This window comes from Lolium rigidum, chromosome 7 (assembly GCF_022539505.1).
Source record: "Lolium rigidum isolate FL_2022 chromosome 7, APGP_CSIRO_Lrig_0.1, whole genome shotgun sequence".
Taxonomy (NCBI): domain Eukaryota; kingdom Viridiplantae; phylum Streptophyta; class Magnoliopsida; order Poales; family Poaceae; genus Lolium; species Lolium rigidum.
This window is the reverse complement of record NC_061514.1, coordinates 340,809,820-340,881,908: the sequence shown is the minus strand read 5'-3', so window position 1 is coordinate 340,881,908 and position 72,089 is coordinate 340,809,820. Positions and strand designations below refer to the sequence as shown.

The 72,089-nt window shown below is 44.7% G+C and overlaps 2 protein-coding genes across 2 annotated transcripts; one reads left to right on the top strand and one right to left on the bottom strand.

Moving 5' to 3' along the window:
* The first annotated feature begins 14,601 nt into the window (after nucleotides 1–14,601).
* On the top strand, nucleotides 14,602–15,543 carry LOC124676076 (hydrophobic protein LTI6A). The gene is made up of 3 exons (XM_047212154.1): nucleotides 14,602–14,737; nucleotides 14,827–14,942; nucleotides 15,249–15,543. The coding sequence occupies exons 1-2, from the start codon at nucleotides 14,648–14,650 to the stop codon at nucleotides 14,908–14,910; spliced, it is 174 nt and encodes a 57-aa protein (XP_047068110.1). The 5' UTR covers nucleotides 14,602–14,647; the 3' UTR covers nucleotides 14,911–14,942; nucleotides 15,249–15,543.
* A 33,220-nt stretch (nucleotides 15,544–48,763) lies between these two features.
* On the bottom strand, nucleotides 48,764–67,331 carry LOC124676308 (achilleol B synthase-like). The gene is made up of 18 exons (XM_047212386.1): nucleotides 67,134–67,331; nucleotides 66,836–67,021; nucleotides 66,248–66,337; nucleotides 65,573–65,767; nucleotides 65,132–65,216; nucleotides 64,176–64,342; nucleotides 63,755–63,943; nucleotides 63,555–63,668; nucleotides 62,961–63,083; nucleotides 62,766–62,885; nucleotides 62,526–62,624; nucleotides 60,503–60,559; nucleotides 53,582–53,628; nucleotides 53,349–53,492; nucleotides 53,091–53,268; nucleotides 49,383–49,457; nucleotides 49,213–49,296; nucleotides 48,764–48,880 (listed from the first exon to the last, which is right to left on the bottom strand). Exons 1-18 carry the CDS (start codon nucleotides 67,329–67,331, stop codon nucleotides 48,764–48,766), a joined length of 2,268 nt encoding a protein of 755 aa, XP_047068342.1.
* Nucleotides 67,332–72,089: the final 4,758 nt, after the last annotated feature.

The window sequence follows — 72,089 nt, the reverse complement described above, 5'->3', positions numbered from 1 at the left end:
GCGCCGCACTACATCCCGCCGCCATCAACCTTCAACGTGCTTCTTGGCTCCTCCCGGTTCGATAAACCTTGGTTTCTTTCTCGAGGGAAAACTTGCTGCCGTGCGCATCATACCTTCCTCTGGGGTCATGTTTACTCGCTGCCATATTTTATTCAGATTGCTATTACCACTCATACTCATCCATATTACTTGCATCTCACTATCTCTTCGCCGAACTAGTGCACCTATTAGGTGTGTTGGGGACACAAGAGACTTCTTGCTTTGTGGTTGCAGGGGTTGCATGAGAGGGATATCTTTGACCTCTTCCTCCCTGAGTTCGATAAACCTTGGGTGATCCACTTAAGGGAAACTTGCTGCTGTTCTACAAACCTCTGCTCTTGGAGGCCCAACACTGTCTACAAGAATAGAAGCACCCGTAGACATTAGCGACATCTCGTCCTTTTAGGGAACATTCCTAGTAATCGGGTTGTCAAAGCAATTAATCGGGTTAAAGGATTAACAAGCGATTAGAGGTAATCGACTTGGTCAGACCCTAGTAGTGATTAATTGGCCTATTAATTGCTGATGTGGCCTAGTTTTTGAACAGTGATTCGACCCATTTGACAGACATGATGAGGAGGATGGGTTTTGATGAGAGGTGGATTATTTAGATGATGGCTTGTGTCAAGTCAGTCAGATATCAGGTTCTATTCAATTCTGAATAGACCGAGATGTTTGTCCCTTCTAGAGGTGTCCGTCAGGGAGATCCTCTTTCTCCTTATTTGTTTCTGTTATGTGCTTAAGGTCTTTCTAGTCTGTTGTTGTACACAGAGGAAGTTGGTGGCATTGATGGGATACGGTTGTGCAGGAATGCACGGTTAGTTTCACACCTTTTATTTGCTGATGATTCCCTGATTCTCATGAGAGAGGATGTGACTAATGCAACTTCTCTACAGCAAGTTCTAGATACCTATTGTGCTAATTCAGGACAATTGGTGAGTTTGGCAAAATCTAGCATTTTCTTTTCTCTTAATACCCATGCCATCTTAAGATCAGAGATTTGTGAGGTGTTACACATTGATACAAAAGCTTTATCTGGCAAGTATTTGGGACTCCCTGTCTTGGTGGGAGCTGAGAGAAGCGACTGTTTCAAATATTATATAGAAAGATCTATTCATCGGATTAATGGATGGTAGGAAAAAAATTGTCAATTAAAGGAAAGGAAATTTTCTTAAAGGCTATAGCTCAAGCAATCCCGGTTTATGCAATGTATGTGTTCCTTATTCCCAAGGGTGTCTGTAAGAGTATGATGGATACAATTGCAAAGTTCTGGTGGGGGGATGATGCAAATAGCAACAAAATGCACTGGTTTGCTTGGTGAAAATTATGCTTCCCAAAAAATGAAGGCGGAATGGGGTTCAGAGACTTCCCGTCCTTCAACCTTGCTATGTTGGCTAAACGGGTGTGGAGGCTAATTAATGAACCCAACTCTATATGTGCTCAAGTCCTTCGGGTTAAATATTACCCTCAAGGGGTTATTCTTAAGGCGGGACTGAAAGTTGGATCCTCGTTCACTTGGCAAAGTATTGTGGCTAGTTTAGCAACTTTTAAAAGAGGATATATTTGGCGAGTGGGGGACGGTGAGAGTATCAACATTTGGACTGATCCCTGGATCCAATCTAGTCCAAATAGAATGGTGACCTCAACAAGGGGAGCTTACCTTACTGACTAAAGTTTCTCAGCTGATTAACCCGCTTTCTGAAAAGTGGGATGACGCTCTCTTATGTTCAATTTTTAATCCAGTGGATGTTGGACGCATACTGCAAATTCCCTTAAGTCCACAAGGCTTCTCAGATTTCATTGGTTGGGCACTACGAAACAAGAGTTCTATACTGTCAGATCGGTGTATCATTCCCAATGAAAATCTTAGTTTCGTGGAGTAGCTTCTGGATTGTCTTTGCCAGGAACGTCGGCCATGAACCCTGTCTGGCGAATTTTATGGAAATTACAGATTCCCGGGAAGGTTTAAAAAATTATATGGAGAGCTTTGCATGGTATTCTTCCTCTTAAGAGCATTTCGGCAAACAGACATGTTGGTACTAGTGGCGAATGTCTCGTATGTCATTCTGAGCCAGAGGATGTCCTACATCTTGTTTTCAAATGTCAAGCTGCGAGGGAGATTTGGCAAAGCCTAGGGCTGGACCGAATAATTGATGAGGCAATATCCGTGGACAGACTAGGCTCCGCCATCCTAGAGCATCTCATTCGAGCATCCAATAACATTGTTCCAGGAGTAACTATGGTTAAGCTCAAGGAGACAATCATGGTGACAGCTTGGTACTTGTGGTAGATCCTAAGGAGACGTACGCACAATGAGGCGGTTCCACCTATGTATATGTGTAAGCTGTCAATTCTTTCAATTACTAGCCATGCGGGTAACCGGCAATCAAGTCCAGGCCACGGTGGTGATGCCATTTGGTCGAAACCCCAAGATCTTACGATGAAGCTTAATATTGATGCATCATTTCATGTGGAAGAAGGAGCAGGAGCGATATGTGCGGTCATTCGTGACTATGAAGGAAGATTTGTAGCAGCAAAAACTATATTGTTATCACATGTGGCGTCAACTTCAATGGGGGAGGCGGTGGCCATGCGTGAGGGCTTATGTCTTGCAGAATCTTTAGGATGTTCCCGACTAATTGCAGAATCGGACTCTTTGGAGACAATCCAAGCCTGCTCGGGAGAACAACGCTGGTGGAATGAATGTTCAGCTATCTTCGCAGATTGTGTTGACAAAGTGATCTTCATCGGTGAAGTTTCTTTCAAGTTTTGCCCACGAGAAGCAAATAAAGTGGCTCATGAGCTAGCTCGTCATAGTTTTAATAGTAAAACCTCTTGTTCTTGGGACGATGATCCCCCTAGGTTCCTCTTAGACAGCTGAAATGATGTAACCAAACTATAATTTTGTGGCGGCAAGTTTCAGACGCGCTCCTTTCCTTATCAGGATATCTAACAGGACTAAAAAAAAATTAATGAGGCGGCTTACTAGCTTAATATATGATGATTTTTTTTAAAAAAAGCTCCTTTCGCCAAAGTTGATCTTCAGCTAGTGGTAGCCTCGGTGTATAGATTTGGCCATTTTTCATTTCTGGTGGAGCGTGCTGGCACGCCCTGGCCCGTTTATACATGGGCTGCAATGCTGTGCCTGGCCCGTTTAGGCGCGAACCGGGCCGTTCCGTGAAATGAAACGAAACGTTCCGTGCTTCACGCTGTCAGAAAAAAATAAACTTTTCCCTCTGAACTGAGAACACGCGCGGTGACGAAAGCTTCTGCTTCGATGCTCTGCTCCGCCGTGAGGCACGGGCTCAAACCGAGGCCACGGTTCCCACCTCCTCCATCGCCTCCACCGCCGGCTCCCGCTCCGGCTTCCCCTTCCACCACCACTCACCGCACCTCCCACACACACGCCTCCCCCATCTCCCACTCATCTCTCCTCCTCCAGCTACGCTCGGCCCCCGCCCTCGCCGAGGCCCGGCGGCTGCACGCCGCTCTTCTCACCGGCGGCCACCGCCACGGCACCATCCTCCTCGCGCAGCTGGTCCACGTCTACTCTAGTCTCGGGGAAACCGATCACGCGCTGCGGGTGCTCGGCGGAATGCCCACGCGGAACTCCTTCGCGTGGAACGCCGCGATCAGGGGCCTCGTCGACGCCGGCCGGCACTCCGACGCGCTCGACACCTACTGGGCGATGGTCCGCGACGGCTCGGTCGCCGCGGACGGGTTCACCTACCCGCCCGTCATCAAGGCATGCGCTGCGCTCGGGGCGGTTGAGCAGGGCAGGTTGATACGAGAGCATGTGGAAGCAGCCATCGCCCGTGGCCACGCGGAGCCCAACGTGTTTGTGCAGTGCGCGCTCGTGGACATGTTCGCCAAGTGCGGGTGCTTGGGTGAGGCCAGGGGCGTGTTCGACACCATGCCGATCAAGGATCTGCCCGCGTGGACTGCGATGATCGGAGGGGCCGTGCACTCCGGGGAGTGGCTTGACGCCATGAATCTGTTCAATCGGATGAGATCAGAAGGTTTCTGTGCTGATTCGGTGATCGTCACCACCGTCATCCCAGCATGTGGTAGGGCGAAAGAGCTACTTACTGGAACCGCGTTGCATGGATGCGCAGTGAGATGTGGAGTTGCTGACGTTACATGTGTTTGCAATGCGCTGGTTGATATGTACTGCAAGTGCGGTTGCCTGGAGACGGCTGACTATCTGTTCCGTTCTATCCGTTTCAAGGACGTCGTCTCCTGGAGCACCTTAATCGCGGGGTACTCGCAGAATGGAATGTACCATCTCAGTGTCAGCTTGTTCGCTGAAATGGTGAGTGCTGCAGGGTTAAAACCAAATTCCAACACCATGGCGAGTATACTTCCTAGCCTTTCCGAGCTGAAGCTACTCGGCCATGGAAAAGAGGTTCATGGCTTCTCCTTAAGACATGGACTTGACCAGAGCAAGTTTCTTGGGAGCGCGTTTATAGACTTCTACAGCAGGCAAGGGTTCGTAAGGAAGGCAGAGACTGTATTTGATCTCATGCCAAAGACAGATGTGGTCATATGGAACTCTATGGTTGCTGGATATGCCGTGAATGGGGAGACTGATTCTGCACTGTGTGCATTTAGGGCGCTGCAGAAAGCGGGACTTAAACCTGATCATGTCACTGTTATTTCAGTTCTTCCGTTGTGCAATCACCATTCCAGGCTAATCCAAGGGAAGGAACTACACGGGTATGTTGTAAGGCATTGCATGAGTTCAGTTTGCTCTGTTGGTAACGCGCTTATAGATATGTACTGCAAATGTTGTTGCCTACAAAATGGCAAGGAGATTTTTCAACTGATGATGGACCGAGATACTGCTACATACAACACACTGATTTCTTCGCTCGGAAAGCATGGCCATGAAGATGAAGCAATAGTGTTATTTGATGTAATGAGGAGAGATGGAATTGTGCCCGATAAAGTGACTTTTGTGGCTCTCTTGTCTTCTTGTAGCCATGCAGGCCTTATTGACAAGGGCTTGTACTTCTATGATTCCATGTTACAAGACTACAATATTTCCCCAGATAAGGAGCATTACTCATGCGTTGTTGATCTTTACAGCAGAGCTGGGAAACTTGACGATGCCTGGAAATTCATTTCTAGTTTGCAAGAAGGGGCAGAAGTAGATGTTCTTGGATGCCTCTTGGGGGCTTGCAGAGTGCATAACAGAACGGATATTGCTGAGCTAGTTTCAAAAAGAATATTTGAAAAGAACCCCAGTGATCCTGGTTATCATATTCTGCTGTCCAATATATATGCTGACGCCGGAATGTGGTCTGATGTGGCGAGGATCAGAACTATGATAGAAGAGAGGAGCTTGAAGAATAAATCAGGAAATACTTTGATTTAAGTTGATCAGAACATAAGTTATGGATCTTATATATTGATCAGTGTTTTGCTAAAACAAGAGAACTGTTGAACAAAAACCATTCGTGTTTCATGGAGAAAAACAACTGAAATGGCCCTTAAAAAAATGTCAGGGTGTCATTTATACTTCCAAGATTCAGAATTTGAGGAAACACCTTATGGTTACTTTGTAGCATATGATGGATATAGAAGGGAAGTTTAAAACTGCAGAAGTGCGCAAAAAATGTCTGTCCTGGAGGAGGGTTGTCAGAGAATATCTACTGTCTTAAGCACGCTGTTGGAAGATTTTTTTTCCCCGTAGGAAACAATTCCATATCTGTAGATATAGGTGAGTAAAAGGTGAACTGGATTTTATTTACTCTATTTATTTTGGAGTTATGTGTTGAGTGGTTCACAATTTTGCTTGTTTTTCTACCTGCAGCCTTATGCTCCCTTTGCACCAGCTATCTAGCAATAAATAATGTAGAGAGGCTGTGCTGATTTCTCAAAGGTCAGAACTTCACATTCATTCACTGTGACTACCATCAGTTCTATATAGTTCTTAATGTTGAATGTTTTCATTTTGTAGGCCATTTTATATGTGAACTATTTTTCTGGATTGCTTGGTACCCCTCATTTTTATATGGGAATTATTTTTCTGGATTGCTTGGTACCCCTCATTGCTCCATTTGCAACTTAATATGTTCTAGTGCAGATTTTCTTTGCTTAACAGGATTGTTTTTATGAAACACCAAGCAGTATATTACAGTGGTGTACAGCTGATGGCATGATAAATCACCCAGCGCAGTCAGACTTCCTGCTTTTCTACTTGGGTTGCAGGTAATCTCAGTTTGCAGTCTACTAGTCTGGAGTTCTTTTATACAACACCCAAAGTAATAGTATTATTATTTCTTAATAGTGTCTGAAGAAACAGCATTAAGACTTGTGCCTATTGTCGGGATCAAGGAATATCCTCTGTTTTGTGCTTAGCCTTGTTTTGCTTGGACTGGTAGCTTTGTGTTCTTTAGCTGTCCACTTACGTGCTTGTATCTCTAGCTGGTATCCCCAGTCTTCTTTTTTTCTTTCATTGAGTTTCTGGTTCGTCTTGTAATCCTGGCCGGTTGTTGGCTTCGTTAATTCAAAGCCGGGCTCATTTCGAGCCTTCCATCTAAAAAGAAACAGCATTAACCTAGTGCAAGTTCAACCTCTAGATGTTGATGTTTGCAAATGAAATATGGAGTTATACATTTTGGACTCCGAATCAAAAGCAAAAGCCTTTCCAATAACTCTTTGAATTCACAATTATCCTTTGAAATATCGATTGCCATGATTCTGAATCTTTTTCACCACACAAGCAACATGTAGACCACACTGCTACTTCAATCTCCACAATGGGTTCAGCATATTACAGTGCATGCTCCTACTTAAATCTCTTCACCTGTTGCTATCATATACTAAAACGACGATGTTTCCATCAAATAGTGCTAAAGCAGAAAGATTCTTAAAGTAGATTATATAAAGCATCCGAAACTCACAGCTGGATAATTGATCGGCAAAGTTGTTATGCCTATACAGAGTGAGCTCACTGCATGTCTATGTCAGACAGTGGATGCCCTACCTATCCTGCTGATTGTTGCTGATGTCTGAAGTTTGTGCAAACAGCAAGAACATGGTCTACATTATTACAGCTTTTGTTGTGTCCATGCAGTTTCCTAGAACCGGTGGGACAAGAGGCTGCTAACTTGCCGACTTTGCGTATGAGGCGGTGATGCACACAGATGCTTCAAGTATGTCAGGTTTGACATATTTCTTGCTGTTACTTTCTTTTGAAAGCATAAACATGGCTATTTGACTACTTATATTACCATATCACTTCTTTCTGGAGAGTTGTATCACGCCACTGTTCAAGAAGAGTGCTTCGGTGACTTTTCATCTCTTGAAACAACTAGACAACTACTGATGTCTCTTAAGGACTAAAGCGACTGAAACACCGCTTTTCCACGATTGTTGTTTTGCCGCCCATGGTGTCCTAATTTAGTTCCTTACTATTGTGTAAGATAGACAGATTGACTTGCAAGATCCAAGAAAGGAAACGGGAATGGTTATCCTATCCAGGTCACATCTACTGACCAACTCTGGAAGTTGTAGTGGCCGGTATGATTCGGGCCACCTGCCTTCTTGCAATGGTAACCATCTTTCCTCCACAGAAATCTGAAATTCAGAGTCTATGTACGCGATCCAAATTAACTATGAGGAACTACTATTTTTATCCACTCAGATCGCAATTACATGTTACTACGCTTAGCCAGCTAACTCACAGCACCGCTATCTGCAGATATACTGGGCTGAGCAATGAAAGCCAACACACTACATGTTCTAGAGTCTTGCTCTGCACATTACCCTACCCTAAGCTTCACAAAAACAAACAGCTGGTTACTAGACTGATTATCATTGCTTAAGCTCAAGCCCTTGCCCGTAAACAGAAAACTGGGAGATTCTTGAACGGCACGCCGATCCATGTGTACAACTGATGGCATTGATAAAACACCCAAGGCAGACTTCTTGCTTTTCTACTTGGGTTGCAGGTAATCTCAGTTTGCAGTCTATACTAGTCTGAAGTTCTTTTATATAACACCCAAAGTAATATTATTTCTTAATAGTGTCTGAAGAAACAGCATTAACCCAGTGCAAGTTCAACCTCCAGATACTGATGTTTGCACAGGAAATGCGGAGTTATACATTTTGGATTCTACGGTTGAAACCTGAAGACTTTCAATAACTGTTTGAATTCCCAATTATCCTTTGAAATATCAATTAATATGATTCTGAATCTTTTTCATCACACACGCAACATCTAGACCACACTGCTACTTAAATCTCCACAAAGGGTTCAGCTTACTACAGTGCATGCTCCTACTCAAATCTCTTCACCTATTGCTATCATATACTACAACTACAACGACGATGTTTCCATCAGATAGTGCCAAAAGCAAAAAGATTTTTTAAGTGGATTATGTAAAGCATCCGGAATTCGCTGCTGGATAATTGCCCAGTGGAGTTGTTATGCCTGAGGGCATCTCCAACGCTATGACCCAAACCGGACGCGTTGGCAATTTTGGTCAATTTTTAGACAAAAGTCAATGACAACAAAAAAAAGAAAACAAAAACAAACAAAAAAACAAATTAAATTTAAACTAAAGTTCATTTAAACTTAGCCCTATTTTGGGCAATTTTTAGACAAAAGAAAGCCCTATATGGGCTTTAAACTAAAAAGGGGGGGGACCCTAGTCTAGGGTTTGGGACGCGGTGGCCGCCAGCGCGCCACCCTACTCCCAGTAGTACTCGCCGTCGTCGCCGTCGATGAGGATGACACCCCCCAGCGGCGACGCTCTGTTCTGGCTGGACACACCGGGGACTCCGGCCAGGGCGACCACTGCGCTCTTTCCCAAGCGGAGTGCGGGTCCGGAGGACTCGCCGGCCTGCGCAGGTGTGCCAGCCGCGCCGCCTCGTTCTGTCGCTGCTCCGCCGCAGCGGCCTGCAGCTCCGCCTCGTGCCGGAGCGCGGCTAGGCGCTCCTCCCCCTCCTGGAGCGCGTCCTGGCGCGTGGCCTCCTCCTGCCGGCGCGCCATGGCGAGAAACGCCCACGCGTCGGCGTCCTCCTTGACCTTTTTGGCCGCCTCCTCCAGTGCGGAGGCACGTAGCACCTCGGCGAGGTGCGGCCATTCGGCCAGCTCCTCGAGGTCGTCGACCTCGCGAGACGCCGCCAGCTCGGCTTGCAGCTTGGGGTTGTCGTCCTCCTCGGGCTGGGCCTATGGCGCTGGCGCGGCCCGCGGCGGAGTAGCCGCAGGCTCGTCGATCTAGAGGCCGCCGGGGCGGCGGCCAGCCCTCCTACCCGGCATGCGCGGCTGCGCGCGAGGCCTCGCCGTTGCCAAGGTGAAGCAGGTGCGCCGGCGTGCATCGTGCTCCACCTCGAACCACAAGTCCCAGTAGGGACTCGTGTCGCTCTAGGCGGGGTCCTCCAGGAGGTCCGCCGGCAGCTACGCGCGCCGCCTATGGATCTCCGCTAGGCATGCGCGGTCGATGGCCAGGATCGGCGGCACCGGAACCCGATCTGGGCTCAGGTGCCATCCGTGGGGGGACGTGGGAGGTGCACGTCGCCCCACGACATTGGGGCGCCGGCCTCCCAGAAGATCTGCGCCACCACGATGGTGACGTAGATCCGGTCGCGCATCGGCGCCGGTGGCCCCATGTTGAAAGCCGCCGGCGCGGCTCGCCAGCTGCTGCCGGCCTCGTGGTCGTTCACCGATGGCTCGAACTCGCGCTTCGGGGCCATGGCAGCACGGAAGCTCCAGCGAGCGTGCGGGCGGAGTGGAGTGGGGAGTGGGGAATGGATAGACAGTCCCCCTCCCAGTCCACATTTAATAGGCCTGTCCGCTGACAGGTGGGCCAGCGAGGTGAGCAGGCGGACGCGCGAGGACGCCGCGTGCCATCTGCGGCCACGCAAACCTGGCCCAGATTTGGGCCGTGTTTGGTCGTCCCGTGAGCCGGGTTTGGGTCGTCCCGGACACCACGGCCATCCGCATTTGGAATGTGTCGCTGCGTTGAGCCGCGTTTTTGTCCGCCGCGACCCATCGGTACTCGCGCGGGCGCCGGGATGGGTAGCCGCGTGGGAGATGGCATGAATGAGCTCACTGCATGTCTATGTCAGACAGTGGATGCCTACCTATCCTGCTGATTGTTGCTGCTGTCTTAAGTATGTGCAAAGGGCAATAACATGGTCTACATTATTACAGCTTTTGTCGTGTCCACGCAGTTTCGTACAACCGGGTGGGACAAGAGGCAACTAACTTGCTGACCTGAATCAACTAGTAATGTCTCTAAGGAGTAAGCAGACTGAAGCACTTTGCTTTTCCAAGATTGTTGTTTTGCCGCCCACGGTGTCCTAATTTAGTTTCTTATGGTGTAAGGTCGACAGATTGACTTGCAAGATCCAAGAGAGCAAATTGCCATCGTTTTCCTATCCAGGTCACATCTACACACCAACTCTGGAAGTTGTAGTGGCCGGTATGATTCGGGACACCTGCCTTCCGGCAATGGTAACTATCTTCCTCCACAGAAATCTGAAATTCATAGTTTCTACATACGCAATCCAAATTAACTAGAGGGACTACTATTTTTATCCACTCAGATCGCAATCACATGTGGCTATGCTTAGCCAGCTAACCCACAGCACCGCCATCTGCAGATATACCGGGGCGGGCAAGGAAAGCCAACACGACACATGTTCTGGAGTCTTGGTCTGCACATTTCGCTGCCCAAAGCTTCACAAAAAATAAACAGCTAGTTACTAGGCTGATTAGCGTTGTTAAAGCTCAAGCCCTCACCATTGGCTGCCAGAAACAGAAAACTGGCAGATTCTTGAATGGCGCATCCATCCATGTGGGCGGATAAGGACGTGCTCCTGAGAATGAGGTACACCGACCCACGCCCCTCTCTTCACGCCGCAGCCCATGCTCATGAATTGCTTTGATGTCCTGTTTCACCGGCCATGGGGGGAGGTGCTGCTGCAGGAGACAGGCTTGGACGTATGCTTGATCTGATGATTCATTGGCTCATGATGTGTGTAGGCTCGCTGCTGCTTCTGCTGCACAGTGGCGTTGTGGAGCTCAGTTTCCTCAGTAGGGGTCTGCTCCCCATTCAATTCATGGGCAATGGCTTGGCTTGGTGTGCAGCAGGATAACCATATGCCCCGAGACCACTATGATGTTCAATTATCATGCAAGATTTTGCATTATGAATGCTAGTACTAGCTCCATTATATGTCGTGTTTGATTTGATCCAACACTGCCTAACAACTGATAAGACGGGCTAGTGGTTTAGTAATGGTCTATGTTGTAGTGTTTTTTTTTAGGGTTCTGTGTAGCTTATTTTCCATTGTGCATATGCCTCTTCTGTTTAAATATTGCTATCTTTTACCTAAATGTAAGTCTTTTTAGAAAGCTAAACTAGCTAACACTTCTGTTTAAATGTTGCTATCTATTTTGGAAGGCAGGTAGTAGCTTGTTTATGTTCTGGTCCAGACAATCTGGCTGGGTCGTGACTGAAAATGCACTGCCCAAGCTAAACTAGCTAAGACCTAGCTGTAAACATCAAGTTAAAAATGTCAACCACACCCAAAAATTATTGGATGATTCTGCTAAAAGCAACACCCTCTCAATGCTGCAGGGTGAGACCACTATGATGTTTAGTTATCATGCAAGATTGCATTATGGATGCTATACTAGCTACTCCCTCGGTGCAAAAATAAATGTCTCGACTTTTTCTAAATATGGATGTATCTACAGTAAAGTGTGTCTACATACATCTATATCTAGATAAAACTAAGACAATTATTTTTGGACGGAGATGGTAGCTCACTAGCCAAGACGGGCTTGTAGTTTAGTATTGAATGTCAATTTGCCAACTGCCAACGACCAATGCGTAGCTTATTTTCCTTTTTTTGCATATATCTCTCCTGTTTAAATGTTGCTGTCTAATACATTGTGGTGATATGTTCCGCTGTGGGGGCAACTGATCTAGGTCGTGCTTGAAAATGTACTGCCCAACCTAAACTAGCTAAGACATACCTCTAAATTAAACATCAGGTTAAAATGTCAACTATGCCCAAACTTAAAATTATAGGATGATGATACTGCTAAAAGCAACACAATTTCAGTCCTGCGGGCATCTTATACTTTTGGAGTTCGAGAACATGCAAGGGCATCAATAAATCTCGATCTTCCAGGTATGCATCTTACTACTTTAGTTCTTTCCAGGGTAGCCGTCCAGCATTTCCCTGGATCCACATGAAGATGCTAGGGAATAAACAGCTCTCGGTCATAATGCGAGGTTAGCTCAGCCTACTTGTCATGCATGATTCCCTACCAGAAAGGCGGCAAAGAGGATTATCAGGAAAGACGTCTGAGTCTTAGTCGCTCTCTTTAATCAAGCACACTCTTGCTTGATTGATCAGGGTGATCGAAGAGCATTCTGGAGGAGCATGCCATGGACCCTACTGCAGTACGTGCATGATCAAACTAAACACTACCTAATGTGATGTCACTGGAAAAGATAAGAGATCTCGCGGCATAACCACCCCGGATGCCTGCGCTGTAGCGTGACAGGGAGTTTGGTGTGGCCGGTAGATGTTGCTGTCGTGCCAACTCGCTCTGTTTCCAAAGACGAACGGGTTGAAGGGATGTATACGATTGTTGCCCGTTCTTTTTCTCTGCCTTATGTTTTGGAAAAGTTCCGGCTGCCTAGACTAAGGATTTTCAAAAGAACTTTGTAGGATTTTTCATTCATAAGACGACGTCGGTCAGTATGCCGAGTTACCATTTGGCTGTATTTAAGGCCACTGAGTATTTTAATTTATTATCAGTGACTTACAAATGCCGAATGGAACTGATAGATGAATAGCTACAATTAAGATTAAGTAGTTGAAAAGGTAAACTATCATCCTTGGAAGGAAGATTGGTTCTCATTAAATCTCCGTACTAAGTAACATGATACTTTATTTCCAGCTCCCTAAAGGAGTCTTAGAGCATCTTCATCGGCGCTCCTAATAACGCTCTCAATAGCTCTATTGGGATCCTAGTGAGAGAAAGCGCCCACACCGACGCTCCCTAAAAAGCGTCGACATGTTCTGGAGCCTCATAAAAGCGCCGGCGCGCCCGAAAGGATCCCTATGTGAAGGGCTTCGTTCGGGATCGCCGGCGCCTCTTCAACAACAACTCCACGTCGAATTTCTGAAGTTTGGGGCTTTTTATGGGGCTCGGTGGGGGTACCGGTGTGGGAACAACATCCCAAATAGAGAATGTTGTGTCGGCGCCCTCCATACGGCAGTGTTGGCGCCTATTTGGGGGACACAGGTGGAGATGCTCTTAAAACGTTTGGATTATCTTCGACCAAAGATTCATGTGGCAAGGTCATAGTAAGAAGAAGAAATATCAATTGGCTAAATGGAGTGTGGTTTGCCACCCTAAAGATCAAGTAGGACTTGGGATTCACGATCTTGAGGTTAAGAATAGAGCTCTCCTGGGTAAATAAAATTTCAATCTTCTTACCGAAGATGGGATGTTGCAAACTCTCCTAAAGAGAACATATGTTGGCTCACGGGCGTTGTCTTAGGTTTTGTGGAAATCAGATGACTCACACTTTTGGGCTAGGTCTTATGGCACAAAAAAAGATTTTCTTCTCATATTGTTCATTCTCAACGAGTGATGAGTTGGAATAAGGTTGTGGCTCCATGAATAATATTCTACTTTGTATAATATTGCTCGTCACAAAGGTGATACGATAGTTAGGGTGTTGGAAACCTCACAACAAAATATGGTGTTCGGACCAGAAGTCATTGGACCAAAGCTAGCATATTTGGAATGCTTTGCTTCATCGTCTAGATTCTATCCGATGTTTTTTTTATGAAATCTACATCAGAGTAAAATAAAATCTCCCTAGTCTCTGTCCAAAGCTTTTGACTTGCTGCTGAAATCTGATTGTTGCAAGAATTGGATTTCCACAAGCAACGGCTAGGCACCCGTGGATGTGGATGTGATGCCACTTGGCTAGCTCTCGATCAAGCCTGAAATAATGAAGCGGATGCCAGCGGGGCAACGGCACTTGAATAAAGAGTGGTGAGGCACCACGGGCTCGTCGACACGACGATGCTGACGATGGAACACACACAGGAGACCGTTTGTGCTATCCACGAATTAGCAGTCAAAATGTACTCGTAGCCGGGATAATAGTTAGGCAATAACACTACACTTCTGATAGTTAGGAGCACGGTTGTCTGTTCTGTCGGAGCCTCGTAACCTTCAATGTTAGTAAGCAAGAAAAACCATCAACGGAAACTCTGATGAAGAAGCGCGTTTGTTTGTCCAGGCAGAAAAGCCGGCGCGCAAACCGCAGAAAGATTAAAAATCGGACCGAAGGACTGGGTGGCCGTTGGAGCCCCAACAGCGAAGCACACGCGGGCGCGGCCGGCCGGCAGGTGGAACCTTCGGATCCGATCCCATCCGATCCAACGTCGTGACCCGGAACGCCGTCGGCGCCTCGCCATCGTCGTCGTCTTTATAAAGTGGCCTTGCTCACACTCCTCCTCAGGGCATTAGCATCACACCATCACCACTAGCTAGCGACACATCCCTTTTCTCCTTGCTGTTTCATCTCCTTGGAGAGAGAAGAGAGAGAAGAAGATGTCGGACGAGGGCACGGCGAACTGCATCGACATCATCCTCGCCATCATCCTGCCGCCGCTCGGCGTCTTCTTCAAGTTCGCCTGCGGGGTAATTAGGCGGCTTGGAGCTTGTCCTTGTCTCCAGTCTCTCCTAGCTCTAGACGATGTGGTTACTGATTCTTTGTGCTGCGTTTGCAGATCGAGTTCTGGATCTGCTTGCTGCTCACCTTCTTCGGCTACCTCCCCGGCATCATCTACGCCGTCTGGGTCATCACCAGGTAGAGGGCTCCCCCTCCCTGCCCTCCATCCACAAGGTATGCATGCACTTTCAGGAACTTGGAACTTTCCCCATGATTTTGGTTTCTGGACCAGGTGTCCCTGGGGACATGAGCATCTCTGCTCCGGTTAGGCCTTTGTGTTTGTGGTATTAACAGAAGAGAAGAAAAATCCCACCTTTAACCAAGAAAAAAAAAGCAAGAAAATGGTTTGCAAATCCAACAAAATAGCTCTTCTTTTCTTGTTTGTGCTCCATCTCTCTTCCTGAAAAAAGAGTGGTTTTTTCTTGTTACAACTGCTTGAGGTTGCGGACGAACTAAACTAACCATGCTTGTTCTTGGCAGGTGATGACGATCCTGTTCTGTGCTCTGGTGGTATAATCTGTTCGTTTGAGACGGTTCATGGTGCTGCGTCTGCATGTGTATGTGTTCGTGCTGTAAATCTGTTCTGTGTTTGTGTGCTTAGCTTGCTCCTGTTCTCGCACCTTCTCCACTCCAGTGGCGCCATCATCATCATCATCATCATCATCCAGTCATCCTTGTGTCTCCGTCCCTGTAATTTCGATTAATTAATGGATTAATCAATTGATTGGTGGAGGAATCCCGTTGTTTCCTGCCTCAGCATTAATTCTTGCGCAAATACATGTGTGTGTTGTTTTGTTGAGAATTTCCTGCGGCCAAGGTTGCGAATTTCAAACGGACAGATGTGACAAATGAGTCGTGGATCAGGAAACGGCGTTTGTCACGTTCGCAGTGGGAGTGGGAGCGGAGTCACTCTCTCTATCTACCTTTTCCTAGTCAAATCATCAGGCTCCTACCAATATTTATCTCTCATTCATTGTTTTGTTTTCGTGCGAATACTGATCTCAAGGACAAGTGAAGAGTGACGGGTCCTGACAAAATAACAAGATCAACGTGGCACCTAGTAGTGCCACACTCTACAGTGTGCCCTGGAGGTACACACTTCGAAGGGCACGGAAGAAAATGTGACCTGTGCCCCCTGCGCCGATCAATTGTCAGACACTTGCACGCCCAAATTTAATCCTAACAAAGCCTGACGTAAAAAATCCAAGCCTAGGCCCGGCCTGGTCCGACTATCGGGCCTAAAATTTTGACTCAAACTCAGCCATCACATGAAATACCCATCGAGCCTCTGACCGGGCCTCTTCCTTATTTAACGCATTTCTCGAGCTCAGGCCATACCCGGCCTTCGGGCCTAAATCTGTGGCCCAGGCCCGGCCCACAGGCATGCTTGGGCCCAATTCCAGGAATTCAGGCCAGGCCGGGCTTCTCATGGCCAGGTATGGTGGGAAATAACGTAGACTAGTAACATATGTTATGCTAATAGAGGTAGTAACTTAGATGTGGTTTCATGCATTGTATTATTTATTACGTTGTAGACTCATTTTGCCTTGCAATGTGTGATGTTAGAACATCTTCAGCCGCATCCCAAAGCGTTCCCAAAGGGATTTGGTGCGTGCCATACGAAAAAACGTTCCTAGCCGCATGCCCCCAAGCCTCTTTTTGTCCGGCGCGGCCCGATACGGTGTCCGGCGCCCCGAGCCCGTCCTCGCTACACAGGGGACGCTTCGGGCACGCCGGACAGAACGAAAAGCGAGGCGAAGAGACACGGGCCCGACTCATCAACGGCTCGGAAGCCTAAAACCATATCGCATACCTTTGGTCAAGCCACGTTAACGGTGTTCCAGATTTCCCAGGCAACACAGGGACGCGTCTCGTCGTGCATGGCCGCGTGGCCGTCCACGCCGACGTTTATTGCGTCCAATGACCCGCTGCCACCGCTGTACATTAAGAGCGCCCCTGCGGTTCTTGTTCATCCCAATCTCTCGCCGCTCCAACCTCTACCCAATGTCGTCGTCCTCCCGCAAGATCGTTGCGACGAACGGCTTCAGCCGCGACAGCCTCGCCGTGGCAGAGGCGTGGGCGCTGTACCACGCGGGATATCCCGTCCCGCCGGACATGCACCTGCCAAGCAACGGCAGGTGGAGGATGGCCATCAACAACATAGGTGTCCCACCGCCGCTGTCGCGAGGCACGGATCGCTGGAGGGACTCCATCAGGGCCCGACGGTCTGCCCTCACCGCCGACGAGCAGGCCGATCCGACCTGGGCGGCCACCGGCAACAACGCCTGGTGGGTCGCCTACTTCCAGGCGCAGTACGGCATGGAGATGAATAGCACCACTGGCCTCGTCAACCGACGGAATAGCTGGAACAAGGACGGACGCGTCCTCTTCTGGGGCGTTCCGAGGCGCACCCTGGAGAACATCGTCGACGGCATCCACAATGGCGCTCCAAGGTTGGAGACACCATCGTCGCTGCCACCATCTCCGCCTGCAGCGTGCTGGCAGCCGAGGAGGAGGTACTCGTCTTCTTCCAACTCTTCCTCATCAGGCCGACGCGATCGGCACCGTCCTCGTCGCACCGCGCCGCGCCCTACATCGTCCCCAAGCGCGAGTTGAAGGAGGAGGAGCCGGAGTTCGCGATGCCGCCAGTCATTCCGCGGCATGGCGGTAGCGGCAGCAGGCAGCAGCAAAGGCGCAGCAGCGGCGCCCTCCTCATCCCGAAGCCGGAGGTGAAGGAGGAGCAGGACGACGAGGCAGCCGGGAAGACGACGCTGCTGGCGGAGTACGAGCGGCAGCAGCGTCTCATCATGAGCAGCGACGACCCCGAGGACTGCCCAGGGCTGCGAGCAGCGTGCTTGGCGTCGTTGAACGACAAGGACACCTGGAGGGGTGACCTCGACGCGGCGATCGCCACGTCCATCCACGACACCGGGAAGCCGCTCGTGGACATCACCGACGACGGCGAGGCTAGACCAAGCGGTGCGGTGAAGGACGAGCCCGTCGACCAGCCCGACGAGCGTGGCAAGCAGGAGGTCGTCACCGACGACATGTATAACTTCCACCAGTACTACAACGCCTCCGGCCGCCGCAAGTACTACCATATTAGGTTTAGTTTAAATTTCATCGAATTTCATTTGAATCTATGTAATATATAACAAATTTGAATGAATTAGCTTAAGTTTTAAATATATGAAATTTTGTTTGGGGTACGCGGCTGGGGAGCGACGTCTCCCAAACGCGACACGAACGAAACACGTCCCCCAAACGCTCGATCCAGCGCCGCTTGGGGGACGCTTTGTGGGACGCGGCTGTAGATGCTCTTATGGTAACATAGCTAGTTACCACATCACTCCCTTTCTTCAATTATTGTCATACCATATCACCAAAATGACTTGAGATGTGTGATGTTACCACCTATGTTGAGCAGTCTAAATGGTGTGATTTTTCTTTCTCTTCTAGAGCCACGAGTCAAGTGTTTGAACTGTACATGCTTGGTTTACATGGAAGATGGTGGTGTGTCTACAAAGAAAGTCCACATTTTATTCTCAAGCCTTGTTGAAAGTTCACTTTTAGTTCCAAAACTTCTGTTTGGATGAAAACAGACCTTGAGCTTATAAATCATGACACGTTTTTTTGGATTATGTGTTGACACCCAGTAGCTAAAGGCTAAAGATCTATCCAACCATACTAAACTGTGAAGTTCAATAAGCCACCAAGGAACGAGCATGTGTTTTGTGGTCAGTGGCTAGAATGCAGAAAACGTAAGTGATGTAGTTATTGATCTTCTATATGCTTGCTGACATTTCCATCGGAACATGATGTGTATTCTAGCTGTAATGCGTGCTGAGAACCGCTCTCAAAAAGCTTTAGGGACCCTTTTATCTTTGAATCTTACCCGCCTGCAGTGTTATATTACATATTGAAAGAATATAGAGCATCCGTGTGTGATTTTGATAATTGATGATAATCTCTATTGACTAATGTTGCATTGAGTTTTTCTTATAGGTTTTCTTCATTGATAATACTTAGGGATTTCTATTTCTGTGCCCTCGGGTCCTTAGTTGTAATCAGTTTTCCACAGCTCCTTAGTTTTTCCTCAGTTTTCCCCAAGTTCTTGTTTGAAACCCGCAGATGGAGCTCAGACGGCAGGATTCCCGTTTAGTTGACCGTTCCGTACTGACGTGTGGGGCCGCGTCGTGTGGGCCCGCGTCGCGTGGGGCTGGTAGAAAGGGACCGCGTGGGACAGGATGAGATAACGTTTGGTTGCACGTGAGCAGGAGCTGGGTTTTGTCTCTCTCGGCCCAAATTGGCATTTTCCCTTTTAAGAGTACCTTTTCCGCCTCTTTCTCTCTGTCTTTTTTCACCTAATTAGTATCAAATCTAGAGCAGCTTGCATTTCTGTTTTTCTTTAATTATTTGTGCCTTTTGGCCCTCGTTGTCTGCCCAATATGGCAGCAAATCTAGTACTCCATCTGGTCCATATGTATGTAGTTAAATCTAGAAGCAAATCTACAGGGAATGTACGATAAATTCACACAGTCATATAGTAGAATAGGGATAGATAATAGGGATCCCTCCCTAGATAATAAGCTGCATACAACAGCCAAACATAGTAACAGGTTCGAGGTTCTACACAGCACCATCATACTAACAACATAACAACAAGGGATCCCTAGCTAACAACAAAATAGGAGGCAGCAGCAAGCACACGTCCAGGACTCCGCCTACCCCATCTGCCTCTGCCTCCACTTGTTGCTCCCCTTGGGAGCCTTGGGCTTGAGCGGAGGCATGCGCCCGCCGGAGATCTCCACCCACTGGAAGCTGCGGAGGTGCATGCCGAGCGCCTTGTGCTTGGCGCGAAAGGAGTGGGGGTTCACCGTCGTGCCGACCTTGGGGAAGGTGTTGCCGATGTTCTCGGCATGCGTGAGGAGGCAGTTGAAGTCAGTGCCGCCGAGCCTCCTAGTGCAGAAGGGGCACATGTAGACACCTTTGGCGAAGTAGGAGACGTACTGGACGACCTGCAGCCTCCGCAGCACCTGGCGAGTCTTGGTGTCATGGTGCTCATCGTCGCTGCCGACGTCGCTGCCAGACAGCTGATCCATATCAAACGGGAACTATTAGTGAATGAGTTGCAACGATGACTAACTTGCATGATAACAAAGTTAGGAAAAACAGAGGCAGCCTCAGTTAGATTGGACACGATTATATGTCTACATGGATGGTGTTAGCGAACCAAAGCTCATGCACAACAGATTTGTACATAGCAATGGCTCGCTGAACCCTCCCTATAAAAATTTGTGCTCACCAATTCATCATAGGCAAAGAAACAGATTCCAGATTTGAACTTGAACACATTCCAGATTATTTGCAAAATTAAACGGTTGATATCTTTTGATTCGTGCATAAAATAACTGATTGAGATCCCATGATTACTTGCATAAATTAACTGATTGAGATCCCATTATTACTTGCATAAATTAACCGAACGGCCGAACCCCAAATCTTAAACGAAATCAAGAAGGGATCAAAACAAACTGGAATAAAATCGGCGCAAATATTAGCCCAATACTCATCCATCTACAGATCCATCTACACTAGCAAAAATAGGGTTCAAAAAGGAATGGGGAACAAAAAAGGAAGCAAACCGTAGTTACCTCCCTCCATGCGTCCTCCATGGAGGTATCGTAGGGGTTCGGGGGCGGGACGTACGGCACCTCCTCGTAGGGGTCATATCCCGGCGGGATCTGACCGCCACCGGCGGGAGCAGCCTCCGATGCACCGGCGGAGGAGGCGGCGACGTCCGTTGAGGGGACATCATCGAAGAGGGAGGCGTCGCGCTTGGAGCCGACGGCGTCGTGGACGATGGGATTGGCATTCTCCTTGTCCATCTCGCCGGCAGAGGAGAGGGAGAGGGAGAGGGTTTTTTTGCTTTGGAGAAGATGATGAGACGTGAGAGAGGCGGCGTTGCGTGGGCGAGTGAGAGTGACAGCGATAGTGGGAGGAGGCTTCTATAAAGGCGAGGGGTGGTTAATGCGACCCGCGTCCTACGCGTCCACCGTTGCACGTCTGCACGTCTTGGACTTCTGCAACGCGACACGCGTCCACGATTGCATGTCTTCGACTGTTCGACATCTGCACCGCGACCCGCGTCTACGCGTCAACAATTGCACGTCTTCCATTTCTGCACCGCAACACGCGTCCTCGAGTCTAACCCTGGAAATTTAGATATACTCAGGTATACCCTCGAGTATTATACTAGCATTTTTTGTGTGCTCAGTTTTCCCCTTGAGTGCTAATACTGGCTAGTGCAATATGCTCAGTTTTACCCTCAAGTGGCTGGTCAACAGAGAGTCAACAAATGGAATTAACTAGTTAAATGAGTCATTTAATGTGCAAAAAATTCAGAAAAATAGTGGCACTTACTCATGGAGTCTTTACCACAAATTGCCACTTCTCAAATCATAGATAAGTCATAGATAAATCAAGTTTTACCACAAATTGCCACTTCTCAAATCACCTAGTAGCTATGAAGGTGCACGGTTTTCCACAATAAGCCCTTCCCAAAACAGCTTTCCCCAAAACATACTTTGTCTAAATGAGGCCACAATTCTCACACTCATGTATATTTTTATTGCAAATAGTTTGAGGTAGGCCAAGATGGGTTTCATTGTACAAAACACACATTTTCCATTTTTTAAATCTCATATTTGAATACCTTAGTCTGTTTATTACTCAGGTGCCCTTGGTTTCTTGATACTACTCAGTTTTGCCCTCTCCCTCCACAAATTCTCGCAGACGTGCAACATTGCCCTGATTGGTCTAGCCCATGTCACGCGGATCGTGCCCGCCGACCGATGATCGTATGATCTAACAGGCAGGATAACCCCTCTCTCTCTGTCGGCGGTTAGCTTCCACTCTCTAAGTATGCTAAAGGGCGGTTTTCTGTATTATTTTTCACGCGCTAAAAATTATAAACTCTTTTAGGCATTACTTTTCACGCAAAAAATGATAAACCATCACCGATTTGTTGTAGCCATTACTTTTCACGCAAAAAATGATAAACCATCACCGATTTGTTGTAGCCATTAATTTTCACGCAAAAAATGATAAACCATCACCGATTTGTTGTATCCATTACTTTTCACGCAAAAAATGATAAACCATCACCGATTTCTTGTAGCCATTACTATTCACGGTAAAAATGATAAACGAAACAATCTATCTATCTCTGTATTTGAAGTTTGGAAGGGTTCACCATCTACTTATGTTAACTTTCGAGGTTTTGACCTGAAAATCAAATGGGTATTATAAAGGGAAATAAAAGTTCAAAAAAATGTAAAAACGAAACAATCTACCTATCTTTGTATAGAAGATCGTCTGTATGATTTTTGAGGTCATTTAGAGAAGGTAGAAAAAAATCCCTTTTGAGAAGGTCGAAAAAACCTAACTTGTTACAAAAGCTGGTTTCAGTGAGACCTAATCAAATTTGGCATACATGATGCCATACCTATAACAACAAGGAATATCTAAAAGGGAAAGTTTCACAAAATTTGAAATTTAGGGCGAAAATGATGCCATTCATGATGCTGTTTTTTGAGTTTTTGACCTGAAAATCAATTGGGTATTATAAAGGGAAATAAAAAGTTCGAAAAATTTAAAAACGAAACAATCTAGCTATCTATGTATAGAAGATCAGCTGTATGAAATTTGAGGTCATTTAGAGAAGGTAGAAAAAATCACCTTGTTAGAAAAGCTGGTTTCAGTGAGACGAAACGGCATGCGTTTAAGCAAAGTGATTTTTTCGAACATCTCCAAATAAACCCAAATTTACCATACATGATGCCATATGTGTAACAACAAGGAACCCTATCTAAAAAGTGTCAAAAAAGTTTGCCCAACCGTATAGCTCTATCAAAAAGAACCTCACCATGGCGCTAGTATAATTTTTAGTTACAAACTTTCATTACCTAACCTTCAACACGAAACTTGTTTCAAATTCATTTTGGCGTACAAGAAACAAATCCCACCTTGATTCGAGCACCACAGCCTCCAAACGATGCCGATGCCGATATCGGCATGGTCAGAACGGCTATGCTCGCCGCCACTGCTAGGTCACCGTCGGGATGCACCCTCAATCCCGTCCCCTCATTCGATCACTGACACAGCAGAGATACCGCCGAGGCCAATGCCGAACGTACATACTGATGCCAATGCCGAACATGCATACACACCGCTGTGGGCACGGCCACGCCGCCCCGCTATGCTCGAAGCCATAGACCACCGTGAGGTCTTTCCCTTCGCCACCACACTCTTCTAGCACCCATCTTTACACGCCAGAAAGGAGAGACACTAGTTTTCTCTACATTGCTCGCGTTCGTGTCCGACACGGTCAGTCAAAGTTTTGAGGTAGTCGTCGATGTCGTCGACCATTTCTTCTCTTCTTTGCATGGTTAAACGCGTCTAGTTCATATCTATCTAATGCGTCTGGTCTCGCCTCATGCAGTTCTTTGTGGACGTCGATCTCATCTCGGCACCCCGCTGGCCACCTCCTCCGTGCCATCGCTGTAGAGCTCCGTTTAAAAATCTAATCCTACCCGTATATTGCCCCTTGTATCAGCGTCATGGCCCCACTTGTCATTCGATATACCGAAGCCCCACTCGTGCGCGTTTTGGTCAGGGATACATCGATGCTTACAGTCAAACAAAGATTGATGGTCTGACGTGTCTTTGCGGGCTCTACGTGGCCCCACTAGTCAGAAGATAACGGTCAACCGTCGGGCAACCGGCCGTTACAGCACCTGTGATGGTTTCAGACAAGGTCTTGGGGAAAACTGAGGAAAAACTAAGGAGCTGGGGAAAACTGAGCACAACTAAGGACCCGAGGGCACGAAAATAGAAAGCCGTAATACTTAAACCATATGTTGGTTTCAAAATGCAAGAAGAAGCAAATGAAGATGTTCAAGTGACAATTATGTCTTGAAGCAGAAGAAGGAGCAAGTTCTCATGCACATGTTAACAATATGATGAATGAAGATGGTGGCGTTCAATGAAGAAGATGAATAAAGATGGTGGTGTGCAATGAAGATGGATGAAGACAGAGGCGTGCATTGAAGAAGTGGAATGAAGACGGAGTTTGTCATCCATATGGTTGTCATGGATACATGAAAATATGCCAAATAAAAATCTTTCCCATAGTGGATTATGGGGGAGCAATCCGCAAGACTTCATCGAGCAAGTACAATCAATAAGGATGTTCCATCTTGAAGCGGTCCAGATCGTCATCATCAAACTCGAGTGAAATGTGCAAGGTGAAGATTTGCTCTTGATAGGCTTTCTCTCTTACCGGTCTCTTGTTAGTTTTAGGAGACCGGGTTTGTAGGATAGTTGGACGTACTATTAAGAGGGTTATCCAATGAGTCACTTGGTCATATCTTCGGAGAGAGCTCATATCATTGAATTGCATCATATTTCTTGGTTGTTCATGGTTCTAATTCATGTGATATTTTAGAGCTTGTGTTCATTCTCACAACCTCTAGCTCATCGAAAGCGTACTTTGCATGGAAAATTTGTTGTGTTTTCGAGTTTGAAGGTTTTATCGGTATGTCTTTTATAGAGAGGTCAAACCTTTCATCATTTGGTTTTGGGATTTCTATTTTCGTGCCCCTGCTTCGTTAGTTGTACTCAGTTTTCCCCAGCTCGTTAGTTTTTCCTCAGCTTTCCCCTCCCTCTAGTTTGAAACCCCTCGAAGACGCGGGTTGCCGTCAGGTCAGAGGCCTTACCGTTACCGTCAGGTCAGTTCCTCTCTGACCGTCTCGTGCTGACGGGTAGCCATCCATCTACCGCTGACGCATGGGCCATTTTATTTCCTGATTGTATACGCGGTGCTGCCAATGACAAATGGGGCCGCTCTATGGGCTGCCGCAGCCAATGACCAGTGGGTCGTCTATTTATTTATAGAAAATTATATTGCCGCTCTGTGGGGCCTCCGCAGCCAATGACCGCTGTGGCAGGTGACTATTTTCGCAGCTTAATCTAAAGTGACTCTTATGCTAAACATTGTGCATCCCGACGTTGACCTAGCAAGTGGCGGCGAGCATAGCCGTTCGACCATGCCGATATCGGCATCGGCATCGGCATCGTTTGGAGGATGTGGTGCTCGAATAATAGTGGAAATGCGATATTATTTTTTACATGCATAATATATAGAAAATAGCTAGATCTCTAAATCGATGCATATGAAGCTACATATATATTCTTGGTCATAATCCCCTTATCTAAAGGGGATGGATGCATGGCTTCACGTCGTCGTCGCTTTCATCGTCAGTATCTTCGTCGTCTGAGTAGTAGTAACTCCTACACATTGTTCCGTCGAACACCTTCACTGTGAGCACATCATCGCCTTCATATTTGAAGTGTACGTAGCAGCCGAAATCCACACCATACGCGATGGCGAATTTCTCCCAGTCCTTGTCGAGGTACATCCGGCCTTGTCCGTCAAATAGGACCTCCACGGTCCAGAGACGAGGACCGCAGTCAGCTGCTCGCAGATACACCTTAGCTGGCTCCTGGCCGTCAAGATAGTCCGCAAATTTTTTTGGGAGTTCCTGCAAAGAGATCGAGCGCCGATCGTTTGAAATTAAAGGTTTTTTAGAACATGCCCATAATTAATCACATGCATCATATATGTGGGAACGCGTACGTACCTTCTTGACCAAAGGGTCTTCATAGACGACGATGAAGAACTCCTCTATGATCAATGGCAGTGTTGACGGTGGTGGTGGCAATGATGATGATCCACTTCCCCTTCCCCTTCCCCTTCCCCTTCCGGTCCGCGTCCGAGACGTGGAAGCCATGGCAATGGATCAGGTGTATGTGAACGAAGAAGAGAGAGGCAGAACCTATTGACACAAGGGATGGCCGTGTGGGTGTTTATAAGGGAGAGATGACCGTTGTAGGGGTTTACACAATAAAATAAGGAGGAGGTGAACGTTGGTGGGGGTTTACACAATAAATTAAGGAGGAGATGACCGTTGTGGGGGTTTACACAATAAATTAAGGAGGAGACGACCGTTGTGGGGGTATATATCTCAACAAAAAAGTAATGCGGACTATCTTGACGGAAATGGAACTTCGTGATATAGTTTATCATTTTACCGTGAAAAGTAATGCCTAAAAGAAATGGTAATTCGTGATAGTTTATCATTTACCGTAATGGCTATAACAAATCGTTGATGGTTTATCATTTTTTGCGTGAAAAGTAATGGCTACAAGAAATGGGTGATGGTGTATCATTTTTTGCGTGAAAAGTAATGGCTACAACAAAATCGGTGATGGTTTATCGTTTTTTGCGTGAAAAGTAATGGCTACAAGAAATGGGTGATGGTGTATCATTTTTGCGTGAAAAGTAATGGCTACAACAAAATCGGTGATGGTTTATCGTTTTTTGCGTGAAAAGTAATGGCTACAAGAAATGGGTGATGGTGTATCATTTTTTGCGTGAAAAGCAATGGCTACAACAAAATCGGTGATGGTTTATCGTTTTTTGCGTGAAAAGTAATGGCTACAAGAAATGGGTGATGGTGTATCATTTTTTGCGTGAAAAGTAATGGCTACAACAAAATCGGTGATGATTTATCGTTTTTTGCGTGAAAAGTAATGGGTACATGAAATGGGTGATGGTGTATCATTTTTTTGCGTGAAAAGTAATGGCTACAACAAATCGGTGATGGTTTATCATTTTTTGCGTGAAAAGTAATGCCTAAAAAGAGTTTATAATTTAGCTCGTGAAAAATAATGCAGAAAACCAAATTTTGCGTGAAGCTAACCGACGACAGAGAGAGAGAGGGTGGTGGCCCCGACCAGAGAGAGAGATAGGGGTTATCCTGCCCGTTAGATCATACGATCAACGGTCGGCGGGCCCGATCCGCGTGACATGGTCTAGACCAATCAGGGCAATGTTGGGCGTCCGTGAGAGTTTGTGAAGGGAGAGGGCAAAACCGAGTAGTATCAAGAAACCAAGGGCAAGTGAGTAGTAAACGAGACTAAGGGATTCAAATATGAGATTTAAAAAATGGAAAATGCGTGTTTTGTACAATGAAACCCATCTTGGCCTACCTCAAACTATTTGCAATACAAATCTACATGAGTGTGAATATTATGGCCTCATTCAGACAAAGTATGTTTTGGGGAAAGCTGTTTTGGGTAGGGCTTATTATGGAAAACCATGCACCTTCATAGCTACTAGGTGATTTGAGAAGTGACAATTTGTGGTGAAACTTGATTTATCTATGGTTTATCTATGATTTGAGAAGTGGCAATTTGTGGTAAAGACTCAATGAGTAAGTGCCACTCTTTTTCGGAATTTTTTGCACATTAAATAACTCATTTAACTAGTTAATCCCATTTGTTGACTCTCTGTTGACCAGCCACTTGAGGGTAAAACTGAGTATATTGCACTAGCCAGTATTAGAACTCAAGGGGAAAACTGAGCACACAAAAAATGCTAGTATATGACTCAAGGGTATACCTGAGTATATCTAAATTTCCAGGGTTAGACCCGAGGACGCGTGTTGCGGTGCAGAAGTGGAAGACGTGCCATTGTTGACGCGTGTCGCGGTGAAGACGTGCAAATAGTGGACGCGTAGGATGCGGGTCGCATTTAGGACGCGTAAGCCCCTCCCTCCCTCCCTCTGCACACAGTCGTCTCATTCTCGCTCACGCACGAAACCACCCCTCTCACGTCCCATCAACTTCTCCAAATCGAAAAAACCCCAACCACCGTATGCACGCTACCCTGCCGGCGATGGAGAAGAAGAATGCGCCGGCAGCCGTCGCCTCCGAGCCCGTCGCCTCCGCTCCCGTCGCCTCCGAGCCCATCGCCGCCAAGCCCGTCGCCGCCGAGCTCGTCGCCGCCGAGCGTGTCGCCACCGAGCGCGTCGCCTCCGAGGGCGGCGCATCCAAGCGCGGCGCCTCCGTGAACTGGGCCTCTCTCTCGGCTGATGGACCACTTCACAAGATCGGCGAATGCTTACTGGCGAACGAGGAGTACGCCGACACCTACTCTGCTATGAGGCAAGTCCGTAGAAATTGGCGCTCGGGTTTGCCCGAGCCCGACGTGCACCTGGACGAATGGATCATGCTAGACCACGCCCTTCCACGCGTCGCTGAGTTCACCTTCCTCCAACTCGGCACATCACACTACGTCACCATAGATCTATCGGAAGTTCATACAAGGTTCAAATTCCTCCATATCTACCTTTTTATTTTCAATCTTAAACATCTTAGTGCTGAATGTTATCTTCATCAATTTATTTTAGATACTACTTCGTCGGCTTTTGCCGTGGCGTCATCGTGCTTGCCCAGAAGAACCCGCCGCACAAGATACGGCTTCTGAACCCACTCACAAAGAAATCGAACACTATGTTTGAGGCGTAGATGCCATCTGTTTTTCTGAAATCAGTCGCTGTTATCAAATCCCCGACTATGGTCTTCGTTGCCGCACATTACCCGCCGGAAATTGGTTGGGCCGATGAGAGCACTCCAACTAAGGATATAAATGAAGATTGGGGAGAAGGAAGATTTTCGATCAAGAACCATTGTCTGCGTTGCATTACCCCGTTCAATGGTAAACTGTATGCAGTAGCTGCGGACAATTTTGAGAACGGAAGAATAGTGTGCACCAATGTACAGTTGCAGCTGCGCGCGAGAACTGTCAAGATGGAGACACTAATTTCATTTCCAGAACTTGGACGTCAGAAGTTCTACCTTGTGAAGTCGGATGTGATCTGCTACTTGTGTTGTTGGTCAGCGAGGCTTTGGCGGGCAAACCATTGGTGTACCGTGTGGACACTCAGAGCCGCTCTCTCCATCCGGTCAGTAACATTGGCAGTAATGCCTTCTTCGTGAATTATATCCGGTGTATCTCCGTCGACACCGAGTGTACCCGACACTTCGACCTGGCAGCATCTACTGCACGGATTTGGGTTATATCGGAGAGTACTCTCATGATACAAAGGCCTGGGATGAGTGGCCACTACGTGTGGATAGAATAGGACTCTACGGTATGAGAAATGAACACAGGCCATACCGTTTGGAGGATGTATTGGCCTCACACTGCAGACGGAAGGAGTTCAATGAATATTTCCTTGGGGTAATGCACGAATGGAGAAAGGAAGAAATATATGAGGAGGAATGAAGAACAAATTCATTCATCCTGGGGTATCCTAATCTTCTTGTTGTCCATACATTGCGTGCGTCTTGTATATTTTTCAGCTTAGTTTGTCGTGAACATTAACAACGTTATTGGCTGCTTTTGGCTGCTGCATGCAGTTTATGTATTATACTTAGTTTTCTGATTATGCTGTTGTGAATTTATCATATACTAGCTTCTAGATTTGCTGCCATATTGGGCAAAAAACGAGGGCCAAAAGGCATAAATAACCCCGGAGATTTGCTACTAGATTTGCTGCCATATTGAAGAAAGACAGAAATAGAAGCTTCTCTAGATTTGATACTAATTTGGTGAAAAAGACAGAGAGAGAAAGAGGGGTAAAGGTGCTCTTAAAAATGCCAATTTGGGCCGAGAGAGACAAAACCCAGCTCCTGCTCACGTGCAACCAAACACTTCTCGTCCTGTCCCACGCGGTCCCTTTCTACCAGCCCCACGCGACGCGGCCCCACACGACGCGGCCCCACACGACGCGGCCCCAGACGACGCGGCGCAACACGTCAGCACAGAACGTCCAAATAAACGGATTCCTTCCGTCTGAGCTCCTTCTGCGGGTTTCAGACATAGGCTTGGGGAAAACTGAGGAAAAACTAAGGGGCTGGGGAAAACTGAGTACAACTAACGACCCGAGGGCACGAAAATAGAAATCCCTTTGGTTTTACCCTACCTTGATGGACTATGTTGCTATCTTCCAAGTAAAAGTATAGAGATGGTAACCTAGAGGGGGGGTGAATAGGTTCTACAAATTTTCTTTGATTTCTTTTGCAAGTTTAGGCTTTGCGGAATAGAAAGTGAGCCTATGCAAACTAGGTGAAGCAACCTATATGTTTAAACAATATACTCAAGCACAAAGGCTATCACGCAAGTAAATAACACAAGTAAAGAGATCGGTTAGAAATAACTGAGGCACGCGGAGACGAAGATGTATTCCCGTGTTCCCTTCCTTAAGAGAGGTATGTCACGTTTGGGGGGGTGTGTGTGTCCCACGAAGGACTTCCCAAACACCACAAAGGATCACCTTCTTCTCCGGAGCCTATCCCACGAAGGAATAGCTTGCTCACTCGTGGTAGACTTGAAAGGTAGTTTCCAAACCCTTACAAACTTCTTCTTAGAGCAAATCCCCAACCCGGATGCTTCCGAGCAACCCTAGCCGCCTAGGGTTTTCACAAACCCAAGAGTAGCAAGCTTGCTCGATGAACTCAAGGTGGAATGAGATTTGGCTTGGTGGAAACATACATCGGGACCTCCTCTTCATTTGTACCAAAGGGATTTGGTTTTGGGTGGGTAGAAAGAGAGATACAAGCTTTTTGGTGTTTCAACAATGGTGTGAGAGAGAGAGAGCACTGATACGTCTCCAACGTATCGATAATTTCTTGTGTTCCATGCCACATTATTGATGTTATCTACATGTTTTATGCACACTTTATGTCATATTCGTGCATTTTCTAGAACTAACCTATTAACAAGATGCCGAAGTGCCGGTTCTGTTTTTCGCTGTTTTTGGTTTCGAAATCCTAGTAACGAAATATTCTCGGAATCGGACGAAATCAACGCCCGGGTTCCTATTTTACCCGAAGCATCCGGAACACACGAGAACCGCCACGGAAGGGGGCAGGGCCACCACACCACACCCCGGCGCGGCCAAGGGGGGCGCCCCCTAGGGTGTGGGCCCCCGGAAGCCCTCCTGCGCCGCCTCTCCGCCTATATAAAGCCCCCGACCTAAAAACCTCGGGGCGTTCGACGAAAACCACGAAACCTTCCAGAGCCGCCGCCATCGCGAAGCCAAGATCCGGGGACAGGAGTCTCTGTTCCGGCACCCTGCCGGAGCGGGGAAGTGCCCCGGAAGGCTTCTCCATCGACACCGCTGCCATCTCCACCGCCATCTTCATCACCGCTGCTGCTCCCATGAGGAGGGAGTAGTTCTCCATCGAGGCTCGGGGCTGTACCGGTAGCTATGTGGTTCATCTCTCTCCTATGTGCTTCAATACAATAATCTCATGAGCTGCCTTACATGATTGAGATTCATATGATGATGCTTGTAATCTAGATGTCATTATGCTAGTCAAGTGAGTTTTACTTATGTGATCTCCGGAGACTCCTTGTCCCACGTGTGTAAAGGTGACAGTGTGTGCACCGTGTGGGTCTCTTAGGCCATATTTCACGAGAATACTTATTCACTCGTTGAATGGCATAGTGAGGTGCTTATTTATATCTCTTTATGATTGCAATGTGTTTGTATCACAATTTATCTATGTGCTACTCTAGTGATGTGTTATTAAAGTAGTTTTATTCCTCCTGCACGTGTGCAAAGGTGACAGTGTGTGCACCGTGCTAGTACTTGGTTTATGCTATGATCATGATCTCTTGTAGATTGCGAAGTTAACTATTGCTATGATAATATCGATGTGATCTATTCCTCCTACATATGCATGAAGGTGACGAGTGTGCATGCTATGCTAGTACTTGGTTTAGTCTTTTGATCTATCTTACACTAAAGGTTACTAAAATATGAGCATTATTGTGGAGCTTGTTAACTCCGGCATTGAGGGTTCGTGTAATCCTACGCAATGTGTTCATCATCCAACAAAAGTGTAGAGTATGCATTTATCCGTTCTGTTATGTGATCAATGTTGAGAGTGTCCACTAGTGAAAGTCTAATCCCTAGGCCTTGTTCCTAAATACTGCTATTGCTGCTTGTTTCTTGTTTCTATTGTGTTACTACTGCTGCGTTACTACTGCTGCGTTACTACTGCTTGTTTACTTGTCTCGGGCAAAGCACTTTTACTGGTGCCGTTGCTACTACTTATTCATACCACCTGTATTTCACTATCTCTTCGCCGAACTAGTGCACCTATTAGGTGTGTTGGGGACACAAGAGACTTCTTGCTTTGTGGTTGCGGGGTTGCATGAGAGGGATATCTTTGACCTCTTCCTCCCCGAGATCGATAAACCTTGGGTGATCCACTTAAGGGAAACTTGCTCGCTGTTCTACAAACCTCTGCTCTTGGAGGCCCAACACTGTCTACAAGAATAGAAGCTCCCGTAGACATCAAGCACTTTTCCGGCGCCGTTGCCTGGGAGGAAAGGTAAAGGCACTCATACTACGGTCTCGGGTAAAGTATTTTTCCGGCGCCGTCGTGTGTGTGCTCGAAGCTATTTCCTTTAGATCCTGCAATTGCATCTTGTTGTTTCTTGTTTACACTAGTTTGGCATAATGTACAAGAGTGAGCTTCTTATTCTATTTCCTGATTTAAAACATGGATTGTTTGATGCGAAAATTAAAAAACCTATGAAATCTTATTTGCATGCTGGTAGTAATATTAGTATGAACGCTTTGAACACCATTGTTGATAATGATATAGAAAGTTCTAAGCTTGGGGAAGCTGGTTTGCATGATATTTTTAGTCCCCCAAGCATTGAGGAGAAAATTTTCTTTGATGATACTTTGCCTCCTATTTCTGATGATGATAATGATAGTGGTCTTTTTGTGCCACCTACTATGGAGAGTAAATTTTTTTGTGATTATACTATGCCCCCTACACTTGATGAGAATAATAATGATAGCTACTTTGTTGAATTTGCTCCCACTACAACTAATAAAATTGATTATGCTTATGTGGAGAGTAATAATTTTATGCATGAGACTCATGATAAGAATGCTTTATGTGATAGTTATATTGTTGAGTTTGCTCATGATGCTACTGAAAGTTATTATGAGAGAGGAAAATATGGTTGTAGAAATTTTCATGTTACTAAAATGCCTCTCTATGTGCTGAAATTTTTGAAGCTACACTTGTTTTATCTTCCTATGCTTGTTACTTTTCTCTTCATGAACTTGTTTATTTACAAGATTCCCATGCATAGGAAGCATGTTAGACTTAAATGTGTTTTGAATTTGCCTCTTGATGCTCTCTTTTGCTTCAAATACTATTTCTTGCGAGTGCATCATTAAAACTGCTTGAGCCCATCTTAATGGCTATAAAGAAAAGAACTTCTTGGGAGATAACCCATGTGTTATTTTGCTACAGTACTTTGTTTTATATTTGTGTCTTGGAAGTTGTTTACTACTGTAGCAACCTCTCCTTATCTTAGTTTTGTGTTTTGTTGTGCCAAGTAAAGTCTTTGATAGTAAAGTAAGTACTAGATTTGGATTACTGCGCAGTTCCAGATTTCTTTGCTGTCACGAATCTGGGTCTAATTCTCTATAGGTAACTCAGAAAATTATGCCAATATACGTGAGTGATCCTCAGATATGTACGCAACTTTCATTCAATTTGAGCATTTTCATTTGAGCAAGTCTGGTGGCCTAATAAAATCCATCTTTACGGACTGTTACTGTTTTGACAGATTCTGCCTTTTATTTCGCATTGCCTCTTTTGCTATGTTGGATGAATTTCTTTGATCCATTAATGTCCAGTAGCTTTATGCAATGTCCAGAAGTGTTAAGAATGATTGTGTCACCTCTGAACATGTTAATTTTTATTATGCACTAACCCTCTAATGAGTTGTTTCGAGTTTGGTGTGGAGGAAGTTTTCAAGGGTCAAGAGAGGAGGATGATATACTATGATCAAGGAGAGTGAAAGCTCTAAGCTTGGGGATGCACCGGTGGTTCACCCCTGCATATATCAAGAAGACTCAAGCGTCTAAGCTTGGGGATGCCCAAGGCATCCCCTTCTTCATCGACAACATTATCAGGTTCCTCCCCTGAAACTATATTTTTATTCCATCACATCTTATGTGCTTTTTCTTGGAGCGTCTGTGTGCTTTTGTTTTTGTTTGAATAAATTGGATTACATCATGCTTGTGTGGGAGAGAGACACGCTCCGCTGGTTCATATGAACACATGTGTTCTTAGCTTTTAATTTTCATGGCGAAGTTTCTTCTTCGTTAAATTGTTATATGGTTGGAATTGGAAAATGATACATGTAGTAATTGCTATAATGTCTTGGGTAATGTGATACTTGGCAATTGTTGTGCTCATGTTTAAGCTCTTGCATCATATACTTTGCACCTATTAGTGAAGAATACATAGAGCTTGCTAAAATTTGGTTTGCATAATTGGTCTCTCTAAAGTCTAGATAATTTCTAGTATTGAGTTTGAACAACAAGGAAGACGGTGTAGAGTCTTATAATGTTTACAATATGTCTTTTATGTGAGTCTTGCTGCACCAGTTCATCCTTGTGTTTGTTTCAAATAACCTTGCTAGCCTAAACCTTGTATCGAGAGGGAATACTTCTCATGCATCCAAAATACTTGAGCCAACCACTATGCCATTTGTGTCCACCATACCTACCTACTACATGGTATTTCCTGCCATTCCAAAGTAAATTGCTTGAGTGCTACCTTTAAACAATTCAAAATTTATCACCTCTGATTTGTGTCAATGTTTTATAGCTCATGAGGAAGTATGTGGTGTTTATATTTCAATCTTGTTGGGCAACTTTCACCAATGGACTAGTGGCTACATCCGCTTATCCAATAATTTTGCAAAAAGAGCTGGCAATGGGATTCCCGAGTCCCAAATTAATTAACAAAAATAGACACTCCTCCATGGTATGTGATTGTTGGACGGCACCCGAAGGATTCGGTTAGCCATGGCTTGTGTAAGCAAAGGTTGGGAGGAGTGTCATCATAATAAAACTAAAATAAAAAGGCACTCCTTCATGGTATGAGATTGTTGGCGAGCACCCGAGGGTTCGGTTAGCCATGGTTTGTGAAAGAAAGGTTGGAAGGAGTGCCATCCAAAAATAAAATAAAATGGGAGCCGCTCTTTGAAGGTTTGTCCGGCAAGGGGTTAGAGTACCCGCTACCATTCGTTGACAACAACATACACCTCTCAAAACTTTATTTTTATGCTCTCTTTATGTTTTCAAAATCAAAGCTCTAGCACAAATATAGCAATCGATGCTTTCCTCTTTGAAGGACCATTCTTTTTTACTTTTATGTTGAGTCAGTTCACCTATCTCTCTCCACCTCAAGAAGCAAACATTTGTGTGAACTATGCATTGATTCTTACATATTTGCATATTGCATTTGTTATATTGCTTTGCATTGACAATTATCCATGAGATATACATGTTATAAGTTGAAAGCAACCGCTGAAACTTCATCTTCCTTTGTGTTGCTTCAATACCTTTACTTTGAATTATTACTTTATGAGTTAACTCTTATGCAAGACTTATTGATGCTTGTCTTGAAGTGCTATTCATGAAAAGTCTTTGCTTTATGATGCGAGTTGTTTACCCATGTCATATACATTGTTTTGATCGCTGCATTCACTACATATGCTTTACAAATAGTATGATCAAGTTTATGATGGCATGTCACTCCGGAAATTATCTTTCTTATCGTTTTACCCTGCTCGGGACGAGCGAGAACTAAGCTTGGGGATGCTGATACGTCTCCAACGTATCGATAATTTCTTGTGTTCCATGCCACATTATTGATGTTATCTACATGTTTTATGCACACTTTATGTCATATTCGTGCATTTTCACGGAACTAACCTATTAACAAGATGCCGAAGTGCCGGTTCTGTTTTCTGCTGTTTTTGGTTTCGAAATCCTAGTAACGAAATATTCTCGGAATCGGACGAAATCAACGCCCGGGTTCCTATTTTACCGGAAGCATCCGGAACACACGAGAACCGCCGGAGAAGGGGGCAGGGCCACCACACCACACCCCGGCGCGGCCAAGGGGGCGCGCCCCTAGGGTGTGGGCCCCCGGAAGCCCTCTGCGCCGCCTCTCCGCCTATATAAAGCCCCCGACCTAAAAACCTCGGGGCGTTCGACGAAAACCACGAAACCTTCCGGAGCCGCCGCCATCGCGAAGCCAAGATCCGGGGACAGGAGTCTCCGTTCCGGCACCCTGCCGGAGCGGGGAAGTGCCCCGGAAGGCTTCTCCATCGACACCGCTGCCATCTCCACCGCCATCTTCATCACCGCTGCTTGCTCCCATGAGGAGGGAGTAGTTCTCCATCGAGGCTCGGGGCTGTACCGGTAGCTATGTGGTTCATCTCTCTCCTATGTGCTTCAATACAATAATCTCATGAGCTGCCTTACATGATTGAGATTCATATGATGATGCTTGTAATCTAGATGTCATTATGCTAGTCAAGTGAGTTTTACTTATGTGATCTCCGGAGACTCCTTGTCCCACGTGTGTAAAGGTGACGAGTGTGTGCACCGTGTGGGTCTCTTAGGCCATATTTCACAGAATACTTATTCACTTTGTTGAATGGCATAGTGAGGTGCTTATTTATATCTCTTTATGATTGCAATGTGTTTGTATCACAATTTATCTATGTGCTACTCTAGTGATGTGTTATTAAAGTAGTTTTATTCCTCCTGCACGTGTGCAAAGGTGACAGATGTGTGCACCGTGCTAGTACTTGGTTTATGCTATGATCATGATCTCTTGTAGATTGCGAAGTTAACTATTGCTATGATAATATCGATGTGATCTATTCCTCCTACATATGCATGAAGGTGACGAGTGTGCATGCTATGCTAGTACTTGGTTTAGTCTTTTGATCTATCTTACACTAAAGGTTACTAAAATATGAGCATTATTGTGGAGCTTGTTAACTCCGGCATTGAGGGTTCGTGTAATCCTACGCAATGTGTTCATCATCCAACAAAAGTGTAGAGTATGCATTTATATGTTCTGTTATGTGATCAATGTTGAGAGTGTCCACTAGTGAAAGTCTAATCCCTAGGCCTTGTTCCTAAATACTGCTATCGCTGCTTGTTTACTGTTTTACTGTGTTACTACTGCTGCGTTACTACTGCTGCGTTACTACTGCTTGTTTACTGTCCTGGGCAAAGCACTTTTCACGGTGCCGTTGCTACTACTTATTCATACCACCTGTATTTCACTATCTCTTCGCCGAACTAGTGCACCTATTAGGTGTGTTGGGGACACAAGAGACTTCTTGCTTTGTGGTTGCAGGGTTGCATGAGAGGGATATCTTTGACCTCTTCCTCCCTGAGATCGATAAACCTTGGGTGATCCACTTAAGGGAAACTTGCTGCTGTTCTACAAACCTCTGCTCTTGGAGGCCCAACACTGTCTACAAGAATAGAAGCTCCCGTAGACATCAAGCACAAGGATATGGTTGACCTAACCCTCTCAAGCTGGAAGAAGGGGTATATATAACCCAAGGAGAAAAAGAGCCGTTTGGAAAAAGTCCTGCGAGCCAAAACGGCACTCCCGGGTTCTCCAACCGGAATTTCCGCCGACCAGACCGGTCAGTCGAACCGTGCGCCGGTTTCGGACCAGCCCACCGGAACGGTCCCGGAATAGCCGGAACTGCTTCCTGTACCGCTTTCTGACGAAACCGGAATGAAACCGGCAGACCGGAAATTTCCGGCGGTAAAGCCGGTTCCGTCGGAACCTGCGTTGGAACTCGCTAGACTATTTTCAAACGGCGATTTCTCCAAAAACTAACCTTCTCTGAAAAGTGTGATGGATCAATATGGTGGTAGGATGTGTATGTATGGCTGAGGTAACATCCACAATGAGCTCATCGAGATGACCCCTCTTAATAGTGCGGTGTTTCCTATGACTCAAGAATAAAGCAATAGAGAAAAGAGCCAAAACACCGTCGCTTCTTGTGAACAACAAATGGGGGGTCACACACCACCTTGCAATCCCACATGCGGATTAAACCTGTGTATATACTTAGAGAAACCATTAGTCCACACAATAGCTCCGGTGTCATTTTTAACCAAAATAATGGTTAAGGGTAAAATACCCTTACAATCTCCCCCTTTTTGGTTAACGATGACAAACCGAGCTAGAGTCAAATAAAGATATTATGATGAGTAAACAATTGGTTCCATATAAGATATTAGACAAGCTCCCCCATAATGTATGCACTTGGAGATTTTGCATTTCAATGCAAAGTGCAATAGTAGAGTATATGAGAAGCTCCCCCAATATCTTTAGCAAATAAACATATCATGGACAAGATAAAGCAAGGATATCTAAGCATATAGATGATACATATCATAACATAGATAGATATCTAAGGTACTCATAACATAATACTAAATTGTCCAACACACGAACATAAAGCAAATAGTTCGAATGAAATAGCAAATGGTAGCACAAGCCAATAAGAACAGAATAAAGTAGCAGGGCTTGTGCACACAGAGAGCTCCGGAGACCCCGGCAAAGAACCCGTAATCCTAATAGACTTTACTCTTTCTCCCCCTTTGGCATCGAAACACCAAAAAGAGGACAAAAAGTAGACGATGCTAACGATCAAGAAAAGAAGGCGTCGTTGTCATGGTGTTGGGAAATCTCCTCTGACTCATCTTCACCATCACCGGAGCCGGTGTGACTGCCACTACCGGTACCACTGCCACTGGCAACACTACGACAAGGATGGGAAGGAGCACGAGCTGAGCTAAATGGAGGCAACCTGGACATGTCAAACCCATGGAACATAGCATCATCAATCGTAGGCATCACAAAGGACTAATAGGGCACATGATTCATCTCTGGCCCTAGCGGGGGAACGGTCACATTCCGTTCACGAAGGAACTCATCCTGCCTCCTCCTAGTCTCTTGAGCCATCTCCAAAGTCTAGTGGTTCACATCATAGGAGGAAGAGGTACCCAGGGTATGATAGGATCATACCTAGCCTTGGTCCTAGCTTTAGGAGGCATCATCTCATGAACATCCATATAAGGACCACGAATTTCTAGAGAGAAGGAGTCCATCCGCACTTGCTGACCTCTGGGAAGATTATCAATAGGCACAACATGGGAGAGAAGAGGCTGAACAAATTGGCAGTAGTTGGGGGACATGCACTTCTCCACAGACCTCTGCAACTCACAGAAGATGAAATGACAGCCATTAATCTTCTTCAGATTCTCGGGACGGCAATAGTACATCAAGTTGACATGATAATGGCGACAACTAGCCTCGTCTCCGTCCTTGCTCACAAGATTCTACCGGAATAGCTTGGCCAAAGTGTGGTAGTAGTAGTACATGCCAGCAATCCGGGGAGGGAGTTGTTCAGGGTCAGGAGTATAGCAAAAAAGCAATCTTATCGATGGACATGGGCTTCTGATAGTGTCCAAGAGAATCACATAAGTCATCAAAAGAAGCAGAGTACTGATCCTTGCCAGTCATCCAAGTGATAGTGCAAGCAGTATCTGAGTGAAAGAACTCAATGGCATGGAATTGGCCGAATGACATCTGGAAGCAACAGAAGATCTTTCTCAATGCACACAACATCAAGAATATTCAACCGTTTCAAAGCATCATCAATGAACCGAAAGTCAGTGGTGGTGTGGAGGCTGAAGTGATCCATATTCAGATATTTGGGAACCACATAAAAGCCCTTCTTCATATGGTCTGAGTCATCATAGAAGTCAATCCACATTTGAGCTTGATTCTTAGTCCAAAACAATTTGTCACGACCAGTGTAGGTCCTTTATGCAAAGCGATAAGGATTGTCTTGCCGTATGGTCCTCCATTGACCAACAGGAATCTGAGCAGCATTCCCAGTGAGCACATCTTCTTCTTCCTGAGGAGGGGGATGTGCTTGCCTTTATTTTTTCCCACGGTGGTCTTGAGCTTAGTTGCACTACCGCGGCTACCACCGTGTCCTCCATGAGCACTTCTAGGAACACGCCCACCGGTGCCACAACCAGGCAGCCTCACAGTCTTCTCAGTCCTCTGTCTCTTCTCCCCAATCACTGGATCATCACTACTGTACTCATCATATGTGAAAAAGCATATAGAGGGAAGCACAAGATAAGAGTACATGTCATAACAAAGGAGTCCAAAGAATGTATGAGGTTTGAACAAGCGATGAGTTCGAAAAAAAATTGGAGACATCAATTTTCGGAGAGCAGACCGACGGATCCGGAAATTCCGGTTACAACTGCCGGCAGACCGGTTCCTGCGCCGGAACGTTCCGGCAAGCAAACCGTTAGACCGGTTCACCCGCCGGAAATTTTCGGCGCCAGACCCGACTGGCCGAAACTCCTGCCGGAAACACATCGGGAAAAATATTTGTGTGTAAAAATCTCCAAAACTTGTCAAAAAACGTGCTCAATGCTTGTACAAAGCTACCATTAGGAAGGTGAAGACCATGAAGTGAGGTGGTAGGTCTCCAAGACAACACACACAAACCTAACCCTAACCCTAGATCTTAACAACCTCAGATATGGAGAAGAAAAAGGGAGACAATCAAGAACTAGAGGGAGAGGAGAGGAAGGATTACCCGAGGCCATCATCTCCCTTGCCCTAACTTGGTGGAGAGAGACTTCTATGGAGATGCTTGGTGGGTGGATACCCAAGATCTACCAATGAGGTGCAAGAATTGAAGAATCCTTCGGTGAAGAACCTCAAAATAACCCGATCTATCGAATCTTTGGTTGTTTGTGGAGTTCTAATGGATGAAATCACTAGAGGAGGGTGGAGTAGTAAGAGGGGGCGGCCATGGAGGAAGGAAACTCGGGGAAGAATGAGGGGGGTAACCCTAGGGGAGCCCCGAGCCCTTTAGATGAAGGCGAACCAAAACGGCTGCGTCGGGCTGTGCGCCAGTTTGGAAAATCCAAACCGGCACAGAGACCGGTCCGACCGGTTTGGCTGCTGGAACCCTTTTTCGCCGGAGACAAAATATGACATGTACATTAGACGGAAAGAGAGGTAGGGAGTAGCAAAGAGACAATATGAGAAAAACACATGTATTCTAGAACCAAGTGAAAAGCTACAACGGGCATGATTTTGAATGATATCAAGAACCAAGTGCAGCAAACACAAGGTTTGCAGTAGAACTAAACAAAGCCTCAAAATATGGATAAATAAGAGTCAAATGAAAGGGTGGGGGATTTCTCCCCCTATGTGAAAGCGCAAATGTCATGAGACCGCGAAGAGACGTGCTTGGGTCCATATTTTAACATTGGTTCTATTAATGTTGCACACATAGGTATGCATCATACCGAGACATGGTAAGATGACTATCCCTACATATGCGGTGCTACCAAGCTTGATAACCTGTTAAGAGCAAGAATAGAGTGCAAGAAGTAAATCAATCCAAGTTTTTAGGATCACGAATACCAAGTTCTCGTCTCAAGGTAACAAAGCGGGCTTCATCCAAAGCCTTCATGAAAATATCCGCCAATTGGTACATTGTTCCCACATGGGTGAGAGCAATGTCACCATTTGCGACATGGTCACGTAGGAAGTGGTGGCGGATGTCAATATGTTTGGTGCGGCAATGTTGGACGGGGTTATGAGCGATCTTTATTGCGCTTTCATTGTTGCATAGAAGAGACATCGTACCAAGAGACACACCATAGTCTTGCAAGGTTTTCCTCATCCACAACACTTGAGCGCAACAAGATGCCGCAGAGATGTATTCGGTTTTGGCGGTGGATAGAGAGGTGGAGTTTTCTTTTTGATGACCAATTCACCAATGACCGACCAATAAATTGGCAAGCCCCGGAGGTCGACTTCCGCTCAACCTTATCGCCGACCCAATCGGAGTCCGAGTATCCCACAAGATCAAAGGTTGACCCCTTTGGATACCAAATCGCGAGAGTAGGAGTGAGAACAAGATACCTTAAAATCCGTTTGACCGCCACCAAGTGGCTCTCCTTAGGAGCGGATTGAAAATGAGCACACATCCCTACGCTTAACATGATATGCGGCCTCGAAGCACAAAGATAGAGCAAGGATCCTATCATGGGTCGATATACCTTTTGGTCCAGGCCTTGCGCATCCTCACAAGACCCAAGTTGCCCATTCAATGGCATGGGGGTTGATACGTTGCAAACGTATCTATAATTTTTGATGCTCCATGTTTGTTTTACACCAATTTATATATGTTTTGCTTACACTTCATTGCACTTTATACATTTTGTGGCACTAACCTATTGACAAGACGCCACAGTGTTAGTTCCCTGTTTTCCGCTGTTTTGTATTTCAGAAAAGTTGTACAAGAAATATTCTCGGAATTTTACGAAACAAAAGCCGACGATCTTATTTTTTTGTAACGAAGACGAAGTCCAGAGGAGAGACGAGGAGGCACCATAGGGCGGCCAGACAAGGCCTAGGCGCGACCTAGGCCCTAGCCACGCCTAGGGGTGTTCTGGGGCCCCCTAGCCTCCACCGACCTCACCCTTCTTCCTAAAAATGCCTCCCGACGCGAGAACCCTAAAGACACAAGCCTCCGTCCACGAAAAGTTCCGTAGGTTCGCCGCCACCGAAGACAAGATCCGGGGGACAGAAGTCTCTATTTCAACACCCCGACGGGATGGGGAATTGCCCCCGGAGCCATCTCCATTGACTCCACCATCATCTTCATCGTCGCTGCTGACTCCCATGATGATGAGTGAAAAGTTCTCCCCCGAGGCTGAGGACATTACTGGTAGCTACGTGGTCTATCTATCTCTCCATGTATGATCTTTATGTGATCATGAGCTTTCTAATCTAGTTGAATAAGTAGATGTTATTCTTCAACTATTGTGCTACTCAAGTGGTTTTATTATGTGATCTCCGGGGACACCTTGTCCAATAGTGTGAAGGTGACAATATGCACACCGTGTTTGGTTCTTAAGCTTAATTTACAGAAATACTTATGAATTGTGGTGACTAGTTAGTACCATCTTTGTATGCTCAAGGTGATAGTGTGGGGCGTCCATAGATTGGGAATGCGAACTTTAAGGAATGCTTATGCAGCCCTACGCAGTGAATTTGTGTTTATTATCAAATCGGGGAGTGGTTCAGAGTAGCATATATAATGAAGTGATAATATCTATGTATTCAATTATGGTATCATTGTTGAGAGTGACCACTAGTGAAAGTATGATCCCTAGACCTTGTTTCCAAGCATTGAAACACCATTTACAACCAGTTATTCTACATGTTTGCTTGCTGCCATTTTTATTTCAGATTGCAATTACCACTCATAATCATCCATATTGCTTGTATTTCACTATCTCTTCGCCGAACTAGTGCACCTATACACTTGACAAGTGTATTGGGTGTGTTGGGGACATAAGATAATTCTTGTATCGTAATTGTAGGGTTGCTTGAGAGGGATATCTTTGACCTCTAACTCCCTGAGTTCAATAAACCTTGGGTGATCCACTTAAGGGAAATTTGCTGCTGTTCTATAAACCTCTGCACTTGGAGGCCCAACACTGTCTACGAGAATAGAAGCGTGCGTAGACATCAAGCTCTTTTCTGGCGCCGTTACCGGGGAGGTAAGGTAAAAGGTACTCACATCCTCTGGCTACTAAGTTTTCTAGTTGCTGGTGAGTGCTCAAAGTTATTTCCTTTAGATCCTGCAATTATATCTTTTTGTTTCTTGTTTTTATTTTCACTAGTTAGGCTTAATGGAAAACAACAAAAAATTAGAGAGCTTTATAGTATTTATCTTGAGTTAGGACATGAGGTGTTTGAAGAGAAAATTAAAAAAAACCTATAACAATCTGAATTATATCCTTAGGCTGGAGCTTGTTATTAACAAGCAATTCAGCAACCTTGCTAGACTGCATAAAATTATTAATATATTCTAACACTACTTGAGACTTTAAATAAGGTTCTTCACTTTCTTTCAAAAGCTTATCTTTGTGTATGGTAACTAATAATTCCCATGCCTTATCCACTCCATACTCAGTAAAAGATCCATCAGTAAGTAAATCTAATAAATCTCTATTCTCCAAATTAACTCCTGCATAAAAAGTATGTATAATTAACCAAGGTGGGAAATCATGATGGGGGAAGTTTCTAAGAATCTCCTGGAACATTGAGTAGCTTTCATACAAGCCTTCTTGCGGTAAAATTTTAAAGTTTGTAATCATCCGCCTTGCTCCTAGGGACCTTGTTTCTGGAAAAAACTGTTTGAAGGAGTTTAGTAGACAATATTCTCCATTCAGAAAAATGTGAAATAGGATAATCATTATACCAAGCTCGAGGTTTCTCAGTAAGAGTTTGTCCAAAGAGTTTAAACTTAACCTCATATTCTAAAAAGATGTTTAAACTGAAAGTTGCACAAACATCTTCAAAATATTCAATATGTCCATAAATATCTTCAGTGTCATCTCCTGCAAACATCTTGGATTTCAGTAAGTCTAATAGTGTGTGATGAATTCCATACCCTCTCGGATTGATGAGTATGTTTGATTTAATAAAAGCGTCCACTGGAGAGCCATAGCCCTTTACTGTTTGGAGCTTGCTTCTCACGTTGGTAATCCTCCATGGTTTTTCACCTGTAACTCAAAAACAACTAAAGTAGAATGATAAACAAATTAGCAACTGAAAGCAAAGACCAAAAGCGCTGAGCTCCCTGGCAACAGCGCCAGAAAATAGCTTGATAACTGCAAGAACACATATCAGATGTTGCTAGTTTCGAAATAAGAGTATCAAACCACGAGGAGCTACTAGTAGTGATGTTAATGCCCCTTGTTACTATTTATCTAAAATTACTTAAAGTTGTCTCAAATCTCAAGCGAAATATTTAATTAAAAGGGTTTGTTGGGTATTTTAATAGAGTCAATAACTGAAATTGAAGAATGTAAATGCAACTAAAGATAGTGTTCGGACTGCAATAAGACTTAAAATGATCTCGGGGGTTGTTGGTTCCACCACTAGTATTAACTAAAGATACAAACTAGATAACTCATATATTAGCCCTCGTTGTATGTGGGAAAGGCTCGAAGTTGGAATATGTATCTCATAACACATCCCTGAATAACCACTGCAACGACCTTCGGCAAGCCACCTATGGGTCCATTACAATTAAGGGATTGCCCCATGGTTATTTGTTAAGCTTTGCGAGTCCCTTCTTATCCCCATCTTCCGTACAATACTGCACCGCACATGGGATGTCACTTCCTGCCGTATACACTACCGAACTTCCGACGGTAGTTCCCTCATGTGACCCTTAGGAAAATATCACATGGTCGACATCATGCAACATCACAACATAAAACTAACATACAATCATAGTGCAAAGGTATAAGTTATCTTAATTCATATAATAATACTTCTAGGGTATCTCCATCTACCCCAAGAACGGGCTACTCACACATGGAGACAATGAAGAACATCATCATAAACTTGCGTATGGAAAAGGGATAACAGTGTGAATCCAAGTACAAACCCACAATGGTGATGGAGATTACAATATAATGGGATGGAGAGAATGGACATGGTGATTCGTTGTGGATGATGATGAAGGTGATGATGCCTTGTCCTCTAGAGATTCGGGTAGCAGCATGGATGATGCCCCTTCTTTATCTTCATTCAGATCTCTTCTTGGACGGTGTTCTGGTGTTTCTGGTCGCGTACGTGCTTGGATCTCAGATTCGTATGTGAGTTGAAGAAGGTTGTTCTCGCATTGCCCTTTCGCCCAGGTGCGTTATTAAGTGCAAAAATGATTTTTATCACATCAAAATACCAGAAAATGACAGTTTTCAATGATATTTAATTATTGACTTATTATTTGGAGATCCTGTGTAGACAAGCATAAAAGGGTGCGGTAGCGAGGTGAAATACAAAATCCCTACCACTACTTGTCAAAAACATAATGAAATAACATTACAAAACATGCTAAAAATGCACTCATCAGGTATCATCTTATAATGCTACCATTGCGATATAAGAAAAATAAGATGCATAAAAGGATAAACATCACATGCATGGATAATGTGATATGATATGGCCTTTTCTTCTTGTGCCTTTGTTCTCCATCTCCAAAGCACATGAGCATGATCTCCATCATCACCAGCATTGCGCCAAGATCCATGGCATCGCTTCATGGTTGTCCACCATCCATAGCAACTATTACAACTACTAACTCATAGTAATGAAATAAAGCTATTACATGGTGATTGACACGCAGGTCATGAAACAATAAAGACAACCATTAGGCTCCTGATAGTTGCCATATTACAATAAGGGTCATCACATACATCAAATATAATTACAATCACATAATTGTCATATCACATCACATGCCTCTGCAAAAACAAGTTAGACGCCTCTAATTTTCTTTGCATGTTTTACGTGGCTTGGGGCTTTCGAGTATAGAATCGTTCTTACCTACGGACAAGAACCACAACATTGATACAATTGTTATCAACCACCAATTGTAAATTGGATCTCAACTATGGTGGGAGAGACAGACACCCGCAAAGCGACTTGTGCAATACAAGTTGCATGTCAAGCGTGAAGCGATTCTCATGTGCGAGGACATGTAAAGTTATCCCAGGAGGCTTCATCCCACCACCCCGCGAGATGAAAAGTACACACATAGAGGCAACAAAAAAAGCATCAATGGACCACAAAACCATTGTGTTCTACTCGTGCAACAAATATACGCATAGACTCGGCTCTGATACCACTATAGGGTTCGTAGCATAGAAAACAAAAAATTTCTACCGCAAGAACGGATAAAACCAAGGTCTAATCTATGGAAAAGCCAAGATCCAATCTATGAGATCTATGCAACGAGATAGATGAGAAACTAACCCTCGTAGATCCAAAGTATTAATGAGATCATATCTCGTGGTTGATGTAGATGTACCCTTGACGGACTCTGGTTCGCGTTGCAGTCCTTTCCAGTGCTGCGATCGGGCAGCACTTCCGTACTCGGTCACACGTACAGTGTCGATGATGATGCCCTCTCCCCGTTCCAGTGGGGCAGCGGATGTAGTAGACCCCCTCGGAATCCCAGCAACACAACGGCGTGGTGGTGGTGGAGAAGAAAACCTGCAGGGCTTCGCCAAGCCTGCGCAGGAAGGAGGGAGAGAGGGGCGGCTAGGGTTTGGGGGGGGGGGGTGTTGTGCTATGCCCCAGCCCTCCCCTACCTCTTATATAGGCATGGGGGGCTGCCTTGGCCCCTCCTCCAAGCCCCAGGGTTCGCCAAAAAGGGGGAAACTTTGCCCCCAAGTTAAGTTTCTATTTTCAAGGGATTTGATCTTATCCACTTGATCCAGCCGCATGGGCCTTGGGGCCCGGTGTGCCTGGCCCATGTGGGCCTATGCAACCCCCTCCGGTCCATGTTGGTCATCCGAGATAGGTGGGCCTCACTATGGTACCCTCCGGAACCTTCTAAAACCTCCGATACAATACCGAAAAATCCCGAACTTTTCTGGTAACCCTGAAAATGATTTCCCATATATGAATCTTATTCTACGGACTATTCCGAACCTCCTCGTGATGTCCTGGATCCAATCCGAGACTCCGAACAACATTCAGTCTCCACATCAAATTCCATATTGGTGAATGAAGCAGACATGATCGAGACACCTCTCCGATCAATAACCAACATCGGGACCTGGATTTCTATAATGGCTCCCACATATTCAACGATGAATTCGTTATCGAAAGAACCATAAGCATTGGTTACCAATTCCCTTTGTCGCACGATACTTCACTTATCTGAGATTCGATCATCGGTATCTCCATACATAGTTCAATATCGTTACTGATAAGTACTCTCTACTCATTCCATGATACGACATCCCCTGTGACCTAGTCATATGCTTGCAAGCTAATTGAATGCCATGTCACCGAGAGGGCCCAGAGTATATCTCTCCGTCATTTGGATGGACAAATCCCACTCTTGATCCATGAGCTTCAACTCTCACTTTTATAGCCACCCAGTTACGAAGTGGTGTTTGATGTCATCAAAGCATTCCTCTACTGTTAGTGATTAACACGATCTCATGGTCGAAGGACTAGGTTACTATGCATTTGAGCTACAGCAAAATGAACTTTAATGACTTGATCTTATTGTTATGCTTACTATGGGTGTGTGTCCATCATGTCATTCTCCTAATGACATGATCTTGTTATTAACAACATCCATTGTTCATGATCAGGAAACATTGATCATCAATTAATCAACAAACTAGTTTAAACAAGAGGCTTCCTAGGGACTCCGGTTTGTTTACAAAACACACATGTATTAATGTTTCCAATTAATACAATTATAGTATGAGATGTAAACATTTATCACGAACACTAAGATATAATAATAACCACTTTATTATTGCTTCTCGGGAAAATATCCAACAACAACGCACGAACATTTTTTACTAGTACCACAAATAACCTTATGAGTTCCCTATACATGAATTACTACAGGACATCCTTTGAATTCACTCTGTTTGGTGCTCAGTGATCACAATATCCTAGGATTTAGTTATTCTCATCATTCATGTAGATCGCTTTGTCACACACTGTTTTAGTTTGGTTGGATGCTTTTTGAAGGGGCATGGGCTACCATGCCTTGATTTTACATGTACGAGAAATTAGGGTTGATGGTACGCAAAATGTCTAATCTACAAGTAAGAGCTATTCCATATCTATGGGTTAAACCTATGATGACCCATATATCAGCGTTGCCATGTATCTTTTTTGGTGTTTCCCTTATGAAATTACACTTGTATATATTCAGCGTGTCAGGTTTTCTATAGCACTTTGGTTACACTGAACTTCCTTCTCCATTACATTGTTTTGTAAGGAAGAATATGTAAGTGTGTAATTGTCCATGGATCAATATAGAAGTGTGGGAAAAATAGTTTGCGTTCAACTAGTAAATTAAATGATGCGTCCATGTAATTATTCTTGAGCATTACATTGTGAGAGTTCAACGCCTATACCCTATCAAAATACACGTACATGACAATGAAATGCTATCGGGAAGGAACAATGTTGTATGTCCATCATTATAGACCCTTTGTATCTCGAATATTGACGTATATAGTACGCATGCACCTGCATCTACATCAGTTCTTCTTCGCCATAAGTCGTCCTCGAAGCTCCCCAAGAGCCAAAATAGGGAATATGTTGCGGTAGTTGGCATAGTTAAAGTATAGGGAGGAGTTAAAGCATCCAATATGTTCCTGATATCAAAGTCAAAGCACAAGAGCAACAATTTATGTGTAGTTCAAGTTATGTGTAGTTCATGTTCTAATGACTAATTATCATTAAATCATGAAAAATCTTATTAATTTAGATTACACTGTACACATCTTCGGGCATGCCACTTGAATTTACTATCCTACAAAATGATCATTAGGGTGTATCTCAATACCTTTTTTTGTCATATCATAGTTAAATTTTGCATCTCGAGTCTTTAAGATGGTTTTTTGTTATGTGAAACTATGTTCCGTAATTATTTTTCAGAAATTGATCTTAAGAGTACCATATGTATAAACCAATAAATCTTAATTACCTGTTGTGGAAATTCTCCGGTTCCAAGCTGAATGTTGATCAATAGTCTTGCTGCTTGGTATACTGGTACCGGATCTCGTGCAAGCTGGTAAGAATCAAACATATGAAATTCTCTTGAAAAATAAGGAATACTTTTCAGAATATGACATTATGTAAACAAAGTAAACAAACCTGCCCAGCATAAATTAAAGCTAACATTGCAAATGAAGTGTTCACTGCATTAGGTTTACCACTGTCAACATAATCCTGCAAAAAGTTTATTAAGAAACACAACGATTAACAACATGTAATCTTGAAAATACTTTTAAAATCAAGTTGAAGCTACAATTAATGAAAATACTGGAATGTGTAAATAAATTTATGACACATAGCCAAGAGTAGAAGATTCAAACAATGTCACATGTAGTACATACACAATTTGGTGTATCTAGTCGTTGCAAAAGCTGTCAGTTTTAACATTTCTGTTTGGTATACTAAATGCATATTTGTGCTTACATAATTACTAGCTAGTCCTTATAATTATAGCAATATGAGCCAAAATACTTTCCATATTCGTGAGAGTAGTATAGAGCGATGTGGCTTAAAACTTCACAAAGAACTTGAACGATAGCATTAGGTGATATAATTAAGTTTATCTTTTTCATCGTTTTGGTAATTAAATATACTATGCCAGCTAGTAAATTAAAATACAACAACACATAATCTATGGAAGAGATATTACATGACACCAGCGCATGCACTACAATTTATTAGACTTATTTTGGTTAAGAAACTTCATGATGCAATGGTTGTTAAACAAGCTTTATTATGGATACACGGAGAGACAAAAATATGGGAAAACATTATTGGATAGGACTACTAGTTAGCGATGCAAAGTATCCTTAGTGTGCGACACCCAATACCTCTCGACTAAACCCACTAGCAAATTCACGAGTAACTGCACGCGCTCCACAACGTGCAGCTCCTATTAACATTGGTAAGTTCAGCGTTAGACATTACCTAATAAATCAAGAAATCTCTATGTGTTTTCTCAAAGTACTAACTACAATAACTACTAGTCCAGTACATAATACTACAGAAGTTATCAACACATGTGTCAATGCTTTTGAAATTATGTATGTGTTTTATTGGTTGCAACAATTTGATTCATCATGTTTAAAATTGAAATCTCACCAAACATGCTAGCATGTCCAAAAAATCCAATTTATTATAAACTGATGTCAACAGCTTATTTTCTAATTGCTATTTCATTATAAGGAACTATGTTCATCTCAGTTCATGATTGGGGCTATGAATACCTCATGTGATGATCAGAATATCCAAGTATACAACTATCAAATATGGATTAGCAATGTAGGTAACAACTACAACATTTTCTCAATAGTAACACTACTAAGTCAGTCAATTAGAAACAACCGCCAGGTTTTACGAAACATTGTTACCAAAGCAGTGGCTAAGTTTTCGGAAGCCATCTCCCTAAAATTTACATAACAAGTTATTTACAAACAATTTATCAGTTTTTTGTAAAAATAGGCACAATGATCGCGTGTCAGGCCACATAGTTGTATATTTATGATTGTCATGTTTTTCGCATAAATATTAGGTTTTTAGATAACAATTATCAAGTCCTTCAAATAAAACTACCAGGTTGTTTAAATATACTAAACTGGTTTTTAAGAGTTACCAGGTTCTCAGAATCATTCTACCGCGGTTTTTAAAAGCACTTTCTAGTTTCTGCGTAAACACACATGAGATTCTCGGAAACATCTCATAGGTTCTATAAACATATATGCCAGTTTATCGAAGCATAACAACGAGCTTGATCACAAAAAATTCCTATTTTTTTTGATCTATTAGGTTTTGAATATGTTACTAGCATGTTGTTTAGAAACACTTACATAGTTACCAGATAGAGTAACTAGCTTGTCCAGAAACATCTATGAAATTCTCCAATGTAGCTACTAGTATTTCTTTGAAATAGCCACTATTTGTTTCAAAATTACTTCCTAGTCATTCACTACAAACATTATTTATCCCGATATGTGCATATAATGTGCCAACTCTCATATATGTGGTGGTCAAGCATAACAATTGTTGTGGTTATCAGATTGTTCAGTATATGCAACAAGTTTAATATTATACAATTACTAGAAAACTTAAAATATGTTCTACCAATTAATCCAGATTTATGGCATTGTAATTAGTTTATCTTACCCACATATTGAAATTATGAACATTCTGTTAGTCATAAGTCATCACCTACTTGTCTCTACATTTAAAAGGAATGTCACGTAAGATAGAGAGTGAGAGGCGTGGCAGTTTTAAATTCTTGCATTCACGTGGCAAATATGGTCAACCGGAAAACACAAGCTGTGCAAATGCACTGCAACATGACATTGCCGCATATCCACTGCAACAATGTATGTAGTCTCTACTCTGAACAATGTGTGGGATACTTCCTAAACCGAAGGAAAATGTGCTCTCTCTCTCTTCCTCGAAGAAACGCACGCTCGCCTCCTCCGGTCACGCGACCGTTAGATGAAATCCACTGGACAAACGGTATTTCAGCCTCCCACACCCACGGCCTTATCCTTTTGCTTCTCCTCCTCTCCCCACCGCGTGCCGTCTCCACCCCATCAATTCCTCTCGTTGAAATTTCTCTCAGCTCTCTCTCTCCAGTGAGACATATCAGGGGGTGACATATCCTATGTTGGTTGTTTCTGCATGGGCGGCAAGCTCCATTATGTTTGGGACCGTGTGTAGTCTGCTGGGTCGCCAAGGGAACCATTGGATTATGCAAGGGGCTATGGAGGTGGTGCTCAAGTGGTGTGAGGCACTGCTCCCATAGGCGGCCATCGATGCTCCCATGGGGCATCCCTCGATGCTCGCACCAAAGGCCGGACCTGCTGCCAAGCCGGATCTGCTTCCATGGGCGGTTGGCGCTGCTCCCACGGGAAGCTGGCACTGCTCCCACGGGCGCCAGTCGTTGCTCCCATCATTCGGCGGTGGTGCTAAAAGTGGCGCTGCAAAAGAGAGGGGGGGGGGGGGGACATTGCTACTAGAGGTTTGCGGTGTTGCTACATAGGGGGCACCACGGTTGATGCAAAAAAGATCACAGAGCTAGGGGAGGAGCAGGCGGCACAGCTGCAACTCGGAGTGGGATGCTGCAAGCAGGGAAGGTGATACTCCCCGACGTGTGCGGTGTTTCTACAAGGGGCCAACATTGCTTATGAAGAGGTGGATGGTGGTGCTGCCGCACCAGCAACATCATGTTGAGGTTGTCCGATAACGGAGAGTGACGTCGGTTTGCATGGAGAAGGTGCATGGCGTGGGAAAGTATGCTGCATCAGCGATGCCCTCGACTGTATTCTCATGTGATGTCTGCGACCTGTTGTCCACCGACAGCCGTGGGACGCACATGGTGGGGGGAAAGAGCGGTTGTGCGGTAGCACCATGTGCGAAGGAGAATATAGTTTCTTGTTGCTTTTTGGGATTTTTTTAGAAGAACATGTGTTGGCACGTGAAAGCTAGGGATCGAGTGATATTATGCACACGGGGATGCTTAACGCGCACCTAAAACTAATCAAGCATGTATGTACAAGCCCCCCACAACAACACATGCATGCACACATGTCGCAACAGGTTCTTCGGACACTAAATCAGGAATTTTATCTTTTCCTAACTAGTTGTTTTATTTATGATATTCGCCATTATTTCAAATTTTCGTTTTGAAGTTGCCTTATATATCATCTTCGCGTATAGTGTTTTTTGTGTCCATTGAGTTAAACATTATTTTAATGTTATAATGACATAATTATTTGCAAGAATTATGAGAATCATTAAAACTCTGACGCATAAGAAATCAGTTAAAAATGTTACCTCAATATCACTAGAAATATAGCTTTCTCCCCATCCACCTGTATTTTGTTGATTCGACAACAGAAAACTGCAAGCTTTCCTAATGGAATGACTATTATCATAAGTTCTTCCAGCAGCAACTAATCCTCTTACAGCAAACATGGTTCCATAAGTAAAACAAATACCCCAAGTGCCATACCTGCGAGTTAAACAAATAATGATATAGTCCCAATCATTATGCAAGACGTATGCATGTAATTATGGCATAATGGCACTTACCATGCACCATCCTTTCGTTGGCTCTTTTCAATGAACAGCGAAGCATTTTTTATGCAATTTTCTATCTCTCCTCTGCGATATTGTGGATACATATCTTTGAAGATCACCAAAGCATCAAGAGCCGATGATGTGCATTCAACCGATCTAGAAATTATTAATTTACGACAGCTTAGTTGACTGGATAAAGTACTGATATAGTGGCAAAGCGTATAATGACACCATATTATTCTTACGGGTAATCGACGACAATGTTGCGAAAACTCTCAGAAGGATTGAGAACCTAGGTGAACAGAATACATATGTTATGATGGAGATTAGAGGTACAAAATAGAAATTATAAAGCTTTGGAAGAACAAGTGCTTGTGTAAAGAATTTGTTTTCAGAGGGTCTACTAGCAAATGCAAATGTGCTGTAGTTGCCAGGCTCTTTGCAACCAGATTCCCTCCCCCGCGTTTGACCGCGAGCGCGGTCGTTTTCGTGCGCGAAGCGCTCAGGCGGACGCGTGATTCAATTCTCTTTCTCTTCTGTCTCTTTTTTATCGTTTTCTGCTGTCTTTTTTTTATCGTTTTCTGCATGCAGTCCTGCACTAATCGCACATGCACATGCAAACTCTACTAATACACATGCGGCCATGCATATTTTGTCGTTTTCTGCAATCCCTTTTCACATGTAGCCATGCACATCCACCTACCACTTCCTTTCTCACTAATCACCTTGCGCATGCACATGCACAATCACAGGCTGATTACATGCTATGCACCTGCTCATGCGTAGATGGATAACTGATTGGACCAGACCATGTGCATGGAGTATTTTGCAATTCTCTTTTAATTGGTTATTTTATATGCTAATTAATGTTTTCCTTTGAACAATTCCCTTTTGACAATTTCCTTTTGACAATTCTCTCTTTGCAATTCCACTTTTTTGTTATTTTCGTACGGTAATTCATGTTTTTTGGATTAATTTTTATAATTACCTTTTTCGGGCTAGGTGGTTTTTAGGGAGAAAATACCGGGTGGGGGATCCACTTGCAACTCAAATGAACTACCACTTGCTACTAAAATTAAGTACTATTTTAAGTTGTAAGCTAAAAATGGAATTGAGTTGCACATAAAATTTACTTTTTAGGGTTGCTAGGTATTTAAATTTACCGTTGATAGATACCGGGAAACCGGGTTGATAACTTGTAAAAGAAAGAGTCACTAAAATATTCTAAATGAAATTTACTTTTTAGGGTTGCTAGGTATTTAAATTTACCGTTGATAAATACCGGGCACCGGGTTGATAACTTGTAAAAAAAAGAGTCGCTAAAATATTCTAAGTGAAATTAAATTTTTAGGGTTGATAGTTATTTAATTTTTACCACTGATAAATAACGGGTCACCGGGTTGATAGCTTGTAAACTAAAAAAGAGTCGCTAAAATATTCTAAATGAAATAATTTTTAGGGTTGGTATTTATTTATATTTTGATGTTGATAAATAACGAGACACCGGGTTGATAGCTTGTAAGTTAAAAGCGAGTTGCTAAAATATTCTAAATGAAATACTTTTTAGGGTTAATAGTTATTTATTCTAACCGTTGATAAATAACGGGGCACCGAGTTGATAGCTTGTACACTAAAAAATAGTCTCTAAAATATTCTAAATGAAATTAACTTTTCTTAGGGTTCATAGTTATTTATATTTACCGTTGATAAATAACGGGGCACCAGGTTGATAGCTTTGTAAGCTAAAAAAATGTTGCTAAAATATTCTAAATAAAAGTTACTTTTTAGGGTTGATAGTTATTTATATTTCCCGTTAATAAATAACGGGGTACCGGGTTGATAGCTTGTAAGGTAAAAAATGTATTCTAAACAAAATTTACTTTCTAGGGTTGATAGTTTTTATATTTTACCGTTGATAGATAACGGGGAACCGGGTTGACAAATGACGTTTTTCAGGGTTGATAACTTTTAGCCCAAAAAAAGTTGTCGAAACATATTAACATGGGTGCTAGTTTTGAAGATCTCGTCAAGACAAATTTATTGGTGAAAACGAATCTTAATTTGGAGTTGTCATTTGAATATTAAAATATTTTGAATATTCAAATTTGGAAATGATTCCGCTGAATTCAACGGAATCTGTCTGCTAGTGCATGCTTCCCGTGTATAAAAAATTTAGTTATTTTTTTTGCTAAAAATGGAAATTTTACCATAAATAATTTTTTTGAATATTACTAAATTTTTTCAAATACTTTGTAAGAAATTAACTTTTCGTGTTTGTATGTTTTTAAATTTACGGTTGCTAAGTTCCGTACTTCAGGGTTGATAAATTTTAGCCCAAAAAAAAATTTGTCGAAACATATTAACATGTGTGCTAGTTTCGAAGATCTCGTTGAGACCGGTTCATAGGTGAAAACGGATTTGAAATCGGAGTTGTCATTTGTGAGATAAAACATTTAAATTTTTGATTTCTGAAAGATTCTTGCTTACATTAGCAGATTCGTTATGTTCCACATACATGCAAAACTTTTCAAAAATAGCAATCACTACAGTTTAAAATATGCCTAAATGGAATGTTTTCTTTGTCTAAAACTGACCGCTCCCTTTAGCTTGGACGGGTGACCGTCAACTAGGGTTGCCTGCAACCTTTGCAACTTGTTCTGGGGTCACCGTTTCGAAACCTTCTCGGACACAATAAATCTTAGGACAGTTTTAACTCTGACGCAGTGCAAAAAATGAAAAAAAATACCGGCTGGCTCGAGCATGCAACCTGCTGGGCGAAGGAGCAAACCTCTGACCAATATTCAACAGTGGACAGTATGGATAGCAAGTTTATTTGTTTTGGCACCAAAAAATTTGAATTCAACATTCGTTTGAATTTACTCAGACGGTAAATAAGCGAGATTTTTGAGATTGTGCAGTAACCCGAAATTCCAGTGTCCTCAGGTAAAAAGAAAGTAGCTTGAGAAAAAAAAGGCATTGCTTTTTTTTTTTAAACGAGAAAGGCATTGCTGGAAAGACACAACCAACTTACTCAGGGCCTCAGGCGACACCGTGAGCCGGAGAGCGGAGAAAATACAAAATCTGAAGTCCATTTCAATATCAGTAGTCAATGGGAAGGTGTAGGTTTACCCGAATCCATATTATAGTTAGCCATACATAAAATCAATGGGTATTGCCCAATGGCCACGGTTAACCAATGGATCATTCAAACGTCGCTTTCATGCATGCAGCTAGCTAGCTCTATTCATCTCTTTCCTCGTGGAAAAATAAATAGAGCTTGGCGTGGTTGAAATGTGAAAATCGTAGAGAGAGCGGACTAAGAGCATCCCCACTCGTTGGCGCTCCCCACGCCCAAATCCGGACGAAACAACCGCCGAATTGGACGAAATTAAGTCGTGGGGAGTACCGTATTTCCAGTCGTCCACCCGGAGTTCGGCGGATAGAGTTTAAATTCAAACAAATCGCCGTCCCGCGCTACAAGTACGGCCAGTTGATCGGCAAAAGGAGCAAAAGGATCAGCCACGGATCGGCGATCGGAGGGAAATTACACGGAGACGAGGCTCGTCGGCGGTCCCGGCCGGCACGGCGGTGTCCGACGGACCGGTTCCCTCACACGCCGTGGCCGGAGCGGCTGCGGCGGGCGACGAGGAAGCAGCGGCGGTGGACGTCGAAGCAGCCGCGGTCGACGAGGTAGATGGTGAGGTAGACGAGGTAGGAGCCGGCGGAGACGACGAAGGACTGGCCGGAGTGGCTCGGAGGATGTCGCTGCGGTGGCCACTGGTACCAATTCCTCGTCTCCTCGTCCATCGGTTCCATGTCGCCGCCGCCCATGAGGAACGCCAAGTCCGTGTTCCTCTTCTTCGCCGCCACCGTCGTCTTCGGCGGGGCGATCCGGACGCCTTGGTTGGCGAGCATCTCCCGCCACCTGCCGTCGAACTTGTCGTTCCTCCCGTCGGCGTGCGACCTCAAGTCGGCCCAGCACTTGTCGATCGACGCACTGCATCCTGTCGGCGGGATTGTCCGTCCGTTTGAGCTCTTTCAGCTTCTTCGGCCGAGTTCGGGCGCCCTTCCGCCGCGCAAGCCGCCGGAGCGTCGGGGTTGTACTGCTCGGTCTTGCTCTTCGAGAGGGTCGTGCGAGTTTCCTTCCACTTCTCGCAATTCTCGAGGCGGGCGTAGACGTTGAGGAACTTGAACTGCAGGCCGGTGTCGTCCGTGTACATGTCCAAAGCTCGGCGCAGGCTGGGAAAAAAGAGCACGGCGATACGGGTCGGGTAACGACGATGTACCTCGGTGATGCAGGGTCGGCGGAGCATACCTTTTGCTCCAAGTCGTGGCCGCTGATCGGCCGTTTGTCGACCTCCTCCTGTATGCCGTGCCATTTGCTGCACGCCGTCTGCATGATCCCCCAATGGGTGGCCATTGCCTTGTCTCCCTGGTACACGTTCATGTTCATCTTGTTGAAGTAGGGATCGACGAGTTTGCGTTCCTCGTACGCCTGCCTCACTCGAAGCCAGTATGTGTCGAACGACTGATTGGCCCCGATTATGCCGTTCGTGGACACGGTCATCCAAGCTTCGGCGAGGCACTCCTCTTCCTTCGGCGTCCATTTGATACGCGGTTCGGCAGGCGGCAAGTCCTTCTTCCTCTTCTTCTTCCCCTTCGACAGGTTGGCGGCGGCTTGAGTTGGCTCTTCTTCTTCCTCGTCTTCTTCTTCGACGGCTTGGCTTCCGTCGGCAACATCCTCCCGATGCTCGTTGCGCCGCCACAGCTGCCGTCGCCCTCGTCTCCTCTTGCGTGAAGAACCCCGGGCAGGCAGCGGCGGCGGCCATGAACAACCCCGGGCTCGCAGCGGCGGCCATGGAGCCGGAGGTGATCATCTCGTGGATCTCCTCTTCGTTCGGCGCCGCCATCGCACCGAACGGGAGCGGCCCTCGTCGCAGGGCCGGTGAGGTGTCCTCGAACAGGCCGCCGCCGCCGGCGTCAAGCTCGGGCGGCGACGTCGTGGACCTGGACGGTTGGACGTAGGCGCCCTCTTGGAACACGGCAGTCGGCGACGGCGAGTACAGCGAAGGGGAGAAGGACGACGGGGAACTGGTTGTACCTTGCGTCGGCCATTGGCCGGGGAACACGCTGCCGCCGCTCATGGCCATGCTGATCATCCTCGCTTGTTCATCCTGGGCTGCCGCCGCCGCCCTCTTGACGGCGGCTCTTTTCACCCTCTCCGCCCTGGCGCTTGTTTCCACCTCGCGCCGTTTCTCGTCCGCCGCCCACTCGGCGTTCGACATGCCCGGCGGCTTCGTCTTCTTCGCCCGCATCTTCCTCGCCGGCGCCTTCGGCGGCATTGTGGTGGACGAGAAGACGAGGAGGAGAGTGGTGGTGGACGAGAAGACGCCGCCGGGAACTGGAGCTGGAAGACGAGGAGATTGGGGATTTCGGCGGGAGAGAATGGGGATATGCAAGCAAATTGGAGTGAATGGGGATATGCAAGCAAATTGGAGGGAAAATCGACAGGATTTGGTTTTCCAGTCGCCGACTACGCGGGTCCACACGACGTTTCGCGCCAAAATCTTTCGTCCGGAGTCCACGAGCGCGCCCGGGGGGCCGGGGATGGCGTGGGCTCGCCGGATGGATGAAGGGCCAAATCCGGACGAAAACGAGGAACCGGGGGCGCGACTGGGCCGAATTTCGCCGTCCGGATGGAAAAAACGTCGCTCGGGGGCCTCGTCGGGGGGACGAGTGGAGATGCTCTAATCCTTAAGGTTATGGCTTCCGAACCGGATGGAGCATCACTACAAGGCTTGAGCGCAATTTAGGACTTGTTTTGTGTTGGGGCTACCTCCGGCTACACACGCCAAGCAGCCCTCCCGCGCTGGCGACAAACGCCGCAGCCCTCCGGCGACACATACCGGGAAGTTCTTCGGTGACACAATCAACGGAACCGAAGAAGACGAGGGAGACACCACGGAGTTTTCCTGGCGACCAACGCTGCGTGGAGGTACACACGCACACACGCAACACTACCCGGAGGAGCTCTCCTACCGGCCGGGCACACACCACGGTCACACTGAGACTACATCTCTGTCTCCTCTCCACACACGCTCATAAGCTGGAGACTACACATGAGACTCTCTCATCTGCTAGCTCTGGTCTACACACACAACGTAGCCGCTTTAAATAGCGTCACACATTCACCTAGCAGCCAAGCAACGACCTGGCCCTGATCGCGCGCCACTCACGCACTAAATCAGGCCACAAACACATGACTACTTCATACGTACACATGTAGCTAACAACTTTTTTTTTAAGATAATGGACGCTTTATTATTCATAAAAAGCAATTACACCCGAACTCTGCATAGCTAAGATGCACACAACCGTTCAAAGAGTCTCAGTATGTAGCTAACAACTAACTCGGCTATTCTCTTGGCTAGCCGCACCGTCCGGCTCCATGAATCTTGTGAGTCAAGATTATGGCTAACATTTTCAGGAGCGGTTTCAGTTGCTTTGCTGAGCACAATCACATGGCGATTGGCTGAAAACACTTGGTCCCCCGAATACTCTTCTCTACCTCAACCCCCTTCCCATTTGTCAAATTTGGCTGTTTGGTACACACGTTTAATTCAGCAATACCATGGCTATTGCATCGTTTGTCAGGAGAGAAGGCAGATCGGCCCTACACCATACTCTTCTCTACCTCAATCACCTTCCCATTTGCCAAATTTTGCTTTTTGGTGCACAGGTTTAAGTCAGCAATAATACTCCGGCTATTGCATCGTTTGTCAGGAGAGAAGGCAGATCGGGACACTGACATGTTAACAAACGGCCAAAAACGCGAGGGTATAATCGCGGTTCTGATCTACTTCAACCTGACAAGTTTCCAGGGTATTGCTGGGGCTCAACCCGTGTAATCCAGGCCTATGAAACGGTTCATGGAGAGTTTTTGAGGGTATTGGGTTAGCTCGGGAAATACACTACAAACCCACGAAAACTGGTGTGCAAAACGAGGCCCTTAATCGTCCAGAATGCACCCACGTCGGCCTGGAGGATTATTGTGTTTCGACCATATACCCGTGAACGGCACCGTCGCAATCACAACCATTAACGGCACCGTACATGCTCTGAAGTAATAAGCTTACTAGAACAAAACTCATCAGAGTGTTACGTACCTCTAACCAAGACGCAGTTCTTTTACGTTCGTACGTAGAGAAAGTCCCATCGGTATTCTTCAGCACCAAAATAAACAAAAAAGAGAACCAGTTATTAGTCTGCTGGTATAGTTTTTTTAAACTGTAGGAAAGATGCCATGCTTTAAATTAATAAAGCCGTGTGGCCGAAAAATACAGGAATGCTAAAATAGGTTACAACACAACACCCAACTCAAACATATAAAGATAAACCAGAAACACAGCTTGCGTCGGCGATATCCTCCTTGCAAGAACGCCAAGACAGAAGTAGCTAGTAGCAGCACCAGGTAAGCAATGGCATGGAGGGCAGCACACAGTGATCACCAACCCGTGTCAATGAAGAAACACCTTCTTCCTCCATCGCCGAAGAGAGCCCCAACCCTCTTGCCTTGGATTGCAGGGTGCCGTCCGGTCCGCAGGTGAAGATGTTCACCCTAGAACATGGAGAGATGCATTCCAGGAAATTAACCGGGCAGACCACACAGACCACCTCGCCATGACAGGCACACCGGTGCTACGAACAACTTCAACGAGGACAACCAGGAGAAGGGAAAAGCTTGGGATTAGCCGTAGAACTCAAAGACGCAGCGGAGCTGAGCAAAGCAGCAACACCGCCAACAGATAAACACCGACCATGGCACAGCTCGCCGCTACATCACCGGTCCCAAGATGGCGCCTCCAAGGAGGGAATGATGCCCATGGCGCCGCAACCATCCAATCCAAGCAGATTTTGGGCTTTCACCCAGGACGGGGGTAGGAAGGTGAGGGGATGGGACCTCAGTGGCACCTCACCAAGTCACGGCACCCCAAAGGCGTCGCCGCCACTATGGTCAAAGACCGAGGATTTCTACCAACCCTAACAGCCACATCCGCTCCCTAGCCATCCATAACCGGTACGAAGCCAACATTGAAGATCCTCAAGGAGGGAGATTCCAGAGGGAGGGTGAAGATGTGATCTTTGGGCTCCGACGCGAGCAGACAAAGCCACCCACCCTTGAGCGGCACCCGTCGTCGCCTTGCCGCCCGCACGGCAGGGCGCTAGTCAGCATCATCCACGAACGCAACCGGCCGCACGGTCAGCGTCGTCTCACCATCCGAGCCCGCCGCCTTGATTATGTAACCCGCACCGTGAAAGCCGTCGGACAGATCTCCCTCGGCTAAGACCTTGCCAGGGGCCAGCCATCGAAAAAAAGGGAGCCCGTAGAGCAGCCACCTTTGTCATGGCGATCCCGGCGCAGAGATCCTCCACCTAGACACCTGCAGGGGGTGGGGTGTGGGGGGTGGGGGGTGGGGGGTGGGGGTGAGGGGGGCAAGGGCTCAGCTCCCCGCCGCCCCCTTCATCGATATCGTGGGCTTATCCTGGCGGTGTCTCCAGGGACGAGGAGGAGGAGGGGAGGGTAAGGGGAGCTGTGGCAGCACGGCTAGGATTTCAACCCCTCGGTCGCCTGGTTGGGGGGGGGGGGGGGGCGACCGTACGAGAGCGAAGCGGTCTTTTTTTTCTGGATGGACTCGTGCATCTATTTCATCGGCTGGTATATGCACAACGGGAAGAGTAGCCGATGTCACAACAAGGCTTGTGTATGAGAAAAATCTTTATAATATCAAAATACTTAATAAGATTAACTTATTCTTTTCTATGTAGTATGGCTTGGATCTTTTATTTCAGCGACAAAGTACATGAACGAAACTTTTCTACACAGCTGCACCTACAAAACACACTGATACTTTTTTCCATTTGTTTAAATTAGAACTAGTTACGTATGCTGACACTCTGGGTCAGGTATCTGTATAATTCTGATCATATACTGCGTGTACAGCATACTTGTTCACAATGTCCAACAAGGTTTGTTTATTTCTTCTGCATTTGTTTACATAGAACCAGCGAGGAACACTGCATTTGTATGTCAGGTTTCTGTATACTTCTGATCTTATATTGAGCATATTGTATGGAATATTGATGATCAACACAATTTAATGTTAGTTGATTTACTTACAATGGTCTTACCATAAAAGAAAGGAGGCAATCTATGGCGTCATACAACCTTTCTTGTGATATTGGATCCCCAACAAGTTTAGGTGAAATCTTTGATAACCGCAGCAATGCCTAAAGGAAATGACCAAAGGATATTTGTAATTTAGAGTAAATAAACCATGACTATTTCATAATAAATTATTTGATATCAGGAGGCTGGTTCTTAGTGCAAATAAATGTCCTTGTATAAGGATACAGAATACTAATGCTAACCTTAACAACTTCTGCAGTACAATCGGCCACCGACCAACCATTGTCTACAGTTGAAAGTGTCCATGCACCTTTTGATCTATGGCGGTAAAATCTTCTGTAGTTAGGCTGGTTTCTTAGAACCTTCAAGTAATAAAATTTATGTTAGATTTGTTTTGAAATATATTTTTTACATGATAAATATGGAGAACCCCATACCTGTGAGTTTTTAATGAAATCGTGAGCCTTTTCTAGAGTTGTGGCAAACTCGGCAATAAGATCCGTTGAGAAATAGGCATGGATTATGAAGGCTAATTCCCAGTTATGGCATCCATCATATACCTGTGTTTATATAATATATATTATTTTGGTTGTCTTATGTTTTGCATTGGACATACCATGTTTCATTTAGATGATCTGTTCATATCCAATAGATCTTTACGATTAACAAGAAAATATGAAAAATACATTTTTTCTTCCATACATATCTGGTGTAACATAGAAAAAGTATGTTTCATTTCAAGTACAACATCAATTTTATATTATTTACTTAAAAACATAATTTAAAGTTATGCTAGGGATCGAACTATAGCTACAAAAATGTGAGATATACCTCTACGATTACAATTCTCCTCCAATAGTTCCAGCACACGTTTGAATTATGCCTATTGACTAAATTTAACTAGCGAACAATATACTTCTCACAAGTCTAAGGATTATAAAAAATGTGATTTCTTTGTGAAACTTGTTAATGACCGAAAAAATTGTCACACGTAAAAGTAAACTTGAAAGAATCCACATATTATCAAGTACCTGTGCTTTCATTCCATCTTCTGAAAGCCATAAGTAATCATAAAACCTCGGAAGATGTTGCTTGAAGGCATCTGAATTTGGGTTTTCTACCCAGCAGCAAATCATGTTCAATGCCTAATTACAAAGTTAAGTCACAAAATTTGAATGGATAAGTTAGGACTTCAATCCATTAAAACAAATTAGATTCCATATGTTTTTACCTTGTTAATAGGACATTTTCCGACAAAATTTGTTGTTTCGTCTTCATAATGGATGTGCTCCATAAGGTTACTCAAAGCTCTCTCTCTGAGCTTGTTGGCTGGCCAACAGTTCAGCACGGGCTCCACAAAGTTGTTAAGGCAACCAAAGAGTATATCTTGCACATGTGAGCGAGGATAATGAAGGTCTTCCTGTACAAAAAGAACAAATGCGTGCCACTTTTGCATTTTAAATATATTTGTTTACCTAGAAAACAATATTTCTATTTTCACAGCACTACGAAGGCTAGCATTACAGGGATGATGTGGCTACATGTACTTAGTAAGTTTACCTCACTATTAATAATAACTTGTGAAAATGCAGATCTTAACTAACCATACGCATCGAATTAATAATTAAAAAAATTGATACTAGCAAACGAACCTTGGCACATGAGTGACGCGCCTTGTCCCAGTTAACTTTCTCATATGCTGTATTATAGAGGTCCTCTCGTAGTGCTAAGATAGTTGTAGTAATGGGTCCAACAAATTTCTTTCCATAAAGATAGGCCATTGACATGTACACCAGCCGGGTAAAACACCAAAACCGACCTGGATATGAATGATTAGTTTGGAGAATGACATGGGAATGATAAGGTTTGTAGAAAATAAATATGCTTAGGCAGTAAAATGATTGGTGATACATGAAAACAGACTCACATCTCGAATATGTGGGATTGGGCGAACTAACAAAAGAGACAAATTGGAGGCTCTCAACGGAGCAACCTTAACCGATCTATTTTTTTTTCTTTTTAATGCTTTTCATGTTGAAAAAAATATTCCGCATTTTCTACATTTGCAAATTTTTTATGGAAAGAAATTCTTGTACGGTGCTTAGGCAATTGGTGATCTTTAGTGGTGAAATGATCAATTTAAGAAAATACCACTACTACAATATAGATAGACAGCCTCCCACACTATTATTACAATTGTTGCACTAGCCAACTACTCAATAGTCTGAACTGGTAGAAAGGCTAGGCAATATATTATTCCCTCTGTTCCATAAAGGTTATCTAAGACCTGAAATTTTTTCAATAATTCTCAGAAAACCTTCATGGGATGGAGGGAGTATATTTTGTCACTCCCCCTCACGTCCAGGCCGATAGGATTCTTCTTCATGGGCCTAACACGCGTGGATTAGTGTGTCCACATATATTTATTTGTAATATTGTGTTAGCCATGATTTGAACTCAAGATCTCTGGCTCTGATACAATATTATAATTGATGCAGTGGCAACTATCATAAAAGTGTAAACTAATGAAAATAGTTAGGCAAGATATAATATTCCAACAATTATGTCATTCAGTTATGTTTGCTACGGTAACTTATCTAAAGAGTACCTGGGTGAATGGGAAGAAAATCTGGAACCAGCCACAACTCAGGAATAATTGGATTGTTTCCTGACCATTCATAAACGCCAATTATCTGTTTTGACATATATCCATGAGTAGCTTACATTAGTCATCTCTCATAAAAGTTTCATTAAACATAGTTTTGATGGCAACTGACATTAGTTGAAAGTACAACCTAGGGTAATTATCTAGGCCCTGGAAAAAGAGGTAGCCATTTTTTAAGCTAGTGTAGTGCCTTCACATTAATGCTCAGGTGGAGATAAATAATGGATGGTAAGAACAAATTACAAAAAAAAAAGACCTCGATGATCCATCAAAAGACCCTCGATCATCTTCTGATACTTCTGTTTTGATGTAATTTTCATCCAGTAATGGACTATATAGTGTTAAATCATAGATGTTGCGTATATTCTTTATTTTGACACTTACCGAGAGCCATATCTTTCCCCATTGTGGAATTGCAGTTGCACTTCCGTGAGATAAAATCCAAGACCGTCCTTTGGCCAAAGCATCATTCTCGCCATTTGGCTTCTCACCAAGAAGCATTAAGGATGCATAATTAAAACATGACCCAAACATAGTACTTGGGCCGAGAACTTGTTTTCCCCACCCTCCATCCTCATTCTGCATAGATGAGAAATAATGCTTTATCTACTTGTCTTAAAGCTTACAGTCCATCTGGTTTACAAATAAGAAAAAATTCGAACATACCATCTATCAAACTTAAAAAAATAACTGTTACGATAAAATAACAGTTGGATTGCAATCTTGAAAATCAAATCTATAAATTTTCTCTTGGAAAGAAATTAAGAATATTATATTTTTAGGGGGTTCTTAAATGCAATATAGTAAAAGTAAGTCTTCAACATTATATCTTGGAGACCATGTCAATGTCTAAAACTTTGCTTATCAATATATCCACATTTTCTGAGTGCAAGTGCATGGTCGAATATACATATGCTAAATTTTCATGCCGATGGTTGTAAATGTCGCCAATATTATATATTACATACCATGTCAATGTCTAATACTTTGCTTATCCACCTATCCACATTTTGTGAGCGCAAATAGATGGTGGAATATACATATGCTAAATTTTCATACCTGATGGTTGTAAATGTAACGAATGATCTCACGCCGATGTTCCAGAGATAATACGGTGTGAAGTGATCCCGTAACATACAAAGAAAATATCTGCAAAGTAATATAAGGTTAATTAAACTGTAATGAGAAAAGAAAAACATCTCTAAACTTCAAGAGTGATAAAAAAATTAAATAGTAGAAATTTAATCAGTTTGAAGAATCTAGATCACTGAAAAAAGCATGGAAAATGAACATGTTTTTGCCTAAGAAATGGACAGAGTCTGCACTTTGATAGTCTAATAATTACTTGGTATTCTTGGTTTAGTCAAAATTAAATTCGTAAGCTATAACCGTATATATAGAAAATACTATAAAAAATTATAATATACCATAAAGATTGTCTTTCACTTAAGTAAGAACACACGGTAGTTAGAAACCAAGGGAATAGGAATGCAGTATAGTTAGACTAAGAAAATATGATCTAACAATCTGCATTGTTGCACGTATATATCTACAAAGATATAGAATCACTATACATATGATGTCTATATGCATCTAGACGTAGAAAAATCTGCGGCATCCTTATCGTGGGACAGATGGAATACTTACAATGATAGGCATAATAAACAGAAGCCCACTGTAGTCACCGGGCCAATGGCCGTCATGTGCTTGCAGGGTGGAAAACCGATTTAGAGCTCTCCTCAGAGAAGTTGATAGAATTTCTTCGGTCAGTTCTGCACTTTTATCAAGCTTCAGTGTTGGAATATTCACTGGAAGAGGGTTTAGTTTTGCATACTGCAGTAGTGCAGGGGCAGGGGGTTAGATATAGTAAATAATAAACGATGTTGCCACCAAAATGTGTGGAGACAAATAAGAAATGATCAAGCCAAAAAAAGAGTACATGTACCTGCAAGCGTAGGAGAAGGTCCTGTGACTCCTTCCTGTGGAAGCGGTGCTTGGTGTAGTCTGCGCGTAGCCTGTCGACCTCGGCACGCTCGTCGGATGTCCCAGTGTCAGGGTCGTACTCCCACACCTGTCGTCCAAGGAACCCATTGGCCGACCGTAGCCACGGCCCGCCACCCTCGCTGGTCGTTAGCCTCCACATAGTTAGCTAAGCAAATTAGACTCAGGTAGGAGCTGTAGCCTCCAACAGCTCCCTGTAGCTGCAAAAACTAGAGCAAATATTGGACACTCCGAGTAGGCGGACCTTTCTTATATACTAATGGACACTATCCAGGGAGTGAGGGCATCTCCAACCGCGCGACCCAAACCGCGCCCGCGCGTCCGTTTGGGTCGAGCCGGACAAAAACGCGGCCCAGCGCGGGGACGCACCGCAAAAACGGACGGCCGCGGTGTCCGGAACGACGCAAACCCGGCCCAAATCTGGGCTAGGTTTGCGTGGCCGCGGATGGCACGCGCCGTCCGCTCGCGTCCGCGGCGTCGAGTCGCCTCGTCTCCCTTGGGCCCACTGTCGGTGACCGGGGAGACTATTAAATGGGGACCGGAGGGGATGCGGCCCTCCACTCCGGTCCCCACTCCACTCCCGATCAAAACCGCCGCCATGGCCCCGAAGCGACGGTTCGCTCCCGGGAGCGAATGACGACGAGGCGGCGGCGGCCGCCGTCGTCCGCCGGCGTTGCGGCGATCGGGGAGAAACCGGCGCGGCCTCCACATCGGAGAGGCCGCCCGCGGCGGTGCGGCATTGCCGCAACCGCCGCCCTCTCCTCCTCGAGCCGAAGCCGGAGTCCTCGGAGGAGGACCCGGACCTCCGCGCCGCCCTCATGATCTCGGCGGCGGAGGAGGAGCGCAATGGCCGCACCTCCATGCGGCCATTCGCACCTCCGAGATGGAGGAGGCGGCGCGGCGGGAGGTAGAGGAGGCGGAGGGCTGGGCGCTCTACGCCCGAGGCCGGCCGAGCGGTGCGGGAGGAGGAGGAGGCGGCGCGGCGGGGAGGAGGCCGGGCGCCGCGCCGGCGAGGACCGCCGCCGAGGAGCGCCGGCGGCGAGGAGGACGAGCGGCGGCGCCGGGAGGCCGAGCGCCGCGCCGGCGGAGAGACGGCGGCGCCTCGGGGAGGAGGCGGCGCTCCGTGCGCCGGCGCGGCGTCGGGTGGCTCCGGACCCCCGCTCGCCGTGGGAGGAGGCCCTGTGGTCTCCGTGGCCGGAGTCCCCGGCGCGCTCCGGCCACAACGAGCGCGTCGCCGCCGGGGTGGACGACGACGGCGTCGCCGAGCGACGCCCACGGGGGCTAGGCGGCGCACCGGCGGCCACCGCGCCGCCGACCTAACCCTAATAGAGGGTTTAAAATTTAGTATAAATTTAAAAGCCCATATAGGGGCTTCTTTTGTTAGTTATTTGCCCAAAATAGGGCTATGTATAAATTTGCCCAAAATAGGGCATATGTTTTAATCAAATTTCATTTAAATTTGCTTTTTTTCTTTTGTTTTCGTGTTTATCGGATTATGCGATGCGTCCGCGCGTTAGGCGCAGCGCGCGACCCAAACGGACACGCGGACGTGGGCCGCTGTCCGCGTGTCCGGCCGGCGACCCAAACGGCCCAAAACGGACGGCCCAGCGCGTCCGTTTGGGTCGCGCGGTTGGAGATGCCCTGAGCACCGTATCCTATGTTCGCGGTAGATGGCCAATCTTTGGTCTTTCGAGCGAAGTAGAGAATGTGCAACTTGGCTTCATGGCTCTATTTTTATTTTGAAAAGGGCAGCAGGCCCAGTCTCTATATTCTCTTTTGGGGCCCAGGCCCGGCCACCATCAAACAATCTTGGGCGTCCACCGTGCCTCTTTCGGAGTTCCCCTCATCGCGAGAAAGGCAACGGAGACGAGGACCACTTCGGGAATTTAATTGAATCTTTCATAGATGGAAGTTGGTATGCTTCCTTTGATGGTCAGCCTTGTCTTTTTCTCTCCCCTGATCGAGACCATTGGGTGCTTCCAGGACCCCAAAGGTGTTGTGCAGCCTCATGCCACATTGTCCTGTTGGCGGACGTGATGGCTCAGTGTAGCTTTCATACTCTAGAAAGGTACCAAGGACTATATACATATGGTAGTCTAGGCTACACATCTATACATGACATAGGCGGCATAAGGTAGTCACACATCTACACATCATATCTTACATTGTTAGATACACAAACATGTTAATTAACTATTTGATTGAAGGCTACTTTTACCCTCTTCCACAGAGACATATGCATATACAAATGACCTATATAACCATAAAACAATATCTATATTGAAATGTTTAAGTTTCCAAACAAAAAAAGGATTGAAATGTTTGTATGTGTTAGCCTTCGAACATTTACATTTTGCAGATGTGCATTGTGATATTAAACATGCTTGTGTGCAGTTATCTAGGACCTCTTAATCTCCAGTGATACAATTAATCTGACTTGCCGATGTGTGTATGCATGCTTCTGCAAGTTTGGTTCTTATAAAAAGGTCAAAGCGATTCTCCGGCTGCTAACGATGAGTAATGAACATGTTTGTGCGTTATTATCTAGGAGCTCTTAATCTCGATTGTCAGAATCTAACATGCTCATGTGTGATTGCATCATTCTACAAGTTTAGTGTTGATATAACAGTGACAATGATTCTCCGGTGCGAGCGAAGGGTACTGAACATGCTTATGCGCATTTCGCTAGGAGCTCTAATCTCCAGCTAGGGAATCTGACAAGCCGATTTGTTACTGCATCCTTCTAAGTTTGGTTAACATAAATGATCAAAGTTATTCTAACGCTAATAATGATGGCTAATGAACATTGTTCTGTGGAATTACCTAGTAGCTTTTAATCTCCTACAGTGATATAATCTGGCGTGCTCATATGTGAGGGCATCTTTCTGCATGTTTGGTTGATATAAAAGATCACATTGATTCTCATGTTTCTAACGATGGGTATTGAACATGCTTTTGCGCAGCTAGCTAGGAGCTCTTAATCTTGAGTGACAGAATCTTACTTGCTCATGTTGGACTGCATCCTTCTGCAAGTTTGGTTGATATAAATGTTCAGTTTGATTCTCAGGCTGCTAACCATTGAGAAATGAACATGTTTGTGTGCAGTTAGCTAGCTAGGAGATCCTAATCTCAATTTATAGAATATGATATCCTGATGTGTGATTGCATCCATCTACAGGCGGTTCATATAAAATTTCATAGTCGCAATCCGGCAGCTAACAGTGCGTAATGAACGTGCTTGTGCACAGTTAGCTAGAAGCTCATAATCTCGAGTGATATATAATCTAACATTCTTATGCGTGACTGCATCCTTTTGCGAGATCATTTGATATAAAAGTTCAAAGTGATTCTCCGGCTGCTAACGATGAGTATCAAATATGCTTGTGTGCAGTTAGCTAGGAGCTTTTAATCTCTAGTGACAGAATCTGGCGTGCTCATGTTTTACTACAACTTTCTAGCTACTTGTGTGTGCGAACATAGCTAGCAGCTATTAATCCCTAGTGACAAACCTGATAGTTCTAATGTGTGACTTTATCCATTTGCAGTGTTGGTTATTATAAAAGTCATGTTGATTCCTTGGATGCTAATGATGGACAATGAAGATGTTTGTGCGCACTTAGCTGGGAGCTCTTAATATTTAGTGACGAATCTAACTGTGTTGTGTGACTAGATACTTCTGCAATTCTTGTTATTATAGATGTCAAGGTGATTCCACGGCTACTAAAGACAGGAAATGATTATGTTGTTACACACTTAGCTAGGACCTCATAATCTCAATAAACAGGACTTGGAGTCCTCATGTGTAACCCTACTATTTTATTTTGTAGCCTTAGCTGATATAGAAGGCTAGATATCTTGATTATTTGGCTCCTAACAATACGTAATTTCTTGTGCACATTTAACATCGAGGACATGTCATCCTTTTAGTCAAACAACTAGCAAGATGGCCCTCACAAATGGGAGGGCACAATCTTTATTGTATCGAAAGTGTTCAAATATTCATTTTATCTTATATAAATTTTCTCGTATTTATCCCCTTTGTTGCATGGTAATACATGAAATAGACATGTACAAATTTTCATTCTATACGTGATTATATTACTATCAAGTAATAAAACTATTATGAAAAAAGGATAGTAATTATGTTTCTCTCATTGACTTGTTTATTAGTTGGACGTGGAGCTCCGAGGACACCAACAAAACTACACATATTTTTGTATGCTTGCTAGTATAATACCTCTCTATCTTTGTGTATGTCTTATATTCTAGTTTTGTATTTCAATTGTCCTCGTACAAAAAGTTGAGATTTCCTCCATGCTTGCTTGCACACACAGTGGGACACAACTTAGCATAACTATCGGCATATCTTATTATACTTCCTCCGTCTGAAAACAGATGTCATAGATTTATCTAAATATGTATTTATCTGAGCGTACACTAAAACAAATCTATATGCATCCATGTTTAGATACATTTGCGACATCTATTTCTGGATAGATGAAATATATTTTACCCAATTTTTAATTTTAGGTGCCTCTTAATTATCATGTATGTATAGCAAATAATACTCGACCAATCACATATATCAATCAATTTATATTTTTACCTAGATTACAAAAAAGTGAATATCTTCAAATATATTTTTTTAAAAAATTATTAATTTTTTGCGTACTGATAATGACTACATATGTGTCTGTGTAATATACTACATACACATACATATATCAGTTTATACTCTATCTTGTAATATATTAGTTAGATAAGTGTTTTTTTAATGCCTAGCGCATGCAATTACTTTTGTCTAAACAAACAGGGCTAGAGTTTTGCTGATATATACAAATTGCAATTTTCTTTTTTAACAGACCCAGCTAAAGTCATATGTTTGTCCTTATTCCATACA

Excerpts from the sequence above, each read along its gene's own strand:
- LOC124676308 (XM_047212386.1), bottom strand. The coding sequence starts at position 67,331 with ATGTGGAGGCTAACGACCAGCGAGGGTGGCGGGCCGTGGCTACGGTCG. Across the intron at positions 67,022-67,133 it reads ACCTTCTCCTACGCTTGCAG|TATGCAAAACTAAACCCTCT; the intron begins GTACATGTACTC and ends GCACTACTGCAG. Across the intron at positions 64,343-65,131 it reads TTTTCTTCCCATTCACCCAG|GTCGGTTTTGGTGTTTTACC; the intron begins GTACTCTTTAGA and ends ATTCATATCCAG.
- LOC124676076 (XM_047212154.1), top strand. The coding sequence starts at position 14,648 with ATGTCGGACGAGGGCACGGCGAACTGCATCGACATCATCCTCGCCATC. Across the intron at positions 14,738-14,826 it reads TCTTCAAGTTCGCCTGCGGG|ATCGAGTTCTGGATCTGCTT; the intron begins GTAATTAGGCGG and ends CTGCGTTTGCAG.